We start from the raw sequence: 72,089 nt of genomic DNA, 5'->3' as shown, positions 1-72,089 counted from the left end.
GTTAATTTCGTTAGGTTGTAGTCGTTCAACCATTCGCAACCAGAGCTCACGCTGAGGTTGGCTTAGTTCTGTAGTTGATATTAGCCCTTTTAAACGTATGGACAGCAGTCCTCACGTCATCGGGAACACAAGGTTGACTTTTCATTAACGGGCTTTTGTAGTGGTGGAGAGAAGGGCGTGATTCATAGTTCAAAACCAATGTCTGTTCACTTGGGTGGGGCCACTGAGTGAGCAGAGTTTACTTCATGAAAACAATGCTCTCATTTAGACGCTAAAATTACATAAAAAAAATTCACAAATAGTTTCATATTTAAACATTGAAAATGCACAACAATTCCAATTCCAACTAGAATGTGTAGACTTTCCAAGATACAGTTTATGTCATCCTATCATCAGTAATAATGTCTCAGACGACAACTGATCTGACATCATATTCTTTAAGTACCAATGGATATTTTCAACTGGTTGGATTACCGAAATATGGTTCCGTTCCCCACCCTTTTGATGTTACCAGACTCTCTCTATGTTAACAAAGGGCTTTCCAAGAGTCAAATCTGTAGAGTAGAGAGAGGAAAGGGGGAAAGGTATTTATGGGGGTCATAAACCTCACCAACAGGGCAACATCATGACACTTATAAGAAATCCACTATGCCCTCCGCCGAACCATCAAACAGGCAAAGCATCAATACAGGCGTCATGTTGGTATAAAGAAATCGGGATACAAGCGCAGGAATGCGTAATAGGGTTTTTTATTTCACCCAAATTACAGCGCGCCGTGTGAAGGCATGGGGACGAAGACCAAACAAACACGTATGCAAAACATAGGGTTGAAACCCAAACAAAAGAGCAAGGAGTACCTCGAATATATAACACCAGCATACAAAGCGTACAAAAAAACTATGAATGTATGTACTTGTAAGTCGCTCTGGATAAGAGCGTCTGCTAAATGACTTAAATGTAATACAATGATTATCACACGAGACGAGACCCGTAATCATCTGCACAATATACGTGGCACGAAAGCCAAAACAACATAGCACAGGTATTCACACAAACCAACAACATTGGAACAATAATCGACAGGACGATGGTAATCAAAGGGCACACTCATACAATTACTAATCAAAGGGAATAGGGACCAGGTGTGTGTAATGACAGTTCCGTGACAACAGGACTAAGATTGAATCATACTACCCTGGCTCCTACGCTCGTCAGATGTGGCAGGGCTTACAAACTATTACAGACTACAAAAGGGAAGCACAGCCACGAGCTGCTCAGTGACAAGAAACCACCAGACGAGCTAAATTACTACTATGCTCGCCTCGAGGCAAGTAACAGTGAAACATGCATGAGAGCACCAGCAGTTCCAGACGACTATGTGATCACGCTCTCCGTAGCCGATGTGAGTAAGACCTTTAAACAGGTCAAGGGCCAGATGGCCAGGGCCAGATGGATTACCAGGACGTGTGTTCCGGGCATGTGTTGACCAATTGACAAGTCTTCACTGACATTTTCAACCTGTCCCTGACTAAGTCTGTAATACCAACATGTTTCGAGCAGACCACGATAGTCCCTGTGCCCAAGAACACTAAGGTAACCTGCCTAAATGACTACCAACCAGTAGCACTCACGTCTGTAGCCATGAAGTGCTTTGAAAGGCTGGTCATGGCTCACATCTACAACATTATCCCAGAAACCCTAGACCCACTCCAATTTGCATACCGCCCTAACAGATCCACAGATGATGCAATCTCTATTGCACTCCACACTGCCCTTTCCCACCTGGACAAAAGGAAGACCTATGTGAGAATGCAATTCATTGACTACAGCTCAGTGTTCAACACCATAGTGCCCTCAAATCTCACCACTGAGCTAAGGACCTTGGGACTAAACACCTCCCTCTGCAACTGGATCCTGGACTACCTGACGGGCCGCCCACAGGTGGTAAGGGTAGGGAACAACACATCTGCCACACTGATCCTCAACATGGGGGCCCCTCAGGGGTGCGTGCTGTCCCCTCCTGTACTCTGTGTTCACTCATGACTGCATGGCCAGGCACGACTCCAACACCATCATCAAGTTTGCCGATGACACAACAGTGGTAGGCCTGATCACCGACAACGATGAGACAGCCTATAGAGAGGAGGTGAGAGACCTGGTCGTGTGGTGCCAGGACAACAACTTCTCCCTCAACGTGATCAAGACAAAGGAGATGATTGTGGACTACAGGAAAAGGAGGACTGAGGACTGAGCACGCCCCCATTCTCATCGACCGGGCTGTAGTGGAACTGTCTTCAAGTTCCTTGGTGTCCACATCACCAACAAACTATCATGGTCCAAACGCACTAAGACAGTCGTGAAGAGGGCAAGACAAAGCCTGTTCCCCCTCAGGAGACTGAAAATATTTGGCATGGGTCCTCAGATCCTCAAAAGGTTCTATAGCTGCACCATCGAGAGCATCCTGACCTGTTACATCACTGCCTGGTATGGCAACTACCCAGTCTTTGACCGCAAGGCACTACAGAGGGTTGTACCTACAGCCCAGTACATCACTGGGGCCAAGCTTCCTGCCATTCAGGACCTCTATATCAGGCTGTGTCAATACTCCAGCCACCCTAGTCATAGACTGTTCTCTCTGCTACCGCACAGCAAGCGGTACCGGAGCGCCAAGTCTCGGTCCAATAGGCTTCTTAAAACTTGTTAGGGCTAGGGCCTAGTTTCCTGAATTTCCGCCTGACTGATCTGCCCAAAGTAAACTGCCTGTTACTCAGGCCCAGAAGCCAGGATATGCATATAATTCGTAGCATTGGATACAAAACACTCTGAAGTTTCTACAACTGTGAAAATAATGTCTGAGACTATAACATAATTGATATGGCAGGCAAAAATCCAAAGGAAATCCGACCACAATTTTTTTTTTTTCAGCTCCCAGGCTCTTATTATGGAAACCTTTTGCTTATATACAGTGGGGCAAAAAAGTATTTAGTCAGCCACCAATTGTGCAAGTTCTCCCACTTAAAAAGATGAGAGAGGCCTGTAATTTTCATCATAGGTACACTTCAACTATGACAGACAAAATCAGAAAAAAAATTCCAGAAAATCACATTGTACGATTTTTAATGAATTTATTTGCAAATTATGGTGGAAAATAAGTATTTGGTCAATAACAAAAGTTTATCTCAATACTTTGTTATATACCCTTTGTTGGCAATGACAGAGATCAAATGTTTTCTGTAAGTCTTCACAAGGTTTTCACACACTGTTGCTGGTATTTTGGCCCATTCCTCCATGCAGATCTCCTCTAGAGCAGTGATGTTTTGGGGCTGTTGCTGGGCAACACGGACTTTCAACTCCCTCCAAAGATTTTCTATGGGGTTGAGATCTGGAGACTGGCTAGGCCACTCCAGGACCTTGAAATGCTTCTTACGAAGCCACTCCTTCGTTGCCTGGGCGGTGTGTTTGGGATCATTGTCATGCTGAAAGACCCAGCCACGTTTCATCTTCAATGCCCTTGCTGATGGAAGGAGGTTTTCACTCAAAATCTCACGATACATGGCCCCATTCATTCTTTCCTTTACACGGATCAGTCGTCCTGGTCCCTTTGCAGAAAAACAGCCCCAAAGCATGATGTTTCCACCCCCATGCTTCACAGTAGGTATGGTGTTCTTTGGATGCAACTCAGCATTCTTTGTCCCCCAAACACGACGAGTTGAGTTTTTACCAAAAAGTTCTATTTTGGTTTCATCTGACCATATGACATTCTCCCAATCTTCTTCTGGATCATCCAAATGCTCTCTAGCAAACTTCAGACGGGCCTGGACATGTACTGGCTTAAGCAGGGGGACACGTCTGGCACTGCAGGATTTGAGTCCCTGGCGGCGTAGTGTGTTACTGATGGTAGGCTTTGTTACTTTGGTCCCAGCTCTCTGCAGGTCATTCACTAGGTCCCCCCGTGTGGTTCTGGGATTTTTGCTCACCGTTCTTGTGATCATTTTGACCCCACGGGGTGAGATCTTGCGTGGAGCCCCAGATCGAGGGAGATTATCAGTGGTCTTGTATGTCTTCCATTTCCTAATAATTGCTCCCACAGTTGATTTCTTCTAACCAAGCTGTTTACCTATTGCAGATTCAGTCTTCCCAGCCTGGTGCAGGTCTACAATTTTGTTTCTGGTGTCCTTTGACAGCTCTTTGGTCTTGGCCATAGTAGAGTTTGGAGTGTGACTGTTTGAGGTTGTGGACAGGTGTCTTTTATACTGATAACAAGTTCAAACAGGTGCCATTAATACAGGTAACGAGTGGAGGACAGAGCAGCCTCTTAAAGAAGAAGTTACAGGTCTGTGAGAGCCAGAAATCTTGCTTGTTTGTAGGTGACCAAATACTTATTTTCCACCATAATTTGTAATTAAATTCATTAAAAATCGTACAATGTGATTTTCTGGAATTTTTTTTCTGATTTTGTCTGTCATAATTGAAGTGTACCTATGATGAAAATTACAGGCCTCTCTCATCTTTTTAAGTGGGAGAACTTGCACAATTGGTGGCTGACTAAATACTTTTTTGCCCCACTGTATGTCTCCGTCACCCAAATTGCAATTCCCATGGCTTCCACTAGATGTAAACAGTCTTATTCAAGGTTTCAGGCTTCTTTTTTGAAAAACAAACAAGTATTTGGAGTTTTTGTAGTAGGACCACCTGAAGCAAATCAGTCTTTCGGCACGCGCTAACGAATTCTCCTTTCCTATTGAACATAGTACTTTCCGTGTGAAATATTATAGTTTATTTACATTTTAGACTATCTGAGGATTGAATAGACATGTCGTTTGACTTGTTTGGATGAAATTTACCGGTAGCTTTTGGAACACAACTGTGAAGAGTTTACGTAAATATTTGCATCGTAGCTCTTATTGCAGGACTTTGGCAGTGGGAAGTCACCTCCCCAGTCAGCCTAATGTGCATATTGACATTCATATTGCACTGTACAGCTCTACCTAAGGATTTGGGATCAATGAAATTGGGTATCAGTCTGCTCAGTACCCAATTGCTTTCCCCCCCCAAAGTCCTCAGAGTTATCAGACACCAAAACATCCACATTTTATTGTTTTTCCTCTGGAAGTGATCAAAAATTGTATTTGTCACATGCGCCAAGTACAACAGGTGTAGACCTAACAGTGAAATGTTTAATTACAAGCCCTAACCAACAATGATTTAAGAAGTTAAAGAAAATAAATGAAAATAAGTGTTGAGTGAAAAATAGATAAGTAGAAAATAAAAGCGAGGCTATATACAAGGGGTACCGGTACAGAGTCAATGTGCGGGGGCAACGGTTAGTTGAGGTAATTGAGGTAATATGTACGTAGAGTTAAGGTGACTTTGTTTAGATTATAAACAGAAAGTAGCAGCAGCGTAAAAGAGGGGTCTGGGTAGCCCTTTGATTAGCTGTTCAGGAGTCTTATTACTTGGGGGTAGACGCTGACTTCTTAGGGCTGGGTGTTCTGCTAGCGGGACACCTGCCGACAACATCTGGTGAAATTGCAGGCCGCGCAATTCAAATAAATATTTGTAATATTAAACATTCATGAACATACAAGTGTCTTATATCATTTAAAAGCTTAACTTCTTGTTAATCGAACCGCTTTGTCAGATTTCAAAAAGGCTATACGGCGAAAGCATACCATGCGATTATCTGAGGACAGTGCCCCATGTCAACATATTTTTCAACCAGCACAGGCTTCACAAAATCACAAATAGCGATTAAATAAATCACTTGCCTTTGAAGATCTTCCTCTGTTTGCAATCCCAAGGGTCCCATCTACGCAATCAATGATTGTTTTGTTCAATAAAGTCCTTCTTTATATCCAAAAAAGTCTGTTTAGTTGGCTCCATTGATTTCAGTAATACACTTATTCAACATGCATACAATCGATTCCAAAAAGTTACCGACAAAGTTCGTCCAAACAAGTAAAAACAATGTTTCTAATTAATCCTCAGGTACTCTAATATCGAAATAAACGATAAAATTTAAGACGGGGACTGGTATGTTCAATAGGGAAGGTTAATAACGAAGAGCGCGCACCTCACACCTCACTCCTCGCACAACAAGACTACATTTCTAATGAGGGACACCTTGGAAAAACTCCAACTACTTGTTCATTTTTCAAGAAACAAGCCTGATGTCACGCCCTGACCTTAGGGTTCCTTATTATTTTCTATGTTTGGTTAGGTCAGGGTGTGACTCGGGTGGGAAAGTCTATGTTTTCTATTCTTTGTTTTTGGCTGTGTGTGTTTCCCAATCAGAGGCATCTGTCTATCGTTGTCTCTGATTGGGGATCATACATAAATTGTCATTTTCCTTTTGGGTTTTGTGGGATCTTGTTTTCTGTTCAGTGTTTCTGCCTGACAGAACTGTGCGCTTTCGTTTTCACGTTTGTAATTTTGTTTGAGTGTTTTTTTAAATAAAAGAATCATGAACGCTTTCCACGCTGCGCTTTGGTCCACTCTTCCTACCACCAACGAGAGCCATAACACCTGAAACCCTTTCTAAAGACTGTTGACATCTAGTGGAAGCCATAGGAACTGCAATCTGGGTCCTAGTTATTTGTATATCCCAAAGGCTAGCATTGAAATGGCCTGTGACCTCAAAAGACATTTTTCCGGATGGATTTCCCTCGGGTTTTTGCCTGCCATATCAGTTCTGTTATACTCACAGGCATTATTTTAACAGTTCTAGAAACGTAAGTGTTTTCTATACAATGCTACCAATTATATGCATATCCTAGCTCCTGGGCCTAAATAACAGGCAGTTTACTTTGGGCACGTCAGTCATCCGAACTTCCAAACACTGCCCCCTAGCCATAAGAGGTTTTAATAAATAAAAGACACAATGAACACGAAACCCAAACAACGCACCGACATGAAAACAGAGTCAATAACACTTGAGGAACAAATTAAGGGGGTGACAGATATAAGGAAGATAATCAAGGAGGTGATGGAGTCCAGGTAAGTGTCATGAGGCGCTGGTGCGCATGACGATGGTGACTGCTGTGTGGGATAATCAGCAGCATGATGACCAAGAGGCCGGAGAGGGAGTATACGTGACACAGTTGAACAAATAATGCCTTATCACCAACGTGGAATTGTAAACACAACATGCAAATTCAGCACACACAAAATTCTATAATTAAGCAATAAGGCATGAGAGGGCGTGGTATATGGCCAATATACCAAATAAAATAAAATGTTATTTGTCACATACACATGGTTAGCAGATGTTAATGCTAGTGTAGCGAAATGCTTGTGCTTCTAGTTCTGACCATGCAGTAATATTTAACACGTAATCTAACACTTTTACAACAACTACCTTTTACACACAAGTGTAAAGGAATGAATAAGAATATGTACATAAAGATTAATGAATGAGCGATGGCCGAACGGCATAGGCAAGATGCAGTATATAGTATAGAGTACAGTATATACATATGAGATGAGTAATGTAGGGTATGTAAACATTATATAATATAAAGTGGCATTGTTTAAAGTGGCTAGTGATACATTTATTACATCCATTTTTAATTATTAAAGTGGCTAGTATGAGTCAGTATGTTGGCAGCAGCCACTCAAAGTTAGTGATGGCTGTTTAACAGTCTGATGGCCTTGAGATAGAAGCTGTTCTTCAGTCTCTCGGTCCCTGGTTTGATGCACCTGTACTGACCTCGCCTTCTGGATGATAGCGGGGTGAACAGGCAGTGGCTCGGGTGGTTGTTGTCCTTGATGATCTTTTTGGCCTTCCTGTGACATCGGGTGGTGTAGGTGTGATGGAGGGCAGGTAGTTTGCCACGGTGATGCGGTGTGCAGACCTCACTACCCTCTGGAGAGCCTTACGTTTGTGGGCGGAGCAGTGACCGTACCAGGCGGTGATACAGCTCGACAGGATGCTCTTCATTGTGCATCTGTAAAAGTTTGTGAGTGTTTTCAGTGACAAGCCAAATTTCTTCAGCCTCCTAAGGTTGAAGAGGCACTGCTGCGCCTTCTTCACCACGCTGTCTGTGTGGGTGGACCATTTCAGTTTGTCCGTGATGTGTACGCCGAGGAACTTAAAACTTTCCACCTTCTCCACTACTGTCCCGTCGATGTGGATAGGGGGGTGCTCCCTCTGCTGTTTCCTGAAGTCCACGATCATCTTCTTTGTTTTGACATTGAGTGCAAGGTTATTTTCCAGACACCACAATCCGAGGGCCCTCACCTCGTCCTTGTAGGCCGTCTCGTCGTTGTTGGTAATCAAGCCTACCACTGTAGTGTCATCTGCAAACTTGATGATTGAGTTGGAGGCGTGCATGGCTATGGAGTCATGGGTGAGCAGGGAGTAAGGAGAGGGCTGAGAATGCACCCTTGTGGGGCCCCAGTGTTGTGGATCAGCGGGGTGGAGATGTTGTTTCCTACCCTCACCACCTGAGGGCGGCCCGTCAGGAAGTCCAGGACCCAGTTGCACAGGGCGGGGTCGAGACCCAGGGTCTTGAGATTAATGACGAGTTTGGAGGGGACTATGGTGTTAAATGCTGAGCTGTAGTTGATGAACAGCATTCTTACATAGGTATGCCTCTTGTCCAGATGGGATAGGGCAGTGTGCAGTGTGATTGTGATTGTGATTGTGTCATCTGTGGACCTATTGGGGCGGTAAGCAAATTGGAGTGGGTCTAGGGTGTCAGGTAGGGTGGAGGTGATATGGTCCTTGACTAGTCTCTCAAAGCTCTTCATGATGACGGAAGTGAGTGCTACGGGGCGATAGTCATTTAGTTACTCAGTTACCTTAGCTTTCAGTAACGTCTTTCGTTGGTGGAAGGAGAGGAGGACCAAAATGCAGCGTGGTACGTATCCATAATATCATTTAATCGAGAATGAATACAAAATACAAAAGAACAAGAGAATAAATGAAAACCGAAACAGTCCTGTATGGTGCAAACACTAACACAGGAAACAATCACCCACAAAACACAATAGAAAACAGGCTACCTAAATATGGCTCCCAATCAGAGACAATGTCTGACACCTGCCTCTGATTGAGAACCATACTAGGCCAAACACATAGAAATATTGTAACGGCAGCCTTCCTCCTCTTCGTCTGAAGAGGAGCAGGGATCGGACCAAGACGCAGCGTAGTTCGTGTTCAACATGTTTAATAAAAAAACACTACACAAATACAAAATAACAAACGTGGCAAAACCGAAACAGTCCTATCTGGTGCAGAGAACACAAAGACAGAAGACAACCACCCACAAACCCCAACACAAAACAAGCTACCTAAATATGGTTCCCAATCAGAGACAATGACTAACACCTGCCTCTGATTGAGAACCATATCAGGCCATACATAGAAACGGACAAACTAGACACACAACATAGAATGCCCACCCAGCTCACGTCCTGACCAACACTAAAACAAAGAAAACACAAAAGAACTATGGTCAGAACGTGACAAATATAACATACAGAACAAAACATAGAAAAACAACATAGAATGCCCACCCCGACTCACGCCCTGACCAAACTAAAATAAAGACATAAAAAAGGAACTAAGGTCAGAACGTGACACTTTCTTGGGTACAGGAACAATGGTGGCCCTCTTGAAGCATGTTGGAACAGCAGATTGGGATAAGGATTGATTGAATCTGTCAAATCAAATCAAATGTATTTATATAGCCCTTCTTACATCAGCTGATATCTCAAAGTGCTGTACAGAAACCCAGCCTAAAACCCCAAACAGCAAGCAATGCAGGTGTAGAAGCACGGTGGCTAGGAAAAACTCCCTAGAATGGCCAAAACCTAGGAAGAAACATTTACATTTACATTTAAGTCATTTAGCAGACGCTCTTATCCAGAGCGACTTACAAATTGGTGCATTCACCTTATGACATCCAGTGGAACGGCCACTTTACAATAGTGCATCTAAATCTTTTAAGGGGGGGGGAGTGAGAAGGATTACTTTATCCTATCCTAGGTATTCCTTAAAGAGGTGGGGTTTCAGGTGTCTCCGGAAGGTGGTGATTGACTCCGCTGTCCTGGCGTCGTGAGGGAGTTTGTTCCACCATTGGGGGGCCAGAGCAGCGAACAGTTTTGACTGGGCTGAGCGGGAACTGTACTTCCTCAGTGGTAGGGAGGCGAGCAGGCCAGAGGTGGATGAACGCAGTGCCCTTGTTTGGGTGTAGGGCCTGATCAGAGCCTGGAGGTACTGAGGTGCCGTTCCCCTCACAGCTCCGTAGGCAAGCACCATGGTCTTGTAGCGGATGCGAGCTTCAACTGGAAGCCAGTGGAGAGAGCGGAGGAGCGGGGTGACGTGAGAGAACTTGGGAAGGTTGAACACCAGACGGGCTGCGGCGTTCTGGATGAGTTGTAGGGGTTTAATGGCACAGGCAGGGAGCCCAGCCAACAGCGAGTTGCAGTAATCCAGACGGGAGATGACAAGTGCCTGGATTAGGACCTGCGCCGCTTCCTGTGTGAGGCAGGGTCGTACTCTGCGGATGTTGTAGAGCATGAACCTACAGGAACGGGCCACCGCCTTGATGTTGGTTGAGAACGACAGGGTGTTGTCCAGGATCACGCCAAGGTTCTTAGCGCTCTGGGAGGAGGACACAATGGAGTTGTCAACCGTGATGGCGAGATCATGGAACGGGCAGTCCTTCCCCGGGAGGAAGAGCAGCTCCGTCTTGCCGAGGTTCAGCTTGAGGTGGTGATCCGTCATCCACACTGATATGTCTGCCAGACATGCAGAGATGCGATTCGCCACCTGGTCATCAGAAGGGGGAAAGGAGAAGATTAGTTGTGTGTCGTCTGCATAGCAATGATAGGAGAGACCATGTGAGGTTATGACAGAGCCAAGTGACTTGGTGTATAGCGAGAATAGGAGAGGGCCTAGAACAGAGCCCTGGGGGACACCAGTGGTGAGAGCACGTGGTGAGGAGACAGATTCTCGCCACGCCACCTGGTAGGAGCGACCTGTCAGGTAGGACGCAATCCAAGCGTGGGCCGCGCCGGAGATGCCCAACTCGGAGAGGGTGGAGAGGAGGATCTGATGGTTCACAGTATCGAAGGCAGCCGATAGGTCTAGAAGGATGAGAGCAGAGGAGAGAGAGTTAGCTTTAGCAGTGCGGAGCGCCTCCGTGATACAGAGAAGAGCAGTCTCAGTTGAATGACTAGTCTTGAAACCTGACTGATTTGGATCAAGAAGGTCATTCTGAGAGAGATAGCGGGAGAGCTGGCCAAGGACGGCACGTTCAAGAGTTTTGGAGAGAAAAGAAAGAAGGGATACTGGTCTGTAGTTGTTGACATCGGAGGGATCGAGTGTAGGTTTTTTCAGAAGGGGTGCAACTCTCGCTCTCTTGAAGACGGAAGGGACGTAGCCAGCGGTCAGGGATGAGTTGATGAGCGAGGTGAGGTAAGGGAGAAGGTCTCCGGAAATGGTCTGGAGAAGAGAGGAGGGGATAGGGTCAAGCGGGCAGGTTGTTGGGCGGCCGGCCGTCACAAGACGCGAGATTTCATCTGGAGAGAGAGGGGAGAAAGAGGTCAGAGCACAGGGTGGGGCAGTGTGAGCAGAACCAGCGGTGTCGTTTGACTTAGCAAACGAGGATCGGATGTCGTCGACCTTCTTTTCAAAATGGTTGACGAAGTCATCTGCAGAGAGGGAGGAGGGGGGGAGGGGGAGGAGGATTCAGGAGGGAGGAGAAGGTGGCAAAGAGCTTCCTGGGGTTAGAGGCAGATGCTTGGAATTTAGAGTGGTAGAAAGTGGCTTTAGCAGCAGAGACAGAAGAGGAAAATGTAGAGAGGAGGGAGTGAAAGGATGCCAGGTCCGCAGGGAGGCGAGTTTTCCTCCATTTCCGCTCGGCTGCCCGGAGCCCTGTTCTGTGAGCTCGCAATGAGTCGTCGAGCCACGGAGCGGGAGGGGAGGACCGAGCCGGCCTGGAGGATAGGGGACATAGAGAGTCAAAGGATGCAGAAAGGGAGGAGAGGAGGGTTGAGGAGGCAGAATCAGGAGATAGGTTGGAGAAGGTTTGAGCAGAGGGAAGAGATGATAGGATGGAAGAGGAGAGGGTAGCGGGGGAGAGAGAGCGAAGGTTGGGACGGCGCGATACCATCCGAGTAGGGGCAGTGTGGGAAGTGTTGGATGCTCTGGATAAGAGCGTCTGCTAAATGACTTAAATGTAATGTAAATATGAGAGCGAGAGGGAAAAGGATACAAGGTAGTGGTCGGAGACTTGGAGGGGAGTTGCAATGAGGTTAGTGGAAGAACAGCATCTAGTAAAGATGAGGTCGAGCGTATTGCCTGCCTTGTGAGTAGGGGGGGAAGGTGAGAGGGTGAGGTCAAAAGAGGAGAGGAGTGGAAAGAAGGAGGCAGAGAGGAATGAGTCAAAGGTAGACGTGGGGAGGTTAAAGTCGCCCAGAACTGTGAGAGGTGAGCCGTCCTCAGGAAAGGAGCTAATCAAGGCATCGAGCTCATTGATGAACTCTCCGAGGGAACCTGGAGGGCGATAAATGATAAGGATGTTAAGCTTGAAAGGGCTGGTAACTGTGACAGCATGGAATTCAAAGGAGGCGATAGACAGATGGGTAAGGGGAGAAAGAGAGAATGACCACTTGGGAGAGATGTGGGTGGGAATGGGGTAGGATGTGGGTAGGTTTCCCTCTCTAGGGAAACCTAGAGAGGAACCAGGCTAGGAGGGGTGGCCAGTCCTCTTCTGGCTGTGCCGGGTGGAGATTATAACAGAACATGGCCAAGATGTTCAAATGTTCATAAATGACCAGCATGGTCAAATAATAATAATCACAGTAGTTGTCGAGGGTGCAGCAAGTCAGCACCTCAGGAGTAAATGTCAGTTGGCTTTTCATAGCCGATCATTAAGAGTATCTCTACCGCTCCTGCTGTCTCTAGAGAGTTGAAAACAGCAGGTCTGGGACAGGTAGCACGTCCGGTGAACAGGTCAGGGTTCCATAGCCGCAGGCAGAACAGTTGAAACTGGAGCACCAGCACGGCCAGGTGGACTGGGGACAGCAAGGAGTCATCTTGCCAGGTAGTCCTGAGGCATGGTCCTAGGGCTCAGGTCCTCCGAGAGAGAGAAAGAAAGAGAGAAAGAGAGAATTAGAGAGAGCATACTTAAATTCACACAGGACACCGGATAAGACAGGAGAAGTACTCCAGATATAACAAACTGACCCTAGCCCCCGACACATAAACTATAGCAGCATAAATACTGGAGGCTGAGACAGAAGGGGTCAGGAGACACTGTGGCCCCACCCGATGATACCCCTGGACAGGTCCAAACAGGAAGGATATAACCCCACCCACTTTGCCAAAGCACAGCCCCCACACCACTAGAGGGATACCTTCAACCACCAACTTACCATCCTGAGACAAGGCCGAGTATAGCCCACAAAGATCTCCGCCACGGCACAACCCAGACAGGAAGATCACGTCAGTGACTCAACCCACTCAAGTGACGCACCCCTCCTAGGGACGGCATGAAAGAGCACCAGTAAGCCAGTGACTCAGCTCCTGTAATAGGGTTAGAGGCAGAGAATCCCAGTGGAGAGAGGGGAACCGGCCAGGCAGAGACAGCAAGGGCGGTTCGTTGCTCTAGAGCTTTTCCGTTCACCTTCCCACTCCTGGGCCAGACTACACTCAATCAAATGACCTACTGAAGAGATGAGTCTTAAGTAAAGACTTAAAGGTTGAGACCGAGTCTGCGTCTCTCACATGGGTAGGCAGACCATTCCATAAAGTAGGCAGACCATTCCAAAACCGAGTGGCTACTACTGGCTAACACCTCTGTCCCGAAGCAAGCACCAGTTAGCCTTGAGCTAGCCTCGAGCTAGGCCCATCTGCCGGCTAGCTGCAAGCGCGATATCAACCCAGAGCATATAGGACTGCTTTTTCTCTACCACATCACCGGATTCCTGACGCAAGCTCTGGACAATTACACCGTATCATCACAGCTAGCTAGCTGCAACCGAGTGGCTACTACTGGCTAACACCTCTGTCCCGAAGCAAGCACCAGTTAGCCTTGAGCTAGCCTCGAGCTAGGCCCATCTGCCGGCTAGCTGAAGAGCTAGTGCCACTGCCACTGCCACGAAGCTAGCACCAGTTAGCAAACACTATTCTACAATTCACAACCTCTCTTTCGCCATCGCCATCTGGCTTGGATTCTCTGTCGACACAACCACGTCTGAGCAGACCCCCTCCGTCTGAGCAGACCACCCCCCGGGCTACTAACTTTACACGCCGCGTGCTAGCTTAGTGGAGGCCTCCTCTGCTCCACCTACGGCTGCCCCCTGGACACTATGATCACTTGGCTACATAGCTGATGCATGCTTGACTGTCCATTAATTCACGGTACTCCATTCTGTTTATTTGTGTCTTATCTGTCGGCTCTGTGCTTTAACTCAGGATCTGTGTGTAGTTAATCCGACCCTCTCTGCCTAGTCATCGCCATTTTTTACCTGTTGTTGCTGTGTCAGACTAGCACCCTGTTATTGCTGCTGTTATCTTACCTGTTGTTTTAGCTAGCTCTCCCAATCAAGACCTGCAATCACTTTATGCCTTATTGTATGTCTCTCTCAAATATCAATATGCCTTGCATACTGTTGTTCAGGCTAGTTTTCATTGTCATTGTTTTGGTTTGCAATGGACCCTGTAGTTCCACTCTCCGTACCTCTGATACCCCCTTTGTCCCACCCCCCACACATGCGGTGACCTCACCCATTGAGACCAGCATGTCCAGAGATACAACCTCTCTTATCATCACCCAGTGCCTGGGCTTGCCTCCGCTGTACCCGCGCCCCTCCATACCCCTGTCTGCACATTATGCCCAGAATCTATTCTACCACGCCCATAAATCTGCTCCCTTTATTCTTTGTCCCCAACGCTCTAGGCGACCAGTTTTGATAGCCTTTAGCCGCACCCTCATCCTACTACTCCTCTGTTCCTCGGGTGATGTGGAGGTAAACCCAGGCCCTGCATGTCCCCAGTCACCCTCATTTGTTGACTTCTGCGATCGAAAAAGCCTTGGCCTCATGCATGTCAACATCAGAAGCCTCCTCCCTAAGTTTGCCTTACTCACCGCTTTAGCACACTCTGCCAATCCTGATGTCCTTGCCGTGTCCGAATCCTGGCTTAGGAAGGCCACCAAAAATTCTGAGATTTCCATACCCAACTATAACACTTTCCGTCAAGATAGAACTGCCAAAGGGGGAGGAGTTGCAATCTACTGCAGAGATAGCCTGCAAAGTTCTGTCATACTTTCCAGGTCTATGCCCAAACAGTTCGAACTTCTAATTTTAAAAATTAATCTCTCCAGAAATAAGTCTCTCACTGTTGCCGCCTGCTACCGACCCCCCTCAGCTCCCAGCTGTGCCCTGGACACCATCTGTGAATTGATCGCTCCCCATCTAGCTTCAGAGTTTGTTCTGTTAGGTGACCTAAACTGGGATATGCTTAACACCCCGGCAGTCCTACAATCCAAGCTTGATGCCCTCAATCTCACACAAATCATCAAGGAACCCACCAGGTACAACCCTAAATCCGTAAACATGGGCACCCTAATAGACATTATCCTGACCAACCTGCCCTCCAAATACACCTCTGCTGTCTTCAATCAAGATCTCAGCGATCACTGCCTCATTGCCTGTATCCGCCACGGGTCTGCGGTCAAACGACCACCCCTCATCACTGTCAAACGCTCCCTAAAACACTTCTGTGAGCAGGCCTTTCTAATCGACCTGGCCCGGGTACCCTGGAAGGATATTGACCTCATCCCGTCAGTTGAGGATGCCTGGTCATTCTTTAAATGTTACTTCCTCACCATATTAGACAAGCATGCTCCGTTCAAAAAATGCAGAACCAAGAACAGATATAGCCCTTGGTTCACTCCAGACCTGACTGCCCTCGACCAGCACAAAAACATCCTGTGGCGAACTGCAATAGCATCGAAGAGCCCCCGCGATATGCAACTGTTCAGGGAAGTCAGGAACCAATACACGCAGTCAGTCAGGAAAGCAAAGGCCAGCTTTTTCAAGCAGAAATTCGCATCCTGTAGCTCTAACTCCAAAAAGTTCTGGGATACTGTAAAGTCCATGGAGAACAAGAGCACCTCCTCCCAGCTGCCCACTGCACTGAGGCTAGGTAACACGGTCACCACCGATAAATCCGTGATAATCGAAGACTTCAACAAGCATTTCTCAATGGCTGGCAATGCCTTCTTCCTGGCGACTCCAACCTTGGCCAACAGCCCCGCCCCCCCCGCTGCTACTCGCCCAAGCCTCCCCAGCTTCTCCTTTACCCAAATCCAGATAGCAGATGTTCTGAAAGAGCTGGAAAACCTGGACCCATACAAATCAGCTGGGCTTGACAATCTGGACCCCCTATTTCTGAAACTGTCCGCCGCCATTGTCGCACCCCCTATTACCAGCCTGTTCAACCTCTCCTTCGTATCATCTGAGATCCCCAAGGATTGGAAAGCTGCCGCGGTCATCCCCCTCTTCAAAGGGGGAGACACCCTGGACCCAAACTGTTACAGACCTACAGTATATCCATCCTGCCCTGCCTATCTAAGGTCTTCGAAAGCCAAGTCAACAAACAGATCACTGACCATCTCGAATCCCACCGTACCTTCTCCGCTGTGCAATCCGGTTTCCGAGCCGGTCACGGATGCACCTCAGCCACGCTCAAGGTACTAAACGACATCATAACCGCCATCGATAAAAGACATTACTGTGCAGCCGTCTTCATCGACCTGGCCAAGGCTTTCGACTCTGTCAATCACCATATTCTTATCGGCAGACTCAGTAGCCTCGGTTTTTCTAATGACTGCCTTGCCTGGTTCACCAACTACTTTGCAGACAGAGTTCAGTGTGTCAAATCGGAGGGCATGTTGTCCGGTCCTCTGGCAGTCTCTATGGGGGTACCACAGGGTTCAATTCTCGGGCCGACTCTTTTCTCTGTATACATCAATGATGTTGCTCTTGCTGCGGGCGATTCCCTGATCCACCTCTACGCAGACGACACCATTCTATATACTTCCGGCCCTTCCTTGGACACTGTGCTATCTAACCTCCAAACGAGCTTCAATGCCATACAACACTCCTTCCGTGGCCTCCAACTGCTCTTAAACGCTAGTAAAACCAAATGCATGCTTTTCAACCGTTCGCTGCCTGCACCCGCACGCCCGACTAGCATCACCACCCTGGACGGTTCCGACCTAGAATATGTGGACATCTATAAGTACCTAGGTGTCTGGCTAGACTGCAAACTCTCCTTCCAGACTCATATCAAACATCTCCAATCCAAAATCAAATCAAGAATCGGCTTTCTATTCCGCAACAAAGCCTCCTTCACTCACGCCGCCAAACTTACCCTAGTAAAACTGACTATCCTGCCGATCCTCGACTTCGGCGATGTCATCTACAAAATAGCTTCCAACACTCTACTCAGCAAACTGGATGCAGTTTATCACAGTGCCATTCGTTTTGTTACTAAAGCACCTTATACGACCCACCACTGCGACCTGTATGCCCTAGTCGGCTGGCCCTCGCTACATGTTCGTCGTCAGACCCACTGGCTCCAGGTCATCTACAAGGCTATGCTAGGTAAAGTGCCGCCTTATCTCAGTTCACTGGTCACGATGGCTACACCCACCCGCAGCACGCGCTCCAGCAGGTGTATCTCACTGATCATCCCTAAAGCTAAAACCTCATTTGGACGCCTTTCCTTCCAGTTCTCTGCTGCCTGCGACTGGAACGAATTGCAAAAATCTCTGAAGTTGGAGACTTTTATCTCCCTCAACAACTTTAAAAATCTGCTATCCGAGCAGCTAACCGATCGCTGCAGCTGTACATAGTCCATCTGTAAACTACCCACCCAATTTACCTACCTCACCCCCCATACTGCTTTTATTTATTTACTTTTCTGCTCTTTTGCACACCAGTACCAATATCTCTTCTTGCACATGATCATCTGATGATTTATCACTCCAGTGTTAATCTGCTAAATTGTAATTATTCGATTTATTGCCTACCTCATGCCTTTTGCACACATTGTATATAGATTCTCTTTTTTTCTACCATGTTATTGACTTGTTTATTGTTTACTCCATGTGTAACTCTGTGCTGTCTGTTCACACTGCTATGCTTTATCTTGGCCAGGTCGCAGTTGCAAATGAGAACTTGTTCTCAACTAGCCTACCTGGTTAAATAAAGGTGAAATAAAAAATAAAATAAAAAAATAAAAACGGGGCTCTATAGGAGAAAGCTCTGCCTCCAGCTGTTTGCTTAGAAATTCTAGGGACAATTAGGAGGCCTGCGTCTTGTGACCGTAGCGTACGTGTAGGTATGTACGGCAGGACCAAATCGGAAAGATAGGTAGGAGCAAGCCCATGTAATGCTTTGTAGGTTAGCAGTAAAACCTTGAAATCAGCCCTTGCCTTAACAGGAAGCCAGTGTAGGGAGGCTAGCACTGGAGTAATATGATAAAAAATGTTGGTTCTAGTCAGGGTTCTAGCAGCCGTATTTAGCATTAACTGAAGTTTATTTTAGTACTTTATCCGGGTAGCCGGAAAGTAGAGCATTGCAGTAGTCTAACCTAGAAGTAACAAAAGCATGGATTAATTTTTCAGCATAATCTTTCTGCATATGTCCGTTAACATACCAGCCAGCTGTTGTGCGCATGCTCTGAGGACGCGGCCGGCAGCCATCTGGGCCGGCAGCCTTGCGAGGGTTAACACGTTTAAATGTTTTACTCACGTTGGCTGCGGTGAAGGAGAGCCTGCAGGTTTTGGTAGCGGACCGCGTCAGTAGCACTGTATTGTCCTCAAAGCGAGCAAAGAAGATGTTAAGTTTGTCTGGGAGCAAGACATCGGGGTCCGCGATGGGGCTGGTTTTCCTTTTGTAGTCCGTGATTGACTGTAGACCCTGCCACATACCTCTCGTGTCTGAGCTGTTGAATTGCACCGCTACTTTGTCTCTATACTGACGCTTAGCTTGTTTGATTGCCTTGCGGAGGGAATAGCTACACTGTTTGTATTCGGTTATGTTTCCGGTCACCTTGCCCTGATTAAAAGCAGTGGTTCGCTCTTTCAGGTTTGTGCGAATCCCGCCATCAATCCACGGTTTGTGGTTGGGGAAGGTTTTAATAGACGCTGTGGGTACAACATCACCGATGCACTTGGTAATAAACTCGCTCTCCGAATCAGCGTATTCATCGTTGTTATTGTCCGACGCTATGCGGAACATATCCCAGTCCACGTGATCGAAGCAATCTTGAAGCGTGGAATCGATTGGTTGAACAGACCTGAGCATGGGTGCTTCCTATTTTAGTTTCTATCTATAGGCTGGGAGCAACAAAATGGAGTCGTTGTCACGCCCTGACCTGAGTTGTCTCTGTTTTCTTTATATTTTGGTTAGGTCAGGGTGTGACTAGCGTGGGTACGTTAGTTTTGTATTGTCTAGGGTTTTTGTATGTCAAGGGTTGTTGTAGGTCTAGGTGATTTATATGTCTATGGTGGCCTGATATGGTTCCCAATCAGAGGCAGCTGTTTATCGTTGTCTCTGATTGGGGATCATATTTGGGTAGCCATTTCCCTTTTGTGTTCGTGGGTTCTTGTCTATGTGTAGTTGCCTGTCAGCATTTTTTTGTATAGCTTCACGGTTCGTTTCGTTATTTTGTTAAGTGTTCATTCTTGTAATAAAGAAGAATGTACGCATACCACGCTGCGCCTTGGTCTCCTCCTTTTGACGGCCGTGACAGTCATGGTCAGATTTGCCAAAAGGAAGGCGGGGAAGGGCTTTGTATGCGTTGCGGAAATTAGAATAACAATGATCCGGTGTTTTGCCAGCCCGGGTGGCGCATTCGATATGCTGATCATATTTAGGGAGCCTTGTTTTCAGATTAGCCTTGCTAAAATCCCCAGCTACAATAAATGCAGACTCAGGATATGTGGGTTCCAGTTTACATAGAATCAAATTAAGTTCTTTCAGGGCCGTCGATGTGTCTGCTTGGGGGGGATTTACACGACTGTGATTATGATCGAAGAGAATTCTCTTGATAGATAATGTGGTCGGCATTTGATTGTAAGGAATTCTAGGTCAGGTGAAAAAAAGGATTTGAGTTCCGGTATGTTGTTATGATCACACCACGTCTCGTTAAATATAAGGCATACACCCCCGCCCTTCTTCTTAGCAAAGAGATGTTTGTTTCTGTCGGTGCGATGCGTGAAGAAACCAGGTGGCTGTACCGACTCTGACGTATCCCGAGTTAGCCATGTTTCCGTGAAACAGAATGTTAAAATCTCTGATGTCTCTCTGGAAGGCAACCCTTGCTCGGATTTTGTCTACCTTGTTGTCAAGAGACTGGACATTGGCGAGTAGTATGCTCAGGAGCAGTGCGCGATGTACCTGTCTACAGAGCCTGACCAGAAGACCTTCCGTCTGCCCCTTCTGCGGCGCCGTTGTTTTGGGTCGCCGGCTGGGATCCGATCCATTGTCCTGGGTGGTGGTCCAAACAGAGGTTCCGCTTCGTGAAAGTCGTATTCCTGGTCTTAATGTTGGTAAGTTGACGTTGCTCTTATTTCCAATAGTTCCTCCCGACACTATGTAATAAAACCTAAGATTTCCTGGGGTAACAATGTAAGAGATAACACATAAAAAAACTAAATACTGCATAGTTTCCTAGGAACGCGAAGTGAGGCGGCCATCTCTGCCGGCTAAGGGCTGTTCTTAGGGACACGTCAAAACAAAATTATATTATAAACTGGCTGGTTCGAGCCCTGAATGCTGATTGTCTGACAGCCGTGGTATTTTGGCCATATAACACAAACCCCTGAGGTGCCTTATTGCTATTATAAACTGGTTACCAACATAATTAGAGTTGTAAAAATAAATGTTTTGTCATACCCGTGGTATACGGTCTGTAATAAACTGGATGGTTTGAGCCCTGAATGCTGATTTGCTGACAGTCGTTGTATTTCAGACAGTATACCACGGGTATGACAAAACACTTATTTTTACTGCTCTAATTCCATTCATAAACAGTTTATAATAGCAATAAGGCACCTTAGGGTTTGTGATGTATGGCCAATATACCACGGCTTAGGGCTGTGTCCAGGCACTCCGCGTTGCGTCATACCGAAGAACAGCCCTTAGCCGTGGTATATTGGTCATATACCACACCCCCTTGGACCTTATTGCTTAAATATACCACGGCTGTCAGCCAATCAGCATTCAGTGCTCGAACCACCCAGTTTATAATATAATTTTGCAGTGGTGGAAAAGGTAACCAACTATCAGAGTTGAGTAAAAGTAAAGATACCTTAATAAAAAATGACTAAAGTAAAGGTCACCCTGTAAAATTTTACTTGAGTAAAAGTTTAAAGTATTTGGTTTAAAATATACTTAAGTATCAAAAGTAAAAGTATAAATAATAAAACAATTCTTATATTAAGCAAACCAGATGGCACAATTTTCTAGTTTTTTATTTTATTTACGGAAAGTCACGGGCACACTCCAACATTCAGACATAATTTACAAACGAAGCATGTGTGTTTAGTGAGTCCGTAGTAGGGATGACCAGGGATGTTCGGTTGATAAGTGCGTGCATTTGACCATTTTCCTGTCCTGCTAAGCGTTCGAAGTGTAACGAGTACTTTTGGGTGTCAAGGAAAATGTATGGAGTAAAAAGTACAATATTTTCTTAAGGAATGTAGTGAAGAAGTAAAAGTTGTCAAAAATATAAATAGCAAAGTAGAGTACAGATACCCCAAAAAACGACTTAAGTTGTACTTTAAAGTATTTTTACTTAAGTACTTTTGTTATTTGACGTGTGTCTGTTTTGACACGCAAATACCCAAACAGCGTTCCATATCTAGCCACCTATTGCCACACTCAAGATGGCGTCTTTTTCATTCCACTTTCGACTGCGAGGCGCCTCGCAAGTGTCAAAGTTGTGTTGACAGTAGCTGCAGGAGCTGTCAGGGTGAGGTAGGTAACATCCCAGAACTGAATGGAGTAGTTATCTCGTTATAATTCTTGAAAACCAACCCACCACATTCATTATAACACTGTAAACAGTATAAACCTCCAACGAAGCCATGACAGAGGACCCGAGTGCTCAAACTTGGTCCATCAACAAGGACGATTATGTGCTCAACGAGGTGATTGGTGAGTATGCCGCTAGACACCTAGCTAGCATGCTAACGTCATAGCTAAGCTGGCTTTCTTGCAAGACAGCTAGCTAGCTCGCTAACTTATAGCTGGTCAGCTAAACCTACAGCTAACCAACCTTACTTTTGATAGTTAGCAAATATATTGAAGTAACTTTAGACATAGGCCAAACATCTGTTTCTCAGTTGTGCGTTTCTTGAATTACTAGCTAGCTAGGCAGCTAATTAGCGTAGCTAGCTTCCCGAAACTACTGGAGCTAGCGAACTAGGTAAATCAGGACAAGTGAAGTGCTAGCTAGGAGCAGGATGGATGTGGGTGGTTCCCTTCGCTGAAAGAAGGCATGATGGGGCTTAATGAGTCACTCATACCTTGTGTTAGTAAGGAGTTGGTAGCTCCTATATTAGTAAAATCTAATTTTATTGGTCACATACACACGGTTAGCAGATGTTAATGCGAGAGTAGCGAAATGCTTGTGCTTCTAGTTCGACCGTGCAGCAATATCTAACAAGTAGTCTAACAATTCCACTACTACTACCTTATACACACAAGTGTAAAGGAATGAATAAGAATATGTACATATAAATATATGGATGAGCGATGGCCGTGCGGCATAGGCAAGATGCAGTAGATGGTATAGAGCAGAGGTGGGACCAAGTCATTGTTTTACAAGTCTCAAGTCTTAGTACTCAAGTCTCAAGTCCTAAACTTTGAGTTTCGAGTCCTAAACAAGTCATAATGTGCTCTTCACCAAATGTAATACCATTTCATAGTTTTTAACGAGAGTAATAGTTAGTATATTACATTCACGCAAATCATGAATGCTTTAAAAAATATATATATATTTATTACTTTCCAAATAAATGTTATATTTCCTTGGAAATACATGGGTAGCCATGAGAAAGACCCCCCTCTTTCTCGGTGACAGCGGGAGAGGCGTGGTAGGCTGGATCGGGTCGTGTGGGGTGGTTTCTCTCCTGTAGATGAATTAAGTAGCAGAGTATCTGCTGGCCATCCAACATGGCAATTCACATAGAAATACATCACCTACAACAGCCTTTGCTGTGTAGAATAGAGAATCGAGTACAGATCTATATATATATATATGCTCCTCACTGCTTATATATATATAAGCAGTGAGGAGGGCACATAACAATACAGGCTCCAGACATCACAAGCCAGCAAAAAGAAACCCATGAAACAAACAAGTTACACACACTCATAAACACACAACCTCGTGTGATGGATAGCTGTCGGCTATATTAGCCACGACTTACTGTTCTTTGTGCAGCTTCAAATGTCGAACAAAGTTGGAAGTTGTTGCGCCTCCGTCTGTAATTTTCTTCCCGCATGTTTTGCAAGTTGCAATCCGTTTTTTGTTGATGCAACGTCGTCTTTATATCGGAAAATAATAATTTTGGGTATCCTCTTTCCAAGTGCTCCATCTGAATTCACCCGCCGACGTTCCTTTGCACTGCCACGTACAATTTGATTGGCTGCTGTCCGATTCAAACTGTAATCCGTTAAATGAAGAGTTGATGCGCTGCACACTTTTTAAATAACATCATTTTTATATATTTGGGCTTGGAGAGGGTATCATGTCAGGTCGAGTCATAAGGCTCAAGTCCAAGTCAAGTCACGAGTCATTGGTGTTAAAGTCGAGTTGCAAGTCATCATATTTGTGACTCGAGTCTGACTCGAGTCCAAGTCATGTGACTCGAGTCCACACCTCTGGTATAGAGTACAGTATATACATATTAGATGAGTAATGTAGGGTATGTAAACATTATATAAAGTGGCATTGTTTAAGTGACTAGTGATACATTTACTACATCCAATTTCTTATTATTAAAGTGGCTAGAGATTTGAGTCAGTATGTTGGCAGCAGCACTCAATGTCAGTGATGGCTGTTTAACAGTCTGATGGCCTTGAGATAGAAGCTGTTTGTTAGTCTCGGTCCCAGCTTTGATGCACCTGCATTGACCTCTCCTTCTGGATGATAGCGGGGTGAACAGGCAGTGGCTCGGGTGGTTGTTGTCCTTGATTATCTTTTTGACCTTCCTGTGACATTGGGTGGTGTAGGTGTCCTGGAGGGCAGGCCTCACTACCCTCTGGAGAGTCTTACGGTTGTGGGCGGAGCAGTTGCCGTACCAGGCGGGGATACAGCCCGACAGGATGCTCTCGATTGTGCATCTGTAAAAGTTTGAGTGTTTTCAGTGACAAGCCACATTTATTCAGCCTCCTGAGGTTGAAGAGGCGCTGTTGCGCCTTCTTCACCACGCTGTCTGTGTGGGTGGACTATTTCAGTCTGTCCATGACTTGTACGAAGAGGAACTTAAAATTTTCCACCTTCTCCACTACTGTCCCGTCGATGTGGATAGGGGGGTGCTCCCTCTGCTGTTTCCTAAAGTCCACGATCATCTCCTTTTGTTAATCAAGCCTACCACTCTAGTGTCGTCTGCAAACTTGATGATTGAGCATGGTCAGCTCGTGGCTGCTGGCAGACCTCTGACTCATTCCACTCTCATTCACCCCCACCTCACAGTAGAAGCATCAGACAAAGTTCTAAAGACTGTTGACATCTAGTGGAAGCCTTAGGAAGTGCAACATTACCAATATCCCACTGTATCTTCAATAGGAGCTGAGTTGAAAATCGACCAACCTCAGATTTCCCACTTCCTGGTAGGATTTTTTAATCAGATTTTTGCCTGCCATATGAGTTCTGTTATACACAGACATAATTCAAACAGTTTTAGAAACTTCAGTGTTTTCTATCCAAATCTACTAATAATATGCATATTCTAGCTTTTATGGTTTTGTAGCAGGCCATTTACTCTGGGCATGCTTTTTATCCGGACGTGAAAATACTGCCCCCTACCCCAAAGAAGTTAAGGTTGCTGTGACACATCCATAACTTGATCGGAAACCAGATTGCATACTGAGAGAATACTATAGACATCAAGAAAGTCAATCAGTTGATTTATTGACAAGATTTTCCAACACTTTTGATAAACAGGGCAAAATAGAAATAGGCCTATAACAGTTAGGATCAGCTTGATCTCCCCCTTTTAAATGGACAAACCTTTGCTGCCTTCCAAGCAATGGGAACCTTCCCAGAAAGGTGAGACAGGTTAGAAAGGTCAGAGATAGGCTTGGCGATGATGGGTGCAGCAACCTTAAAGAAGAAAGGGCCTAAACCATCTGACCCAGATGTTTTTTGGGGATCAAGTTTCAGGAGCTCCTTTAACACCTCTGACTTAGTGACTGCCTGCGGGGAGCAACTTTGTAGCGGGGCAGGGGGAAAAGAGGGAGAAGCCTCGGGGATAGTCGCATTGGAAGTTGTGTGAGATGAGGAAATGTTGGATGGGCAGAGCGGCATTTCTGAGTCAAATAGGAATCCTGACTTAATGAAGTGGTGAATAAAGAGCTCAGCCATGTGCTTCTTGTCAGTAACAGCCACGTCATCAACTTTAAGGGACATGGGCAGCTGTGAGGTGGAGGGTTTATTCTCCAGGTCTTGAACCGTTTCCCAGAACTTCTTGGGGTTAGACCCACAGAGAGAGAACTGCTCCTTAAAGTAACTCACTTTTGCCTTTTGGATAGCCTGAGTCCACTTATTTCTCATTTGCCTGAACAGAGCCAGTCAGCCTGAGTATGGGTGTGCTGAGCCTTTCGCCAAATGCAATTCTTGAGGTGGAGTAGCTCTGCAAGATCACGGTCGAACCAGGGGCTGAACCTGTTTTTAATTCTCATTTTCTTTGTGGGTGCGTGTTCATTAACAATACCACTGAAAATTTCAAAAAATAAGTTCCAAGCATCTTTGACAGAGGGGATCAAGCTGATTTTATACCAATTTACAGAGGCCAGGTCATGAAGGAATGCTTGCTCATTAAAGTTTTTTTAGCAAGCGTCTATGACAAATCAGGACAGGTCGTTCAACTGAGCAGCCATTACGAACACAGGCTGTAAAACAGTGATCACTAAGGTCATTACAGAAAACACCAGACTGGTACCTATCAGGATTATTTGTGAGGATAACATCAAGAAGAGTAGCCTTTTCTGGGTGTTTGGAGTCATACCTTGTGGGATTGGTAATAATCTGAGAGATTTATGGAGTCCCATTGCTTTAGGACTTGGTCAGGTGGTTTAAGCATGTCCCAGTTTAGGTCACCTAGCAGGACAAATTCAGACTTGGTGTAAGGGGCCAGGAGAGTGCTTAGGGCAGGTAGGGTACAGGCCGGTGCTGATGGAGGACGATAACACCCAGCAACAGTCAACAAAGAGCTATTTGAAAGTTTTTAATACTTAAAACCAGCAAATCAAATTGTTTGGGGACAGACTTGGTGGAGACAACCGAGCACTGAGGGTGATCATTGGTAAAGATTGCCACTCCCCCACCTTTGGAAAATCTGTCTTGCCGAAAAAGGTTATAACCAGAAAGGTTAACATCAGTATTCAAAACACTCTTCCTTAGCCACGTCTCAGTAATGACCAACACATCTGGATTGGAGCTCTGAACCCACACTTTCAAAAAACATACTTCTAGTGTTAACGTGCAGAAAACCTAGGCTTTTACGGGAGCAGAAATCAATGAAGCAGATATCAGAGCAAAAGTCAGAATTGGGGCTAGCAACAGTAGATGGGCCAGAGTGTACATGCACATTTCCAGATATCATCAACAGTAATACAATCAGGGCACGGCAGAGGACAGGGAGAGCTCTGCAGTGTTGATTTATGACATCTGAATGTGCATCAGATGGCAACAAGATCATATTGTACAGCAATTTCATCAGGTAACATGAATACAAAGCCAGCGAGAGGTGGCTAGAATGGGATGGGAGGCCAAAAGTCTGTGTAACCAATAGAGTCAGAGTCCCGAGCATGGGAACGAACAGTCTGTCCCACGGTTGGGTAAAGAAAGTTCGTAGTCAACAAAGCATGCAGGAGTTGTAGCCATAGTTTTTATTAGTTCTAGGCTTATTAGTAGTTGTACAACAGTTTTATGCTGTTAATGTATATACAGTACCAGTCAAAAGTTTGGACACACCTACTCATTCCAGTTTTTTTTTTTCATTTTGACTATTTTCCACATTATAGAATAATAGTGAAGACATCAAAACTCTGAAATAACACTTGTAGTAACCAAAGTGTTAAACAAATCTAAATATATTTATATTTTAGATTCTTCAAAGTAGCCAACCTTTGTCTTGATGACACCTTTGCACACTCTTGGCATTCTCTCAACCAGCTTCAGCTGGAATGCTTTTCCAACAGTGTTGAAGGAGTTCCCACACATGCTCAGCACTTGTTGGCTGCTTTTCCTTCACTCTCCGGCAGTCTTTCCTCTGGAAAATGTGTTGGGGGGGGGGGGGTCCGTAGTCCAGAAAACTCCCCCAGAAAACAAAATATGTTTAAGTACTGAAAAGCTTGGTTCTGGTGACTTTTTAAAAGTGGAAAAACTCAAATAAACCATCTAAAGTATAATTTCCACCCTCAGAAATGAACTCTATAATGTATTCATACAATTATTATAGTATAAAGGATGCAATAACAGAAATAATAATAATTGAAGGGAGAGGGACAAAGAGGATCCTCTTTCACGTTTTATATGTTCTTACTCGCTTCATTGCAGAGAAGTCCCTCTCATAATTAACGGAAGACACTGTTGTAGTCTGTTCGATTGCTGCCAGCTGGTTAAGGCAAGGGTAGAGCTGTCCCCACTCATCAAACTGCGAGGCCAGCTTTGTCATTGTTGTCAGCTGGTCCACCCCCGAAATACATGAAAAACCAAAAGATGTAAAACATTAAAGAAGAACCAACAGAGTACCTTGAATGCTCCAACTAGCACATGTTGCTTGGAAAGCGGGCCACTCTTGCAACACAGAAGAATTGGCTGGAGAGGAGGGTCAGGTTAAAGGTGTTTATCCTCTCACTAGAGAACGCCCAACACACTGAGGTCCCAATACACTGAAGGCCCCCCAGAATCTCCAGGTGTTGGAACCTCCTGTCTAGGCAGTCCTGGAGGCCAGCAATTTAAGGATCTATGACCTAATTACACAGAACAGAAAATAAGTTATTCATATCTTTTTGTATAACATTGGTTTCATAACAGCATTTGAAAACAGATGTTTTTACCTCCTCTCTGAACTGAGCCCAGAAATCAAATCAAACTTTATTTGTCACATGCGCCGAATAGACCTTACTGTGAAATGCTTACTTACGAGCTCTTAATTAGGACCTCACTCAATGAGCAGTATACGGCCATAAGCAAAAAGAAAAACTCTCATCGAGAGGCGGGGCTCCTAGTGGCTGGGGACTTTAATGCAGGGGAAACTTAAATCCGTTTTACCAGATTTCTACCAGCATGTTAAATGTGCAACCAGAGGGGAATAAACAGACATAGCATCAATACAGGACTAAGATTGAATCTTACTACACTGGCTCCGACGCTTGTCAGATGTGGCAGGGCCTGCAAACTATTACAAACTACAAAGGCAAGCATAGCCGCGAGCTGCCCAGTGACACATGCCTACCAGGTGAGCTAAATTGCTTCTATGCTCGCTTCAAGGCAAGTAACACTGAAACCTGCATGAGAGCATCAGGAGTCTTTGACAATTTTTGGGGCTTTCCTTTGACACCGCCTAGTATGTAGGTCCTGGATGGCAGGAAGCTTGTCCCCAGTGATGTACTGGGCCGTACGCTCTACCCTCTATAGCGCCTTATGGTCAGATGCGGAGCAGTTGCCATACCAGGCGGTGATGCAACCTGTCATGATGCTCTTGATGGTGCAGCTGTAGTACTTTTTGAGGATCTTTTTGAGGACAAATCTTTTCATGCTCCTGAGGGGGAAAAGGTGTTGTCGTGCTCTCTTCACAACTGTCTTGGTGTGTTTGGACCATGATAGTTAGTTGGTGGACACCAAGGAACTTAACTCTCAACCCGCTCCATTATACAGACCCGTCAATGTTAATGGGGGCCTGTAGTCCACTATCAGCTCCTTTGTCTTGCTCACATTGAGGGAGACGTTGTTGTCCTGGCACCACACTGCCAGGTCTCTGACCTCCTCCCTATAGGCTGTCTCATCGTTGTCGGTGATCAGGCCTACCGCTGTTGTGCCATCAGCAAACTTAATGATGGTGTTGGAGTTGTTTGGCCACACAGTCGTGGGTGAACAGGGAGTACAGGAGGGGACTAAGCATACAACCCTGAGGAGCCCCCGTGTTGAGGATCAGTGTAGCTGATGTGTTGTTGCCTAACCTTACCACCTGGGTGCGGCCCGTCAGGAAGTCCAATGATCTAGTTGCAGAGGGAGGTGTTTAGTCCCAGGGTCCTTAGCTTAGTGATGAGCTTTGTGGGCACTATGGTGTTGAACGTTGTAGTCTACGGTTAATATCGTCCAACTGATGAATCTGGGCCCCTATTTCAATAAAAGGGCGCTTTGACACACCCCTCTTAGCAGCCTGCCTATGTTGACGGTACAGGCGGCAGAACATTCCTAGACCGGATATAGAGTGTAGTTTAGTGGAATTACTGGTGGCTTGGGCAATACCTATTGCAGATAGCAAGCATTACAACACTTCACATAATGCTGTAGACTAGTACAGACTAAATTTGCACAAACATTTTTACCCCTAACCTAATTAAAGGATATTTGACTGACCATGTGGCGTATTATATAGCCACAGCTTCAGTCTGTACATTTTAAGCCACTTTGGGTCTCACCCGGATTGAAGGTGGTGCACACTTGGCCTTACTCCTCACTCCTCCTCCTCCTCCTCCTCCACCACTCTCCTTTTATCTACTTTCTTCTTCTCTCTGCTCTCCTCTCTCCTTTTCTCCTTCCATCTCCCCTCCTGGCTCTCTCCCCTCAGCTCCATTCTGTCCCTCATGCATTCCTACCTCACTCCTGGGATTCTGCCTCTTCTCTGGCCTCCACAATCACCCGACCTCAACCCAATTGAGATGGTTCGGGATGAGTTGGACCACATAGCAGTGTTTCCTCTGCGTAAAGTAAGCCATACACTTGTTATAAAACGATAGCTTAAGCTTTTAAAGAGTTAGCTAACTAAAGAAAGTTTTATTTAATTCCGGCTGATTTGACGATAGCTAGCTAAGGTGACGTTACCTGACACTCTTGACCCTGCTCCCCCTTTCTCTTTTGCTGCTGTGGCTGGAAATACTTCAATGAACTCATCTGTGGGAAAAAAAATCTAATCAAGGTCAGATAAATGTATCTATCTTGCTTGCACTTGATACAATTCCAAAGAAAGTAGCTAGCTAACTTGCTAGACTAGTAATGTTAACCATGTTTCTATCCTCAACATACTTGTGGATATTGGATAGCTTATTGCCGTTACAATTGTGGCAGCAATATTATAGATCTAAATTATGTTCGTTTTTATGTGATAGCTAGCTTGTGTAGTTAGCTAGTTGGCTAGCTAACGTTAGTCAAACATGCAAGCTAACGTACCTTTCTTGCAGTTTCTCACGAAGGTGCACTCTGAGGTGATTCAAGTGAATTGTGTTTCGCGCCGCAGAGTGTCTATCGAACACTGGTCACTCGCGCACTGTGTTTCTTGAGTTGCAGGCTACATCACAGAGCTAAAAAGCAAATGTGCTGTACGGAACTTTATTGAAGCTATGTTTGGTAGACATAGGATGTTTCTTTTCGTGTGGCGGCAATGATTCTGCCGTGGCGCAGCGCCACACTTACGCAGAGGAAACACTACTCTGCAGTCCAACTCATGCCGAACCATCTCAATTGGGTTGAGGTCGGGTGATTGTGGAGGCCAGGTCATCTAATGCAGTACTCCATCACTCTCCCTCTTGGTCAAATAGCCCTTACACAGCCTGGAGGTGTGTTGGGGTCATTGTCCTGTTGAAAAACAAATGATAGTCCCACTAAGAGCAAACCAGATGGGATGGCGTGTCGCTGCAGAATGCTGTGGTAGTCATGCTGGTTAAGTGTGCCTTGAATTATAAATAAATGACCGACAGTGTCACCAGCAAAGCACCCCCACATCTCCTCCTCCATGCTTTACGGTGGGAACCACACATGCGGCGATCATCCGTTCACCTACTCTGCGTCTCTCAAAGACATGGTGGTTGGAACCAAAAATCTCAAATTTGGACTCATCAGACCAAAGGACAGATTTCCACCAGTCTAATGTTCATTGCTCGTGTTTCTTGGCCCAAGCAAGTCTCTTCTTCTTATTGGTGTCCTTTAGTAGTGGTTTCTTTCCAACAATTCGACCTTCAAGGCCTGATTCACGCAGTTTCCTCTGAACAGTTGATGTTGAGATGGGTCTGTTACTTGAACTCTGTGAAGCTTTTATTTGGGCTGCAATTTCTGAGGCTGGTAACTCTAATGAACTTATCCTCTGCAGCAGGGGTAACTCTGGGTCTTCCTTTCCTGTGGCGGTCCGCATTAGAGCCAGTTTCATCATAGCACTTGATGGTTTTTGCGACTGCACTTGAAGAAACTTTCAAAGTTCTTGAAATTGTCCATATTGACGGACCTTCATGTCTTAAAGTAATGATGGACTGTCATTTCTCATTGCTAATTTGAGCAGTTCTTGACATAATATGGACTTAGCCCTATTTGGTGAAAAATAATCTTCTGTATATCACCCCTACCTTGTCACAACACAACTGATTAGCTCAAATGCATGAAGAAGGAAAGAAATGCCACAAATTAACTTTTAACAAGGCACACCTGTTAATTGAAATGCATTCCATACCTCATGAAGCTGGTTGAGAGAATGCCAAGAGGGTGCAAAGCTGTCATCAAGGAAAAGGGTGGCTACTTTGAAGAATCTCAAATATAAAATATATTTTGATTTGTTTAACACTTTTTTGCTTACAACATGATTCCATATGTGTTATTTCATAGCTTTGGTGTCTTCCCTATTATTCTACAATGTCAAATAGTAAAAATGAGGAGAAACCCTGGCTTGAGTAGGTGTGTCAACTGTTGACTAGTACTGTATATTTGTATTATTATTTAATTGTTATTATTATTAGATGGTTGCCTTTTGCTCTTATTACTAATTGTTTAGATTTTTGTATTTTATTTGGACACCTCGATTTTATCCTGCAAAATGTAAAATCATAAATATTTATTTGTAGTAAATACAGCGGTGTTATAGTGACTTGTTGAGTATTGAAACATTACTGTAGCTAGCTAGTTTTCCTGTAAATGTGCGACTTCCCCAACTGACTTCTTATTGGCTTTTGTTGTAGTTGTCGGGTCAGTTACTGTAATTTGAGCCATATCTATGACTAAAAAGAAAAGACTATTTTACAATTGGAGTGCTTTATATCTCTTCGTTGTCAAACACTGGAGTTAAATGATTAGCTACTGTAATTTAAACCCTCATGGTTTACCTATGTGTGTTACATTCTTCCCCCTCTGTCTTCCTCTTGGTTTTGTTGAAGTTGTCTGGTAACAAAACATTACGATTAGTTAAACCCTTATGTGTTCCCAACAGTGTGTGTGTTATGCTCAACCCCCTCCCCCTATTGGTGTGTCCCAAGTAATGGTGCCACTGGCTTCCCTCTGGAGGTGTGTTACATTCTAATTCTTCCTCCTACGTTTCCTCTTCAGGGAGTGGTGCCACGGCTGTGGTGCAGGCGGCCTACTGTGAGCCCAGGAAGGAGAGGGTGGCCATTAAACGCATCAACCTGGAGAAGTGTCAGACCAGTATGGACGAGCTCCTGGTAACACACACACAGACACAGATGCATACCACAGATACGCTCCCACACATGCATGCAAACACACAGACAGGTATGCACGCACTCACATGTTTAGAGCGCAATGTCTTTCAGGAGTTGACAGTATAGGAATCAATACTATCTAATAAATACTAGATAATAATTTGATAGCAAGCCCTCTTAAAGGGATAGTGTGATATTTTAGCAATGAAGCCCTTTATCTATTTACCCACAGTCACATGAATTGTCAAAATCTCACAATATGGCCTCTGGTATTGGCTAGCTGTAGAGGAGGGGCAGGAAAAGGTGAGAGTGCAACAGCAGACACACATACACACCACACACACAAAATCAGAGGGGAAGACGTTATGACTGCATTGCTGAGACCGATACAGTCCTCTCAGATTCTCTCTCTCGCTCTCTTTCTCTTCCTTTTTCTTGCAGAAAGAGATCCAGGCTATGTCCCAGTGCCACCACCCCAACATCGTGTCCTACTACACATCCTTCGTAGTGAAGGACGAGCTGTGGCTGGTGATGAGGCTACTCAGTGGTGGTAAGTACTACTGTTAGAACACATTTACAAATGGCTGCCCCTGCACTGGCCTCTCAAACTGTCTGGGATGACATGTAATTGAGATTGATATCAGGTTGTTGCCAGCTCGACTGTTAATATAGTGTTGATAATAGTAATGAAATTGTATTTGAAATGGAAGTTTGTTCTTGATCTACCAGACCCCATCTCCATCCCAGGTGCCTGCTTACCAGGTTCACTTGGCCACAGAGCAGCAGCTTTTCTCCAGCTGTGGCCTTGACTCTCAGCCCAATACTGTCCATCCTCCTGGCATGCAGAAACACTGCCAAGAGATAGAAGAGGGATAGGGCATCTCAGCCCAGACTCTCCCTGCTGCCTGTTATGGACACCTCCTTTTATCTTTGTATATTATGTGCTCTAACTTTGCTTGTAATGAAACGTGCACGTGTGTGATAGCTATTTCTGTCCACAAAATCTAAATAACAAGACTTTTGAAGTCAAGTACTATTGACCTATAAGGACTTGACCAAGAAATTCATGATTTTACTGTTCACCCTCCTATGACGCATGTTGAATCCTACAGCTAACTGATAGTAACCTCTCATTGCTTCCGTCTCTGTCTCTCTCAATATTTCTTTCTCAGGCTCAGTACTGGACATTATTAAACACATCATATCTCGTGGGGAGCATAAGTCTGGGGTGCTGGATGAATCGTCCATAGCCACCATCCTTAAAGAGGTCCTGGAAGGACTGGAGTACCTGCATAAGAATGGGCAGATTCACAGGTGCAGTCGCATGTTTTTTTTAAAAAGTTCTTTTTTTTTAACCTAAACTTGATTTTGAAACTGAAATATTTAGCATGGACATTAACCTGTGTTTTGTTCTCTGACCAAAGTCAAATTATAGGTGCATTTTGCAGAGTTGTGACATTCAAGAGCCAGTCAAAGAAATTGGCACACATCCTATTTAATTCTTAACTTCCTCCCTTCATGTAAACTCCCTCATTCATTCAGTCTTTCATTATTTTATTCATTCAACAGCTTCTCCCCAGGAACATACAGTGATTTGTCATCCAGCTGAAACACCACAGTGCCATACAGCTAAAACAGGCCCTAGACACACAGGATAATGACAACTTTTTAGTAGTATGCCCTGATCAGTATGTTTGGCTCAGATTGATGGAGTGCATTTATCAGGAGCAAATAAATATCGTTTTTTTCTGTTCACAGGGATCTGAAGGCTGGTAATATTCTTCTCGGGGACGATGGCTCAGTGCAAATCGCAGGTATGGTCATGTGTCCCAAAACCTCAACTCCCTTATGCTTATTTATGCTGGAAAAGTATTATGTTTTTTTCCCTTCTGTTTTTTACCAATACAAATTATACAAAACTTTCTAGCATTTACTCCTCTGGAACAAGTCTATTGGTTGGTTGCCTATCTCTCTGATCTTTCTATCTACCAACTCTCACCTCTCTCCTCCCTTCTGTCTATCCCAGACTTTGGTGTGAGTGCCTTCTTAGCAGCGGGAGGAGATATGACCAGAACTAAGGTCAGAAAGACATTTGTCGGAACGCCATGTTGGATGGCCCCAGAGGTCATGGAGCAGGTGGGTGGCAATCCTCTTTCTGTTTTTCTTTCTTTCTCTGTTGCTGTCTCTCTGTTGCTCTCTCTCTCTCTCTCTCTCCATCTCTTGCTTTCGCTATCACTCTCCTTATCTTCTATTTCTGTCTAACTTCTAGATGAAAACGAATTCACCTCCAAAGAGCGTAGTGGAGACATACACAATTTCCTCTTGCTTCAGATCTTTTGAGAAGTTACAAGCACTTTATCTGTCGTGATTGTTTGTCAGCTACCATTTTATCTGTCTAACTGTTAGTACAGATGCTCTTAGAAGATATTTGAAAAAATATCTTACAATTATTCTTCCTCTCTCCTCAGGTCAGAGGTTATGACTACAAAGCAGATATCTGGAGTTTCGGGATCACAGCCATCGAGCTGGCTACAGGCGCTGCCCCATATCATAAATATCCACCCATGAAGGTGATTTATACACATTTACTTGGAAAGATGTGGAAGCAGTGTCATCTTTATCCCCCTGAAAATCAGTTTCGGAGACTATCCTGGCTAAATTATATATGAATTAAATTGGCAACTGATGTTGTCTTACATCTTGTGTGTGTAATAACCTGGTCATGACCTGGTGTTGTGTGGGTAGTAACCGTGTGTGTGTGTGTGTGTGTGTGTGTGTAGGTGCTAATGTTGACCCTGCAGAATGACCCTCCCTGCTTGGAGACGGGGATCCAGGACAAGGAGATGGTGAAGAAGTACGGCAAGTCCTTCAGGAAGATGCTATCTCTGTGTCTACAGAAGGAGCCTGAGAAAAGGTGACTATCCCAAACTCTCATAATAGAATGTATGCCATTTAACAGATGCTTTTATCCGAAGTGGCTTACAGTACAGTAATTGCATACATCTTAGTATATGGCCCCAGTGGGAATTGAACCTACTACCCCGACGTTGCAGGGGCCACGGTCTAACCAACCGAGTCACATCGGACCACTGACTATGTAACTGACCTGAGATGGGGTATTTCTGGAGAGCTCCCCCCTTCAGGCTTTTGCTTCAACCCTAATCTAACAAATGTGATTCTAGTAATCAGATGTTTTACAACCAGGTTGGCTCCCTAATTCCACTGTGACACAATTTCTCCAAGTTAGCGTTGTCCTTTGTATGGCACACCAGAAAGCGGCTATTATTATTATTATTCACCTAGTCATCTTATTCTGCGTTACAACTTTTCTTCATCCCATTTTTTGTTGAGTGGATTCTCTTCCCTCATCTGATTTTCCTGCCGTGGTGCGTTTAAGGTTCTGCGGAGTAGTAAATAACTGTCTCACTCTGTCTTTCAGACCAACTGCTGCTGAGCTGCTGAAGCATAAATTCTTCACTAAAGCAAAGGTAAGACAGATACTGTAGATACACTGAGTGGACAAAACATTAGGAACGCCTTCCTAATATTGAGTTGCACCCCCTTTTTGCCATCAGAACAGCCTCAATTTGTTCACTCTACACTCTAAGGTGTCAAAAGCGTTCCACAGGGATGCGGACCCATGTTGACTCCAATGCTTCCCACAGTTGTGTCAAGTTGGCTGGATGTCCTTTGGGTGGCGGACCATTCTTGATACACACGGGAAACTGTTCAGAGTGAAAAACCCAGCAGCATTGCAGTTCTGGAATCACTCAAACCGGTGCGCTTGGCACTTTCTACCATACCCTGTTCAAAGGCACTTCAATATTTTGTCTTGCCCGTTCACCCTCTGAATGGCATATGTACACAATCCATGTCTCAATTGTCTCAAGGCTTAAAAATCCTTTAACATGTCCCCTCCCCTCTATTTACACTGATTGAAGTCAATTCAACAAGTGACGTCAATAAGGGATCATAGCTTTCACCTGGTCAGTCTGTCATGGAAAGAGCGCCTGTTCCTAATGTTTTGTACACTGTATGTGCATCCGTAATAAGTAGGACCTTTGACAAATATAATTATTTTTATTTAACTAGGCAAGTCAGTTAAGAACACGTTTTTATTTACAATGGCGGTCTACACCGGCCAAACCCGGATGACGCTGGGTCAGTTGTGCGCCGCCCTATGGGACTCCCAATAACAGTCGGTTGTGATTCAGCCTGGATTCGAACCAGGGTGTCTGTAGTGACGCCTCTAGCACTGAGATGCAGTGCCTTAGACTGCTGCGCCACTCGAGAGCCCAAGTGGCTGCTGTTGCAAAGAAAAATAGAACCATGTTGTCATGTGATTTAATCTTGTCTGTCTCTGTCATGCAGAATAATGAATACTTGGAAGAGAAGCTCCTGCAGAAAGGTCCATCGATAGGAGACAGATCCAAAAGGGTACGAGACAACACAATTATAACCCTTGGCAGTGGAATTCTACATGACACACAGTCATAGCTGTTCTACACAATGCAGTTCTATAAAAATGTTATTCAGCGATACAGCCTCCTGAAACGGCCCTAGTGCTTATTCCAGGGCGGTGTACGTAGTGGCATCAAACACAGGAATCTACATAGACACATCATGCTTTGACACAATGACTTCCTTCCTGCTATGTACAGCAGTAGTCTAGGCCTACAGTATGGCAGGTAAATGTTGCATTTTGTGTCTATGGTTTTACAATATTAAAAGTTTGTGTAGATGATTTCGAGGGACTGGTCCAAGGTATCTTTTTTTACTCAAACCACACAATGCCATGCTAAAGATAAAATAGTGTGTTTAGGTGCGCCGTGTGCCTGGCTCCAGTGGTCGTCTCCACAAGACAGAAGACGGGGAGTGGGAGTGGAGTGATGATGAACTGGATATGGAGAGTGAGGAGGGCAAGGCAGCCGTGGCAGCTCTAAGGGTGAGACTAACCTAGTTACCCTTAACCTAGCCATCAGACCTAGGTTAAAATACTATTAAATCTTTACAATACTTAGCTTTAGGGCTGGTTTCTCAGACACAGATTACGCCTTGTCCTGGACTAAAAAGCATTCTCAATGGAGATTTTCATCGGAAGTGCTTTTTTAGTCCAGGATTAGGTTCAATCTGTGTCCGGGAAACCGTCCCTTATGGTTCGCTCTAGTCTGCCTGGAGTGGTTTACACTCTTGCAACTATTCTATTGTTTTCATTGTACCAAGCAAGTTCAATCAAGCACAGATATTGATTATTTTAAATGATATCTGAACCCAGGTCTGCTAGCTGTAACCTTAAGTCCTGTAGTGGTTCAATGCCACCTAGGACTCCTCAATCAATCAATCAATCGATCAATCTGTTACTCTGTGGGGAGGGAAAACCTTCATTGCATGTTCTTCTGACGTCTGTTTAATCTTTGTGTCATATCCCATTCTAGTCTCCCAGAGTGAAAGATGGATCCATTGAGGTAAGCCCTGGTGTTGATATAAATCAGGACACCTAAAAACCTTTTATCTATTCATTGCAGGAACAATAGGATGCCGGTCGGCTTTAGTTTTGTATGAAAATGTATTAGAAGAATCATTGCCAAAGACCTGATCTAACTCTTTAATCTGCTCTCCCCCAAAAGAAGTGTATGGACATGCAGATAATGTGGTAACACTTCACTTAAGGCATACAGGTATATAATGCATTATGGTGCAGTCATAATGCATTGTAAGACTTGGCATAAGTATCTATAGCCACGTTCACACGGCTCTTAGCCCAGGGCTGACAGCCTCCTGACAGCCTCATGGCCTGAGAGAATACAGTGTAAAAAGGCTTTACATTTTAGTCATTTAGCAGGCACTCTTATCCAGAGTGACTTATAGTTAGTGCCTTCATCTTAAAGGGATACTTTGGGGTTTTGGCAATTTAAGCCCTGTATCTACTTCCCCATAGTTAGATGTACCAGTGGATACCAATTTTTATGCCTTTGCGTGCCTAGCGTTAACGCAGTGGCTTACTAGCGTTAGCGCAGTGACTGGAAGTCTATGGGTAACTGCTAGCATGCTAGTAGATACCATAGACTTCCAGTCATTGCGTTAACGCTAGTAAGCCACTGCGTTAACGCTAGGCACGCAAAGGCATAAAAATTGGTATCCACTGGTACATCTAACTATGGGGAAGTAGGGCTTGATTGCCAAAATCCCAAAGTATCCCTTTAAAGGTAGCTTTGGTAATATTACCACATAAGGTTGACAATCAAAACCACATCCACCTTAAAAGGTGGATTAATCTCTTTCTGATACAGCATGAGTTTATCTCTTTATCTCTGGTCCACCTCAGATCTTCCCTCCAGAGGATGGTTCTCCCAGTCTGCTCCGTCCAGGAGGGGCAGGGCACGACAAGCCAGCTGAGGCCACCCTTACCCAGGGAGACGCTGTAGCCCAGGACCCTGTCGCCACCAAAGTCCCCATCAGCCTGGTGTTGAGGTTGAGGTACGCATCCAGTGGTGGGTGACATTGTTTCCGTTAGGAAAATGTGCCACCAGGCATTATACCGGCAGCATTTGAATTTACCGGACATTTAAGAAATTTACCAGACCCCCGTATGCATTGGTTGCATAACCTGATTAGGGCGCCCACCCACGATTAGGGTGTCCACCCACCCAAAGCTGTGGATTATATTAAATCACATAGCCTACAGCTGGAAGGGCCCTCAATTTGGACCAAATAGATGATTGTTGAGTTGCGACTGTCAGTGAAAAGCAGAGAGACCCAGCCAAGCATATCGCAATATAAAAAAAATACACACAATCGTGGAAAAACAGTTTTGAAAACAAATGGCTATTGCTGTAAAGAGAAGACAATGAAAAGACTCCGATCTGTCTTTTAGTTATCAAAATTCTCAGCTTATTTGAGGGCAAAGTAGCCTGTCTTATTGGCACCAGCAGAGAACATCGGCCAAATCCTTGGTGAGTGTGCATATTCACTGTCTTTATCATTGGGTCAGGGCCACTTTTTTGTTTGTTTTTTGGACAATAATTTCCTCCTCCAGGTTAGATGAGTCGCCCCTTTTCATAGGCCTAATGGATCAGACAATGTCGTTTTTATTGTTTCTGTTTGTCAGTGTCAGCAGAGTAGGCTGTCGTATTAAAAAATATTCTGTTAATGTCTCCTGTCATATAAAGTGTAATAGAATTGCAATCATGAGTGTCAGTGGTCTAAGGCACTGCATCTCAGTGCAAAAGGCATCACTACAGTTCCTGGTTCGATTCCAGGCTGTATCACATCCGGCCGTGATTGGGAGTCCCATAGGGCGACGCACAATTGGCCCAGCGTCGTCCGGGTTTAGCCGGTGTAGGCTGTCATTGTAAATAAGAATTTGTTCTTAACTGACTTGCCTAGTTAAATAAAGTTAGAAATGTGTTTACAAAACGCAAACATTTTCCTGTGCAAAGGAAGCGTAACATTTCTTCTCCTATCTGATATAGCGTAGGCCTACTCTAAGCCACTACGTGCGCTGCGTTGACGTTTTTTAAAATTAGTTTTATTATCCTAAATTATGACCATCCAATCTAATCATCACATTAGGAATATTGGGCTATTTTACATAAATCTGCAAATGTGAGGATGCATGGAATGCTTTTTTATAAAGGTACATTTTTATGGTGGAAATTATCTTCCCCATACTTGAAACCCATGTGCCGCCTATGTTAGAATAACTACCGAAATGTACTTTTCCTCAGCCAACAAGACGAGTAACGAACAGCAAAATCACTAGCGTACTGTATGTTAATCTACTATCGCCCATAGTAGAAAACCTTACCTATTCTATTGGTCAGTTTGTTGTTATGTGCGAGAAAGAAGTAGCCTATTCCAAACAGATGATAGAGCCCAAATACATACAACTAGTAGGCCTAGGCTACATCCCCTAAACATAAAAAAGCAATGAGGCTCATGCAACAGATCAGAACGTTAAGCATAAAATGTTGATAATTTATTTTCTCACATAAGCACAGCAATGTGCACAGGGCGGTAGGCTACGTGCGAATGTTCGTTCCGTAATCCAATTAATGAGAACACCATTGTGAGCGGTTTCATGTGATGGAGATGGAAATATCCTTTAGAAATGTTGAAAGAAGGGAGATCTAAATATGCATCAACTAGCAGGGTTGCTAATATGACTAGGATTATCATCAACTAGCAGGGTTGCTAATATGACTAGGATTATCATCAACTAGCAGGGTTACTAATATGACTAGGATTATCATCAACTAGCAGGGTTGCTAATATGACGAGGATTATCATCAACTAGCAGGGTTACTAATATGACTAGGATTATCATCAACTAGCAGGGTTACTAATATGACTAGGATTATCATCAACTAGCAGGGTTACTAATATGACTAGGATTATCATCAACTAGCAGGGTTACTAATATGACTAGGATTATCATCTATTAGCAGGGTTAATAATATGACTAGGATTATCATCTATTAGCAGGGTTAATAATATGACTAGGATTATCATCAACTAGCAGGGTTACTAATATGACTAGGATTATCATCAACTAGCAGGGTTACTAATATGACTAGGATTATCATCTATTAGCAGGGTTAATAATATGACTAGGATTATCATCAACTAGCAGGGTTACTAATATGACTAGGATTATCATCAACTAGCAGGGTTACTAATATGACTAGGATTATCATCAACTAGCAGGGTTACTAATATGACTAGGATTATCATCAACTAGCAGGGTTACTAGTATGACTAGGATTATCATCAACTAGCAGGGTTACTAATATGACTAGGATTATCATCAACTAGCAGGGTTACTAATATGACTAGGATTATCATCAACTAGCAGGGTTACTAATATGACTAGGATTATCATCAACTAGCAGGGTTACTAATATGACTAGGATTATCATCAACTAGCAGGGTTACTAATATGACTAGGATTATCATCAACTAGCAGGGTTACTAATATGACTAGGATTATCATCAACTAGCAGGGTTACTAATATGACTAGGATTATCATCAACTAGCAGGGTTGCTAATATGACTAGGATTATCATCAACTAGCAGGGTTACTAATATGACTAGGATTATCATCAACTAGCAGGGTTACTAATATGACTAGGATTATCATCAACTAGCAGGGTTAATAATATGACTAGGATTATCATCAACTAGCAGGGTTACTAATATGACTAGGATTATCATCAACTAGCAGGGTTACTAATATGACTAGGATTATCATCAACTAGCAGGGTTACTAATATGACTAGGATTATCATCAACTAGCAGGGTTAATCATATGACTAGGATTATCATCAACTAGCATGGGTTGCTAATATGACTAGGATTATCATCAACTAGCATGGGTTGCTAATATGACTAGGATTATCATCAACTAGCATGGGTTGCTAATATGACTAGGATTATCATCAACTAGCAGGGTTGCTAATATGACTAGGATTATCATCAACTAGCAGGGTTACTAATATGACTAGGATTATCATCAACTAGCAGGGTTGCTAATATGACTAGGATTATCATCAACTAGCAGGGTTGCTAATATGACTAGGATTATCATCAACTAGCAGGGTTGCTAATATGACTAGGATTATCATCTATTAGCAGGGTTAGTAATATGACTAGGATTATCATCTATTAGCAGGGTTAATATTATGACTAGGATTATCATCTATTATCAGGGTTAATAATATGACTAGGATTATCATCAACTAGCATGGGTTACTAATATGACTAGGATTATCATCAACTAGCATGGGTTACTAATATGACTAGGATTATCATCAACTAGCATGGGTTACTAATATGACTAGGATTATCATCAACTAGCAGGGTTGCTAATATGACTAGGATTATCATCAACTAGCAGGGTTACTAATATGACTAGGATTATCATCAACTAGCAGGGTTGCTAATATGACGAGGATTATCATCAACTAGCAGGGTTGCTAATATTACGAGGATTATCATCAACTAGCAGGGTTACTAATATGACGAGGATTATCATCAACTAGCAGGGTTACTAATATGACTAGGATTATCATCAACTAGCAGGGTTGCTAATATGACTAGGATTATCATCAACTAGCAGGGTTGCTAATATGACGAGGATTATCATCAACTAGCAGGGTTACTAATATGACTAGGATTATCATCAACTAGCAGGGTTACTAATATGACTAGGATTATCATCAACTAGCAGGGTTACTAATATGACTAGGATTATCATCTATTAGCAGGGTTAATAATATGACTAGGATTATCATCTATTAGCAGGGTTAATAATATGACAAGGATTATCATCAACTAGCAGGGTTAATAATATGACTAGGATTATCATCAACTAGCAGGGTTACTAATATGACTAGGATTATCATCAACTAGCAGGGTTACTAATATGACTAGGATTATCATCAACTAGCAGGGTTGCTAATATGACTAGGATTATCATCAACAAGCAGGGTTGCTAATATGACTAGGATTATCTATCACTCACTCACTGTCTGTCTGTCAGATGCATGGGCCTTATAGCCTAAACCTATTCATTTTTTAAAATATACAATGGGGTCTAAAATTATTGACCAAGATAAGCTAAAAATAATGTATAAAACCTTTGAAAATGATATTTTATACTAATACAATTGCTCAGATTTTGTTTAACAAGTAATAAAACAACTGAAGATGGGGGTCAAATTTATTGACACTTTTGTTTTCGATACTGTTGAACTCTGTCCTTGTGAGGGTAACGACACTGCGCCTATTTCTAAAATGAGATTGGAAAACATATTGAACCCGTAGACCATTTTTCCAGATCCTCGATGTCCTTCGTCTCCCTGCATGGACTGCCCTCTTCAATTCAAACCACAGGTTTTCAATGGGGTTCAAGTCTGGAGACTGAGATGGCCATTGCAAAATGTTGATTTTGTGGTCACTTAATAATTTCTTTGTAGATTTTGATGTGTGCTTGGGGTTATTGTCTTGCTGGAAGAACCACTTGCAGCAAAGTTTCAGCCTCTTAACAGAGGCAACCAGGTTTTTAGCTAAAATGTCCTGATACTCTGTAAAGTTCATGATGCCGTTGGACCAGTGGAAGCGAAATAGCCCCAAAACATTCTCAATCATAGCTTTATGAGAAGATGAACAAATGAGGATGAGGCAAATTAAGCAATTATTATCCAGTTCTGAAGACAGCAGACTTTGCTTCTATCCAGCCCATGATTTATAACCTAACTCACTACGGCAAGACCGCCCATTCGTCATCAGTTGACTGTCACTTTGCTCCGTCGTGTGCGTGCCACACAGACACAAACCTGTTCCATGCCCAAGCTCCTCCACCAGAAAGGAATATTAGATAATATTTGCCTGAACTTAGTATCTGTCCAGGCTTTCAACATTACATTTTGTCATGTTTCGTCCAGTTGTAGCATCCGATTTCGCGCCATAGCCCAACTGTGTTTTTTAGCTGGGTTGTTTTATTTATATAACAAACAGTTGGCCAGTAGGGGTATATCACAATGTTTTATGAGTAGATAATCACAATGTTTTATGAGTAGGTAATCACAATTGGACAATGGTTGACACCGCCTAACCTGAATGTCCAGACCTCCTCCTAACCAGTTCTAACGCTCCTCTTCCCAGGAACTTGAAGAAAGAACTGAACGACATCCGATTTGAGTTCATGCCTGGTAGAGGTAAGTGTCTGTCTGTCTCTGTGTGTTAGCTATTTCCTGTTTTTCCCTCCTCACACTCACCAACTTATTGCTGCTCTGTTATGTTAAACTGGAGCCAACAGAGGGAGCTAACTGGCTGACTTTTGGCTGGTCTTGCACTCTTGTTTGCTTGTTAAAACATTCAGAAAGTATTCACACCCTTTGACTTTTTCCACATTTTGTTGCGTTACAAGTGGGATTAAAATGGATTTAAACCCGTAGAGGCGATTTCCACGGCCCTGCGGAAATCTAGTCCCTAATGAAATCCGACAGTTTAGGCTAGAGATGTTTTTTTGCATTGGATGCGTCTTAATCTACCGCAGGTATTCTCAGACTGGGGGGCGTACGCGCAATGCTGTCGGGGGTACGCCAAATAAAAACGTGTTTCACATTTGAAAACATTTGTTACATTTTTTAATTTGTTTTTCTTCACATTTTCAAACAGTACCTTTTTTATATTTTCCAACGGGGCTATACATTTGGGTGAGGTGTTTTTCTCGCCTGAGTAGCCTCGTTTCACTGCAGAAAATAAAATGAAACCATCTAGTGTTAAGAGAAATAGCAACACAATGTGAAATACAGGTAGCCTAGTCAAATAATTAACATCCAATCACATTAACCGTTTCTCTCTCACGGGAAACCTTCACTCTTGGGCAGACATTTAGAAACGTAACATGACAATTTAAAAAATTAACCATAGGAGTTTTTTGAGTGAGAATAAAGACGAATTTCGAGTAGTAAGACATGTATAAAAGCAACAGATACCATTAATAAGAAGGGGCAAGAAGCGTCTTATATGGTGAGCTACCGAGTGGCTAGGACAGGCAAGCCCCATACTATTGTGGAGGACTTCATTCTTCCTGCTGCTGCGGATATGGCTGGGACAATGCAGGGGGAAAAGGCCCCAAAAAATATACAGACAATGCCTTCATCAAACAACACTGTTTCACAACACATCAGTGACATGGCAGGAGATGTTTTGAAACAATTACTGCTTTGCATACAAGCCAGTGAATTATATGCGTTACAGCTGGATGAGTCCACAGCCGCGGCGGGCCTGGCACAGCTCCTGGTATATGTCCGTTACGTTTATGGGGGGTCAATTAAGGAATACATCCTCTTCTGCAAACCACTGGAAACCAGGACAACATGAGAGGATATTTTTAAAGTACTGGACAGCTTTGTGACATCAAATGGACTTTGGTGGTCAAGATGTGTTGGTATCTGTACTGATGGCGCAAAAGCCATGACAGGGAGACATAGTGGAGTGGTAATGCGCGTGCAAGCAGTTGCTCCCGACGCCACTTGGGTACACTGCAGCAGCCACCGAGAGGCTCTTGCTGCCAAGGGAATACCTGACAGCTTGAAAGACATTTTGGACAGTACAGTGAAAATGGTTCACTTTGTTAAAGCAAGGACCCTGAACTCTCGTGTATTTTCTGCATTATGCAATGATATGGGCAGCGACCATGTAACGCTTTTACAACATACAGAAGTGCGCTGGTTATCAAGGGGCAAAATATTGACACAGACGAGCTTAAAGTTTTCTTTACTGACCATAATTTTCACTTGTCTGAGTCCCTTGTCTTACAGGGACTCTCAGCAACTATATTCAATGTGCGGGGCAAAATTGAGGCTATGATTAAGAAGTTGGAGCTCTTTTCTGTCTGCATTAACAAGGACAACACACAGCTCTTTCCATCATTGTATGATTTTTTTTGTGTGCAAATGAACTCAAGCTTACAGGACAATGTTGAATGTGATATAGTGAAGCACCTGAGTGAGCTGGGTGCGCAATTACACAGGTACTTTCCCGAAACGGACGACACAAACAACTGGATTCATTATCCTTTTCATGCGTTGTCTCCAGTCCACTTACCAATATCTGAACAAGAGAGTCTCATCGAAATTGCAACAAGCGGATCTTTGAAAATGGATTGGGCTGCGCTCAGAGTATCCTGCCTTGGCAAATCGCTCTGTTAAGACACTGATGCCCTTTGCAACCACATACTAGAGCTGGGCGATATGGCCAAAATCTCATATCCCGATTTATAAGTCATTTCATATAACGATGCATATCACGATATAGCACATTTTCTGTAAATTCTTTGAATAAATAGTTCATATACAATGACCACACTTTTGGCCTCATGGTGAAAACCCAGAGCGGTTTCCTTCATCTCTGGCAACGGAGTTAGGAAGGATGCCTGTATGTTTGTAGTGACTGGGTGTATTAACACACCACCCAAAGTGTTATTAACTGCACCATGCTCAAAGGGATATTCAATGTCTGCTTATTTTTTCAGCCATCTACCAATAGGTGCCCTTTGCGAGGCATTAGAAAACCTCCCTGGTCTTTGTGGTTGAATCTGTGTTTGAAATTCACTGCTCAACTGAGGGACCTTACAATTATCTGTATGTGTGAGGTACAGAAATGAGGTAGTCATTTAAACATCATCTTAAACACTATTATTGCAACTTATTATGTGACTTGTGCAGCACTCCTGTTGGGGCAAAATGGTTTTGTTACAATCTAATGCTATGTAAGAGTTGAATCGTACTAAATGTACTGCAGTTGAAGTCGGAAGTTTATGTACACTTAGGTTGGAGTCATTAACTCGTTTTTCAACCACTCCACAAATTTCTTGTTAACAAACTGTAGTTTTTGCAAGTTGGTTAGGACATCTACTTTGTGCATGACACAAGTAATTTTTCCAACAATTGTTTACAGACAGATTTTTTCACTTATAATTCACTGTATCACAATTCCAGTGGGTCAGAAGTTTACATGCACGAAGTTGACTGTGCCTTTTAAACAGCTTGGAAAATTCCAGAAAATTATGTCATGGCTTTAGAAGCTTCTGATTGACATCATTTGAGTCAATTGGAGGTGTACCTGTGGATGTATTTCAAGGCCTACCTTCAAACTCAGTGCCTCTTTGCTTGACATCATGGGAGAATCAAAGGAAATCAACCAAGAACTCAGAAAATAATTGTAGACCTCCAAGTCTGGTTCATCCTTGGGAGCAATTTCCAAATGCCTGAAGGTACCACGTTCATCTGTGCAAACAGTAGTGCCCAAGTATAAACACCATGGGAGTATGCAGCTGTCATACCGCTCAGGAAGGAGACGCGTTCTTTCTGTCTCGAGATGAACGTACTTTGGTACGGGAAGTGCAAATCAATCCCAGAACAGCAAAGGACCTTGTGAAGATGCTGGAGGAAACAGGTACAAAAGTATCTATATGCACAGTAAAACGACTCCTATATCGACATAACCTGAAAGGCTGCTCAGCAAGGAAGAAGCCACTGCTCCAAAACTGCCATATAAAAGCCAGACTACGGTTTGCAACTGCACATAGGGACAAAGATTGTAATCTTTGGAGAAATGTCCTCTGGTCTGATGAAACAAAAATAGAACTGTTTGGCCATAATAACCATCGTTATGTTTGGAGGAAAAAGGGGGATGTTTGCAAGCCGAAGAATACCATCCCATGGGGGTGGCAGCTTCATGTTGTGGGGGTGCTTTTCTGCAGGAGGGACTGGTGCACTTCACAAAATAGATGGCATCATGAGAAAGGAAAATTATGTGGATATATTGAAGCAACATCTCAAGACATCAGTCAGGAAGTTAAATCTTGGTCGCAAATGGGTCTTCCAAATAGACAATGAGCCCAAGCATACTTCCAAAGTTGTGGCAGAATGGCTTACGGACAACAAAGTCAAGGTATTGGAGTGGCCATCACAAAGCCCTGACTTCAATCCTATAGAAAATTTGTGGGCAGAACTGAAAAAGCGTGTGCGAGCAAGGAGGCCTACAAACCTGACTCAGTAACACCAGCTCTGTCAGGAGGAATGGACCAATATTCACCCAACTTATTGTCGGAAGCTTGTGGAAGGCTACCCAAAACATTTGACCCAAGTCAAACAATTTCAAGGCAATGCTACCAAGTACTAATTGAGTGTATGTAAACTTCTGACCCACTGGGAATGTGATGAAAGAAATAAAAGCCGAAATAAGTCATTCTCTCTGCTATTATTCTGACATTTCACATTCTTAAAATAAAGTGGTGATCCTAACTGACCTACGACAGGGAATTCTTCCGCGGATTAAATGTCAGGAATTGTCAAACTGAGTTTTTAAATGTATTTGGCTAAGGTGTATGTAAACCTCCGACTTCAACTGTACATCACTGGTAATTTTTCACAGCTGTCCAGTACCTTCACACACCGCAACAAAGGAGTGATTTGTTACTGGCTCCTCATCTTTAGGGCACCGAAGGCCCAGCCAGGCTGAATTCCTGTTCAGGATCTAAAGATCTTATCACTCCCCTGTCTTAGACACATAGGCTGTGAGAACTGGTTAGAACCAGTTATTTTTTGTATAATGCTTTAAGGGATTGCAGCCAAGTACCCCTTATCGCATATGTAGGGGTAAGCAGTTCTTTGTGTAGGTGAAGTACAGTACCAGTCAAAGGTTTGGACACCTACTCATTCCAGGGTTTTTCTTTATTTTGACTATTTTCTACAATGTAGAATAATAGTGAATCAAATAAAATGTTATTGGTCACATACACATCGTTAGCAGATGTTAATGCGAGTGTAGCGAAATGCTTGTACTTCTAATTCCGAAGACATCAAAACTATGATATAACACATGTATTTCCCACTGTAAAGCATGGAGAAGGTGGTGTGATGATGCTTTGCTGGTGACATTTTCAGTCATTTATTTAGAATTCAAGGCACACCTTAACCAGCATGGCTACTACAGCATTCTGCAGCGATATGCCATCCCATGTGGTTTGTTATTAGTGGGACTATCATTTGTTTTTCAACAGGACAATGACCCAACACACCTCCAGGCTGTGTAAGGGCTATTTTACCAAGAAGCAGAGTGATGGAGTGCTGCATCAGATGACCTGGCATCCACGATCACACGACCTCAACCCAATTGAGATGGTTTGGGATGAGTTGGACTGCAGAGTGAAGGAAAAGCAGCCAACAAGTGCTCAGCATATGTGGGAACTCCTTCAAGACTGTTGGAAAAGCATTCCAAGTGAAGCCGGTTGAGAGAATGCCAGATTGTGCAAAGCTGTCATCAAGGCAAAGGGTGGCTACTTTGAAGAATCTAAAATATATTTGTTTAACACTTTTTTGGGGCTACTACATGATTCCATATGTGTTATATCATAGTTATGTCTTCACTATTATTCTACAATGTAGAAAATCGTACAAATAAAGAAAAACCTTTGAGTAGGTGTGTCAACTTTTGACTGGTACTTTATATAAATGACTGCGATTCTGTAGATTTTTTTTGTTCTTCTGCGTGAACTTCCCTGCAATTGTTTTAATAAACTCTTATAAACTGGATAATGAGCTCTGCCTTGGAACAAGTTTTCCTCAACAATCCTGCACTTATTTAGGCTTGCCATAACAAAAAGGTTGACTACTTATTGACTTTACCCATACATTTTTTATAATTTGTAGACATTTCTAAAAACATAATTCCACTTTGACATTATGGGGTATTGTGTGTAGATCAGTGAAACAAAATATGAATTTAATATATTTTTTAATTCAGGATGTAACCTTACAAAATGTGGAAAAAGTCAAGACGTGTGAATACTTTCTGAAGGCACTGTATCTAAACAAAAGTGGACCATCGAATTCACCCAAAAGTCTGATTGTTGCATAAAACCAGTGAATCCAGATTAGCAAAAAAGTGTGATGGGATTCGCACTCAGAAATATGTTGCATAAAGCTAACTTTTACTTTTACTGCTTCAGAACAGATGTTTCAACTTAAGTCTTCATGTAGGTTAAAATCTTTTCCTATCAGAAACTGCATTTATAAGGATCAGCAGGTGTTTCTAATCAGGGTTGCCAGTCATCTGCATATCAGGGATGTGGCTTTTCTGGTCGACCTGTTAGTGGGTTACAATCACATATATGGACCCATCACACTTTTTTTCTTCTCACATAACTAACCACTCCTGCTCTGTTTATCTCTCCCCCCATCTATCTCCATATCTCTCGGTTTTGTTCTCACTCACTCACCTACCTTCCCTCAGATTCCTCAGATGGAGTGTCTCAGGAGTTGGTATCTGCAGGTCTAGTCGATGGGAAAGATGTAGTGGTTGGTGAGTATGAAAGCAGAGCTTAGAGAGATCCACTGTAGGATAACATGTCCCTGACTATGGTAACTTGACCAAAGCTACTAGAGGTCAGTGAAGTCACATGTCAGGCTGAAATGACTGAGACAACACATTTTGGTTCTGTGGAAATATAATATTTTCTAGTGTGACATTTAGAAAATTGAGTATGCTTTAAATGCCAGGATGTGATACTCATTTTGGCTTTTCATCTAGTAGATTAAGCTGCACACTATTGAGGAAGAGAATCGTATTTTCAGACCCATGTGTGTTTGACAACAGCTGATAATCAAAGAAGGGACAGGCTGTAGAAAAATGAACAAATGGCTGGAAACAACGCATTAGATGACACATTCTCAGTATGGGTGAGCCTAGTGTCGTGTCTTTGGCATCATTAAAGTGAAGACTTATTTTATCAAATCAATTCTCTGTAATTATTATTACGTGATTAGACTAATCATGTAAATGTAATTAACCAGGAAGTCGGGGCACCAAGGAAAATCTTCAGATTACAAAGTTATAATTTTCCTAATATAACTTTTCAGATATTTTAATATCTGACCAATTAGTCTTCTAATTAATGAGTCATTCTTTACCTCACGTTAGTCTCATTCCAAACATCGTAAGTTATCTGCACAAACCCAGCCTTCACTATGAATCATCCATACATAAATTGTCTTAATCATTTATTTACTAACTAACTAAATAATCACAGAAATGCATAAACAAACAACAATATATATGGTTACAAGGAAATGATAAGAGAAGTGGGTGTGGACTGAGAAGGCCGGGAAAGACAAGAGTCACTACACAGTGGATAATTCTAATAATTGAAATGCTAATCCTTTGCACATGAACGCTCACTCATTCGGGAATAATTGCAATCAATATATATATTTACGCTCAGTGTGTCATCGTGATCTCTTTTGGAATCGTCCTTTTCTGTTGGAAAGTTCATCCGAGATTCTCTCTGTGTCCCTGGAGTCTTTGGTTAGAATGGATACTTTAGAGTAACATTCAGAAATGTTCTTATAGAATAGGTGTTTCGGCGGTTGTCGGTCTTCGCATTCCAGGTCGACATAAATTCTAGCTGCAGACTAGTATTAGTATCGAAGATTTGTTCTTATTCTGTCGGTATCGATAGTCTCAGAGTTGAACCATTTCCACTAGTGTAGCCAATGTTCTACGTGGTTTGGTTAAGAATTCAACAACCGAGGAATGCATGGTCTCTACTCAAACCTTAGCCCTCTCGGTAATCGAGGTACGCTTGGTCTGAAGTGGGCTTCTCCAGGTAGGGTTTATATTCGGAACAGCAGAAAAGGGCTGTCCCATGACGCCAGATCAATGTCTGTGCTCATGGGGGGGACCAATGACCTAGTTACATTTTAAAGGGAATTGGAATCTCTTTCATTAAACAGTTTAAAATCACATTACATAATTTCACAAATAGTTGAATCTTTACTCATTCATTTTATACAATAATTAGATGCAAATCTCATAACGGAGACTCTTGTATAAACAGAGTTATGGTAATGTGGCTGTATTGTCTCTCATGAGGTCACAAACTTTAGACAAAATGGACAGGTCGTAGCTGGATTCTCCACCGACCATTTACACATTCTCCAAAACATGGATATTGTTCAGTTCTCAAGTTCTGTGAGGTAGAAGAGGTTCCTTTGTTCTACTGTGAACCCTCTCTATACTGCATGAGGGAGAGAGTCTCCTCCAGGAATTTACGACCTGAGATAACAGAGCCTGGGTGTAGGGGGAAGAGAGAGGTGGTGCGAGAGAGAGAGTTGGTGCTTGCTATATCTAAAGAGGGCCATGTCATGACACTAGTATGTTGTTATTTGTTGCTTAGTGCATACGTTTTACTAAACAGTACGTTCTAAATAGTATGTAGAACGATTAGTACACAGTATTTAGTTTTAGTAAGTAGTAAGTAAGCAAGACAAATTTCAGACACGGTCATTTACTTCAGAGATGGCAAAAATTATGCTGTTTTTAGAGAGGTTCAGATTCCTTATTCCACATCTGTATTCCTTCCAGTTGCTGCCAACCTGCAGAAGATTGTTGATGATCCTTTCAACAATAAAAATGTAACTTTCAAACTGGTAAGTTCAATATTTTTTGTTTCAATCAAAGCTTTCATTTTTGTCCTGTTGAAACCGCATGCCCTGCTCAACATCCTACAAAGAGAGATGCACTGAACATTTATTTTTCTTTCTTTCTCAGGCATCTGGCATAGACGAGTCGGAGATCCCTGACGATGTCAAACTGATGGGTTTCGCTCAGCTCAGCATCACTTAACTCAATATTCCGTCAACAAAGGAGAGAACAAACAGTATTGCACAGCAGCATAGTTCTAAATTCCAAGACACCACTACTGCCAAAGAAGAGAGCCACAGTGCATTTGTCAACCTGTAGGGTTATTTTCTTGACTGAAACCTGCAGTGTTAGTTAAAATGGGCTCTGAGAATGGGACCAGTGTAACAAAAAGACAACAGTTAGGACAGGAACAGTAAATCACACTTGAAAGAGTTTACAGCAGTGTATCTGGGAGGGAGGACGGTGGGCGTCGCAATCCACATAATCATCATCGACTTAAAAATAAACAAAACATATTCTGATATAACTCTCTTGAGTTTTGGAAGTGATAACTTACAGTGCCTTCAAAGTATTCAGACCCCTTGACCTTTTTCCACATTTTGTTATGTTACAGCCTTATTATAAAATTGATTAAATAACAAAAAATCCTCAGAAATCTACACACAATACCTCATAATGACAATGTGAAAACAGGGTTTTAGACATTTTTGCACGTTTATTAAAAATAAAAAACAGAAATACCTCAGACAGGATTGTGTCGAGGCACAGATCTAGGGAAGGGTAACAAAAAATGTCTGCAGCATTGAAGGTCCCCAAGAACACAGTGGCCTCCATCATTCTTAAATGAGAAGTGTGGAACCACCAAGACTCTTTCTAGAGCTGGCCTAGCGGGAGCAATCAAGGGAGAAGGGCCTTGGTCAGGGAGGGGACCCAGAACCCGATAGTCACTCTGACAGAGCTCTAGAGTTCCTCTGTGGAGATGGGAGAACCTTCCAGAAGGACAATCATCTCTGCAGCATTCCACCAATCAGGCCTTTATGGTAGAGTGGCCAGATGGAAGCCACTCCTCAATAAAAGGCACATGACAGCCCGCATGAAGTTTGCCAAAAGGCACCCAAAGACTCTCAGGCCATGAGAAACAAGTTTAATGAAACCAAGATTGAACTCTTTGGCCTGAATGCCAAGCGTCATTTCTGGAGGAAACCTGGCACCATCCCTACAGTGGAACATGGAGGTAGCAGCATCATGCTGTGGAGATGTTTTTCAGCAGCAGGGACTGGGAGACTAGTCAGGGTTGAGGAAAAGATGAACGTAGCAAAGTACAGGGAGATCCTTGATGAAAACCTGCTCCAGAGTGCTTCGGACCTCAGACTGACGCGAAGGTTCACCTTCCAACAGGACAACCACCCTAAGCACACCGCTGTAGTAGCTGAGATCCGGAGCACTCTGGAGCAGGTTTTCATCAAGGATCTCTCTGTACTTTGCTCCGAGTGGCTTCGAGATAAGTCTCATTGTCGTTGAATGACCCAGCCAGAGCCCGGACTTGAACCCGCTCGAACATCTCTGGAGAGACCTGAAAATAGCTGTGCAGCGACTCTCCCCATCCAACCTGACAGGGCTTGAGAGGATCTGCAGAGAAGAATGGGAGAAACTCCCCAAATACAGGTGTGCCAAGCTTGTAGCGTCATACCCAAGAAGACTCGGCTGTAATCGCTGCCAAAGATGCTTTAACAAAGTACTGAGTAAAGGGTCTGAATACTTATGTAAATGTGATGTTTACGTGTTTAAAAAAAATGTATTTCTATAACTTAGTAACATTTTCTAAAATCCTGTTTTTGCTTTGTCATTTCTGGGGTACTGTGTGCAGATTGATGAGGAACCAAAGCAATTTTAATAAATGTTTGAATAAGGCTGTAACCTAACAAAATGTGGAAAAAGTCAAGGTGTCCGAATAGTTTCCGAAGGCACTAAATGCCTGTTTAACAACTGCCACTGAACCGACGCACAACTGAGTGTTGTGTGTAATAGCCACCACCATTAGGCATCCTTGTACTGTTATCGGAATTATATATAAGCTGCCTCCCCAATGGCCACCTTAGTCCCTATATTGCGCACTCCTTTTGAGCAGGGCCCTGTTCAAAAGTAGTGCACTATGTAGGGGAGGGGTGCCATTTCGGATGCCGACTTAGTATATTACGAAGTGTAAAGGAGTTATTTAGTGAGGATCTATTACAGTATGGATTTGTAGAAGAGTGAGTGAATGGCTGATGAAAAGTGACTTCCCTTGATAACCTTATTGATATTGAACTATAGGGGCCTCCAGTCATGAATTAGAAATAGCTGGCATCGTAGTGTATATCATTACATACGCTGACATAAGCTTTCTTAGGTGTCATATGCTTTCCTTGGTCTATCTGTTGAAATAAGCTGTTATAAGCTCTCATAGGTGTTTTAAAAGTTGCCATTAACTGTCCTAAGTTCTCTTCCCTGTTATAACTGCTCATTGGTGTATCATTACGTTGATATAAGCTGTTGTGTTAGTGGTTCAAGTTACCCCAGACAGACCGATATCATTGCTCTAACAAGGAAGGGGTCTGTTGAGAAGGGAGCAATATTACAGGACATAATGAAATGTTTGGATAGATATGTATTGTGTGGAACAGATAGGATTGCATGTCGTATAGATTTGGGAATCGGGTCTGCTCTATTCATTACGTTTCAGTCTGAAAACCATTCTGAACGATTATCCAGAGTTAATACTCAAAGACAGTAAAACAATAACTTCCTAAGATCTTGATTATGGTCTTGGGACTATGCAATTTTGTCTCTGTGATGTTCATGACCAGCGGTTCACTAGTTATTGGACCTCTGTACTCCCGCTAGCTACCTAGCTAGCTGTCATCGTGATGGCTGTTTCTCCTTCCTAGATGGACAAATTAATTTGTATCGTAGCCTTGTGCTCCAATCCATCCACACTCACCTCAAAGTCACTCCTACTTTACGTTCTATGTTTGTTTGTTTTTGTTGGTTGGTATGTGTGTTTCTGTAGAGTTCCAGGGGCTGTGTGTGTGGGTTAGCTAGTTCAGGTACTGTTGTAAATCGGTCTATTTAGCAGATATTGTATTTCCAAAAAGGTACGGTTACATTATAATGGCAAGCTGGTGATGCCACAACACGCGCAGCCTTTCACACGCTCCCAAAGGTATGTATGTGATTAGGAAGCAAAGCAAAGTAATCAACTGTTTCTGGAGTACATTTCTAATGGGGAAAGAATGCTCTTTAGTTGTACAAATTATTGTGGCAGATAAACAACTGGTATACTTGATCAGTAGCTCATCCAGTATCTCTACAGGTTTAAATAATTGCTTGTTTTGTAGATTTTTCCACTAATTCCGAGTTTTGTTGCTAATCGTGCCACGTGATTTGCTGAATTGGTACCTTATTGATATTAACGTACATACATTTACATTTACATTTAAGTCATTTTAGCAGACGCTCTTATCCAGAGCGACTTACACATTGGAAAGTTCATACATATTCATCCTGGTCCCCCCGTGGGAATTGAACCCACAACCCTGGCGTTGCAAGCGCCATGCTCTACCAACTGAGCCACACGGGACCATATTTGAGTTAGTTCAGAAAGGCTCGTCTTCTAGTTCACATTCTATGCTTTGTTGTCATGGAGATAGTAATACGCAAATTGTGTTTTTGTTTCTTCCCATTGAGACTTTTTTTTAATCACTGAAACCTGTCGAATTTTGAGTTTCCTGTAGAAATACAAACTGGGATGATGTTCCTCAAGAAATGTAAAAGTAGGCCGAGCTAACTAACAACAACATGACACAGAACTGACACAATTCCCGCTGGTGTGATATGTTGCTTTCAGACTGAGCAATATGTTGAAGAATGTTAGCCCGTGTGTCAGTCTGTTTGTGCCAACTCCCTGTTACTCATTGTCTTGCCAAACAATACAATTGCCATTGGCAAGAGCATAAACATATCTTGGACACCCAGGCTAGAAGAATGTGTGAGCTGATAGCATAATGTCCTGGGTTTTAATCTATTTTCCCTCTATTGTAAAGCCAATGTTGTCAGGTAGATATCGGTCACAAGGCGAACTCTTTGAATGATTAGTATTTATTATGACACTTACTTGGATCTGATTGAACTTTTATGAGTTTATTTTTATTTGTTGAAAGTTTTTTTTATGTTTGTTGGAACGCATATATATTTTCGACATTATGTGTATCATCATAAACTGTGCAAGTGATCAAAATTGAATAATGCTATTTGTGAAACCGTAGCATTAAATGACAACTTGATGTCAGGAATTAAAAGCACTTTGCAGAATCAATGTTGTAAATGGTGGTTAAAATTGCCATCACACAAAAACATGAAAATAAATAATTCTGGTCAACTATTTCTAAAATAGGTGAAAAGGTAAATAAATTCACATGGTTTGAACCAAGTCCCAAGAGTTTGTTTTCCTTATATACAGTGCCTTCTGAAAGTATTCACACCCCTAGACTTTTTCAACATTTGGTTGTTAGAAAGTGGGATTAAAATGATATTTTTCTTTCAAATACCTTGTGGAAGAAAAATTATATATTTTTTTATGAAAAATAAAACATCTTGATTAGATAAGTATTCAACTGCCTGAGTCGATGCGTGTTAGAATCACCGTTGGCAATGATCACAGCTGTAAGTCTTTCTGGGTAAGTCTCTAAGAGCTTTGCACACCTGGCTTGTACAATATTTGCCCATTATTCTTTTAAAGTCTTCAAGCTTTGTCAAGATGTTTTCTTGATCAATGCTAGACAGCCATTTTCAACTATTGCCATAGATTTAAAACCCGATTTTAAATCTGTAACTAGGCCACTCAGGAACATCCAATGTATATTTGACCCTGTTTTGTGTAACGGTCCTACAAAAGATGCAGGTGCTGATGAGAGGTAATGGGCGACACTATTATAGACTATTAGGCCAGACAAAATGTATTCACTGTTTTAACGGATCCCCCCCAACCCCCCAGAAAGGGAGGCGAGCGAGCAAAAAAAAACAAGTGGGTAAGGAATAACAGTACTTTACCACATTGTTCTAGGCACTTGTGCAGGCTCTAGGCCTACTGTGAGCTTCAATAGGTATATTATTCCATGCGAAAACCTACACAATTTTTCTTAAAAAGAATGCAGATGTTACAATGTTATAACCATGAGAAATGAAAAACAATTTAGTATAACTTGTGACAGTTTCTTTATTCCTGGTAAAAAAGAAGTGTAATCCAATCTCGTAATTGTATGTGACGTATAGGGTAATAGAGTAATTTAACATGATTTTCTAATAAAAAAATTATTGACAAATAATTGTAATCAAATTAAAATGTTGATGTATAATGAGTTCATTACCAGAATGCATCTCGATACCTTAGAGGCGTTAACAAAATATTCATACAAATATGATTAGGCTTCTCATAAATCCAGCCATAGCCCATCATCAAAATAAAACATGTAGTTTATAACATGCACATTTAGAAACATCAATAAATATAGAGCAAGCTTGACTAAATTCGAGCCCAGTAATTTTGCTCACCCCATCCTCCTTCGATTGTCTTGTCTGGCTGCCACGAAAAGCCCCCACCTAGGAGACAGTCGATCACATCATTGTGAACCTGCTAATCTGCACGAAGTGTGTGCGTGCCACTGGCGATGTACTTTGCTGGACATGCTAGCTGTTCTCGGCGGCGCATCTTTCACTTCAAACGCATTCCGTCTTGGTGTTATCGGTTGGCCTACTACTACCTGGTAGTACCGGTAACATGTTATGAATCGCAAATCACCATACAGCTGACATACTTCGATTTGGTTGTCCAAAATACTATCAGTTTGCACTGCGTATTTGCTGATGAATGCCCTGATCTCTGGCCAGTCAATTGGTTCAATTACATTGTTGTTTCGTCTATTAATCGCTTCTAATAGATATGAAATTAATGCATTAACCATGAATTTAACCGACTGTTTGTTTATAATGAGGGACGCCCTACGTTTAACCTGGACACGTAAATAGTAGGAATGTGCGCTGTATTCAGCCAATACCGCATGAGAGAGAAATGAAACATCTGCACGTCGCCTGCAGTTGAGAGCGTGTGTGTTTCACTGTCCAATCTGAGCTCGAACACGATCTGAGTGTGTGATCTAGGGCTGTTTGATCTTTGCGCATCAATTTGGCAAAGCCTCAAGCGGGAGCGGACAGTGGATTATAAACAAAACGCTGCATAAATTGCCCAACAAAATAACACATCTGATTTTTTTATTATTGGTGTGGAGAAAAGTAACGCGGGGCATCCGTTAAACCGAAATTCAACTTTGTCCCGCCTTATAGAGACTTAGCCTAAATAATTGAGAATAGGCAGTGCTTGCCACTCGGTGTGCTCTTGTCTTGGAGAGCTTGTTTCCTCTGCAGGTCTTGACGAGGAAATATTGTCAGCAGACCACTTGGCGTTTCTACATCGGCTGGTTACCTGCATTTGAAGGCGGTGTTTCGAAACAGGCGCAAAACTCCAGGGAGGAGAAACATGACCGCTGCTCCGAGCCCATGAAGAGACGGGAGGGAGGCTACAGGACACAAAGCACTCCGCCTCTGCTGATGAGACATGGTCATTTCTGAACCTACTTACTAGTACACAGGGGTGGAAAAAAGTAACCAATTGTCATACTTGAGTAAAAGTAAAGATACCTTCATAGAAAGTTACTCAAGTAAAAGTGAAAGTCACCCAGTAAAATACTGCTTGAGTAAAAGTATGTGGTTTTAAATATACTTAAGTATATTTTAGCAATTACATTTACTTAAGTATCAGAAGTTGGAGTAAAAGTATAAATCATTTCAAATTCCTTATATTAAGCAAAGCAGAAGGCACCATTTTCTTGTTTTAAAAATGTACGGATAGCCAGGGGCACACTCCAACACTCACACCAGTGGAGGCTCCTCAGAGGAAGGGGAGGACCATACTCCTCTGCAAAATTTCATTAAAACAACTAATTGTGAAACATTAAAAAAGTTATAATTTTTAGATAAAACTATATTAAATATATTCATATGTCACCAAATAATTGATTACATTGTTTTTTAAATGCATTGAAGGTCAATAGTAACTTCAACAGCACTGTCTGGGGTAGCTTCATGGTGTAGCCGGAGGACAGCTAGCCTCCATCCTCCTCTGGCTACATTGACTTCAATACAAAAAACCTAGGAGGTTCGTAGGCCTCACCCCCTTCCATAGACATAAATGGTAATTATGACCACTTCCAAAGGACGTCCTCCAACCAATCAAAGCTTTTATGAACTAACATGTTGTCCATCCAATCATAGAATTAGGATCAGAAAACAAACCTATTGGGATTGTGCCACAGAGCATTATGGAGTTTCTATGTGTTGAGGAGCTTGGTGACATTGTTGGATAGAGGTTAAGAGTGAAAAGTGATAGTTGAGCATTTTTGGGATATTATTCAATTTAGTTTAGTTTTTCAAATTACAGGAGACTGAGGAGGTATATTATAAATTGTTTTCTGTTTTTTTTTAAACTTTATTTTTGTGTCTATTTAGTGCAATTTATTTACATTTGTCTTGCTAACTTCAGTAGCTATCTAACTACTGTACCAGCGCGAGTGTGCAGTTTTCTGCGCAAGAATGGTAGAATGGCCAACGCTGCCGAAATTGTTGTTGACTTTTTGTTGAAGAACCCCTTTCGTTCTCTGGGGTACACGGAACAGGTGTGAATTAAAACCGAGGGTCGACCTCTGCCTGAGATCAGTTTCATGACGAAGGATGATAAGGTGAGGGCGTTCAATTCCACCTGGTATCAAATGTATAGCTGGTTTTATCAAGCCGCCTGTATTGCTGGCCTTGTCTGCATTTTTGGGCATACAATCATTTGCTTTTACAGGACACGACGAGATGGAAAGTTGCGCCGACAAGGGCAACTACAAGGAGCTTGCAGAGGTAATTGCACGTTACGATGCTTTACTTGCTGAACATATCAAAGTTTCGACTGTCTTTTCTGAGATGTCGAAAAAAATTCCGAATGATTTGATAGCGTCCGTCGCATCATCCGGTATTTATTTTACGAAGATGATAACACGTAATCACTCCGGACAGACACAAGCAAAAACTCATGACATAAATGTTGTAGCAGCCTAGGCTACACCTAAATATTAGAGATCTGACATGCTGTATGGGATGAAAACGAGATAAATTTTCAGTCTGATCAACTGTAAACTCCTAATAAGAGCAGCTGCATACAGCCTATGTGCCCTGTCCATCAGGTCAGGGTAAACTAATTGGTAATGTTATGTATTTATAGTCCATTTGTGTGTCAGGAGAAAATGTGAATGTGATCAAATTTGGTTTATATTCAATATTGGGCTGGGTAGGCTGCCTATAAGTTTTTAATCCATAATGATTCCCTGGAATTAATGAATCAACATAATAGTGATGACCAATGTGAGTAAATGTTTTGTAAGGCCTACAGTTGCATAGGCCTGCATGGTGCAAACACGCATAAAGCAAGCTCAGCCCTGTGAGTTGTAAACTTTCTCCTGACGTGAACTGAAGCCACGTCTCATGTGCCCGTTCATCCACTGGCACATTGAATGTTTCCCCTCCAAGCACTGTGAGTACCCCTATACATTTTCTCTCATTCCTGTATGTAGAGTCAATCACATACACAATCACATTATTACACATCAATGATTTTACTCCTTGCTTGGACTAACTCATTCTTAGCTCTTTTGTATTTTTTGTCTTCCCAGTCTAATCCTGTCCTGCACTGGTCAAGCCTCTGAACACCTCAACTCATTCCTCATACCCTCATTCAATCACTGTTGTGATCCCTTTCCCACACGGAGTAAGTAGCCCTCTCATTCCTATTCCCCATAATATGGTACTATAAATGTCTTTATTAAATGCTTTAAATTTAAAGAATTAGTCTTTGACGATTTTTGAAACACACTTTGTCGTCTCTGTGCGTTACGCTCCTATACCGTGGATCTCCCATCCTTCTCAATGTTTCAAATCACCAGCCTCCACTGACTCACACATGATTTACAAAAGAAGCATTTGTGTTTAGAGAGTCTGCCAGACCATAGGCAGGAGGGATGTGTTCTCTTGATAAGTGCGTGAATTTCACAATTTTCCTGTCCTGCTAAGCATTCAAAATGTAACGAGTACTTTGGGTTGTCAGGGAAAATGCATTCAGTAAAAAGTACAATATTTTCTTTAGGAATGTAGTGAAGTAAAAGTTCTCAAAAATATAAATAGTAAGGTAAAGTACAGATACCCCAAAAAATTACTTAAGTTGTACTTTAAAGTCTTTCTACTTAAGTACTTTACACCATTGCTAATACAGGGTAAGTTATCAGTCATCCTGTTTACTTTTATACACAACTTTTCACTGTCCCTTCAGCCTCCGCATTGCCTGCCAGTCTACTGTCGAGGATGTCGACCTACGGACGTGCGAACAGGCTGCCTCTCCAACACCCAGACACAGACCTTCACCTTGAATCTCAGAATGCCACACCTACCCGTGACAGCAGCCTTCCAGACAATGCTCTCTAGCCCTGCTAAAAGTAACGATCGTCCAATTTGGCCTACCTCAAACCTTGGCGTGAGTGAGCGTATAGTGGGACAGATGCACAGTGTCAATAGATAGGAACAGTATGGGAGAGTTGAGCATAGTTCAGTGTGTATGTGTGGCGCTCTTTCATCGAGTTGTACAAGCAAGCAGAGCAGAAACTGGATACTCTTTAGTTGACTGATGTAGCTGGCAAGGTAATTGCTGTTTTAATTTAACAGAAAGAAACTAAACTAGTGTTTATTCACAGTGCTGAGCTAGTACTGTAACTGGCATGTAACGTTAGCTAATGTTTTATCCCCTCTCGACTGAGATTAATGAAGATTAGTGATTAGTGATGCTAGTCAGGCGGGTGCGGGCAGCGATCGGTTGAAGAGCATGCATTTAGTTTTACTAGCATTTGAGAGCAGTTGGAGGCCATGGAAGGAGTGTTGTATGGCGTTGAAGCTCGTTTGGAGGTTTGTTAGCACAGTGTCCAAAGAAGGTACAGATGTATACAGAATGGTGTCATCTGCGTAGAGGTGGATCAGAAAATCACCAGCAGCAAGAGCGACATCATTGATATGTACAGAGAAAAGAGTCGGCCCGAGAATTGAACCCTGTAGCACCTCCATAGAGACTGCCAGAGATCCGGACAACATGCCCTCCGATTTGACACACTGAACTCTATCAGAGAAGCATTTGGTGAACCAGATGAGGCAGTCATTTGAGAAACCACGGCTGTTGAGTCTTCTGATAAGAATACGGTGATTGACAGAGTTGAAAGCCTTGGCCAGGTCGATGAATACGGCTGCACAGTACTGTTTTTTATCGATGGCGGTTATGATATCATTTAGGACCTTGATTGTTGCTGAGGTGCACCCATGACCAGCTCGGAAACCAAATTGCATAGCAGAGAAGGTACGGTGGGATTCGAAATAGTCGGTGATCTGTTTGTTAACTTGGCTTTCGAAGACTTTAGAAAGGCAGGGTAGGATAGATATGGGTCTGTAACAGTTTGGGTCTAGAGTGTCTCCCCCTTTGAAGAGGGATGTTTAGGGATCTCAGACGATACAAAAGAGAGGTTGAACAGCCTAGTAATAGGAGTTGCAACAATTGCGGCGGATCATCTTACAAAGAGAGGGTCCAGATTGTCTAGCCCAGCTGACCTGTAGGGGTCCAGATTTTGCAGCTCTTTCAGAACATCAGCTATCTGGATTTGGGTGAAGGAGAAGCGCGGAGGGTGGGGTTGGGCAAGTTGCTGCGGGGGGTGCAGAGCTGTTGACCGGGGTAGGGGTAGCCAGGTGGAAAGCATGGCCAGCCGTAGAAAAATGCTTATTGAAATTCTCAATTGTCGTCGATTTATCAGTGGTGACAGTGTTTCCTAGCCATCAATCTCAATTCAAAGTCGAGTCCCGAGTCTTGAGGCTCCAAGTCAAGTGTCAAATGATTTTATTTTCTATCAAGTCGAGTCTCAAGTTATCACATTTGTGACTCCAGTTAGACTCGAGTCCAAGTCATGTGACTCCAGTTAGACTCGAGTCCAAGTCATGTGACTCCAGTTAGACTCGAGTCCAAGTCATGTGACCCGAGTCCAATACTCTGTTAAAGTGCACTGCAGAAATCAACCTGGTTGCAATCATTTGAATAGTTTGTCTAATTTCAGTTTCTGTAATAAAAAAAGCTAGTATAGTGTAGATTATCATTGTACCATCTAAACCAGTAGATATGTTCTATAGTGCATATAGAACATATCTACCGCTTCATAACTTTTTTTTCAATGAGAACAAGAGATCAATAACTCACATTTATATGTGAATTTGGTCGGGTCATCCAAAAGGTTACATATTGCAGCTTTAAATAAATAAATATAACATTAATATTTGTCCTTTCATTTTAGACAACAAAAAAACAATAGTATATACAGTATCATGGCGCCGGAGAAAATGGCTGTCATTTTACGTGCTCCGAACCAACTGTGTTTTATTGTTAGTTTTTTGCGTTGTCCCGGGAACAGGCCCAAATCTGCCTAATGAGAATTCGTAGGCGATCGAATAAACCCCCACTACCTTCCGTTCTACTAGCTAAAATGCAATCATTAGAAAATAAAATTGACGACCTACTAGGAAGATTAAACTACCATCGGACTTAATAAGTACCATGCATATTGTCCACAGACATCTGTATCATACACTGTTGATTCAGTTTATTTCCCCCTAAAAGTATAAGCTCTCAAAACCCACAATGTGAATGAATTGCCAGTAGCTGTTAGTATCAACAAGTTGAATCCAACTACGGAGCGACTGAGGAGTGTACATTACCAGGTTTCATTCAATGCTGCTCTGAACTCTCACAAACCTCTTTTAGGATTTACATCAGCTAAAATAACACACATATACAATATGATTTACGCAGAGACCAAAGCGATTGTATATGCAGAACATCGGAAATCATGGAAACAATTAGTAGGAAATACAGGGGTATCCTTTCCATCTCGGTTTGGGATACATCCTAAATGCCACCCTATTCCCTACATAGTGCACTACTTTTCACCAGAGCCAGGCATGTAGGGCAGGGCTCTCCAACCTTGTTCCTGGAGAGGTATCGTCCTGTAGGTTTTTGCTCCATCCCTAATTTACCGCACCTGATTTTAATAGTTACCTGGTTCATAAGCTGAATCAAGTTAGTTTACAACTAGGTAGCTCCCCAAGAACAGGGTTGGAGAGCCCTGAGGTAACTGTAACAACGCTCATTACATGGTCATTACATTTTTACGTCTAAATGGCCATTTAGAGCTAGGTGACTGTAAAAATGAATGTGTAATGCATTTATCTTCATTCTGTATTATATAGCAGGACAACAGTGCTCCTGGTTCCGTATCTGGTGCAACATCACAAGTGTCAGTGAATAACAGAGTAATAACACAGACATCAGCAAATGCTCTCACGGAGAGCTCTTACAGGTATTTCACAACAAATACTGTGTGTTTTAATATGAAAAATGTTTTATTTCTCTTTCATTTCGATTACTTAACTTTTTCGTTATCATGGCAACAATCGTCACTACAATATATTTCATTTCATCAGTCGAAACATTTAAAGGGACAGACAGGGTGTCATCCAGAAGACGTTAGTTGTTAAATAGACAGACAGATTACTGCTGCTGAGGTAGCTTCCCTCTCCCCCTGCCTCCATAGAAGCCCTTGGTACCGTAGGGTCCTTGGGGCAGACGCACCACCCTCAGGGGCAGAGTCTGTCTCCGCAGCTTGCCCGGGGTCTCCGGGTGGAGTAGGGCCGCGCTAGCAGCCACCTTCTGGCGCTGCACCCAGGGGCAAGACACCTTCTCCTGTGCATGGTCCCCAGAGCACCTGCTCCTTCCCACACCTCCAGACCTTGAGTCCCGGAGCTTAGACAGGACCAGGGGGACGCGGGACGCATGGCTGTCCGAGGAGGAGGGCCTATCACTTTGTGATGTTTGGCAATGACCCTCCAGGCCCAGGGGGCTGTCCAGTGACTTATGGCGCTGGATCCTTCTGCATGAAAGCCTGGCTGGGGCTGAACCCAGGGTTGGGACTGTGGCCTTGGCAGGGTCAGACTCTAAGCTCTTCAGTAGTTCCGGATCCTTCATAGAGTTGTTTATGAAACATCTAGACAGGACTGGATCCTTCAGGGAGCTGTTGGTGAAACATCTAGATTTCACCTTGGGATTTTTCTGGGACACCTTAGTCACCTCTGGGCCTCCATCTGGCTTGGGGTCCTCCTCACCCTCCTTCTCCGCCGGCCGGTTGGTGGGGTGGGACGAGCCAGGGGTGCCCAGGCTGGCGACACAAACCACGGCCCCCTCTGCTCCTCCTCTCTGCAGGGCTCGGTAGGCCAACCTGGCCCCCTCCAGGGTCTCAAACTCCACCACAGCACACGTCCTGATGACAAGGAAAGCAACAGTTGAGATATTTTGCCATATTTTCCCAGTTTTGCAATGCATTTCTTTGTAATTATGTATATAGGACAGCGCCCATGTCTGTCAGTCCTGTAAAATTACACCAACAGGTATCTAAAGTAAGAAGCAATGTCAGGACTTCATAGAGGCTGCCCTAATTGAGGACAATATTGATGATCAATAGTCAACAAACGCTGCCTTTGGTTTTACCTGCGGCCCAGCTCGGCATGCCTCCTGGCATGACGTCTCAGCTCCACAGGAAGCTCTTTCCCAGGACGGAGGATACGCAGCGAGGCCACGGCAGCATGGGCACTGAACAGCTTCAGAGCTTTCTCTAGCGCTATCTGCTGGTCCAAGCTGCTGAGGGTAGTGATGTCACTTCCGGTGTTTTCCCCAAGCAGGTTCCAGGCTAGTAGCAGCTTGCTGTTGGGGGCACTCAACAGCCAATCAGGCAGAGGCTCTCTGCGCCTCACTTTGGTCCCTTCCCTGTTGACCTCCAGCGAATCAGAGCACAGCGCCGCGGCCAGGGTGGTACGCCAGTCTCTCGTCAGCTCCTTCATCTGAGACACACAGGTATTTTACCAGGCAGGTCAATCAAGTACAAATTATTATTTACAATGATGAAATAGCAAGATGCAACGTTTTGGAACATTCAGATATAAATATGACATGTAGAACAAACATGCCTAACTGACATGTAGAATAAAGAATCACATCATCCTCCACGTCTACATGTCAGTGAGGCATGTTTGTTCTTTTCATGGCATTTCTATATGCAGTGTTCAACATTTGGCTACTAAACATGGCCCAGGTTTGGGTTGTGTTTTCAAACCTTACCAATATCCACATAGCCTGGTCACAGATCTGTTTTGTACGGTCTTGTCAACTCCTTTGGTCATTGTAGTTGGCAAGACAGCACAATATTTTTCAGACCAGGCTTACATAATATTCACCATCATAGTAAATTGGCTGTAAGGAATTCTTGAATTCGAAGTTTGAGAGTCATTGGAGTGAATGAACAGAGCGGCACGTCTTGCTCTTCATTGTAGTCAGAGGGCTGATATAAATACTATGCATGCCAGTCTCTCTTGGCTAAGAGTTGAGGAGAGACTGACTGCATCACTTCTTCTTTTTATAAGGAGCATTAATGTGTTGAAAATTGTTTGCATAGTCAACTTACGCAGAGCTCTGACACACACACACACTTACCCCACCAGACATGCCACCAGAGGTCTTTTCACAGTCCCCAACTCCAGAGCAAATTCAACAAAGCGTACAGTATTATATATAGCCATTATTGCGTGGAACTCCATTCCATTGCATATTGCTCAAAAAAACTGAAAACCTGGTTTCAAAAGACGGATAAAGCAAACCTCATGGCACAACGCCCCTCCCATATTTAACCTAGATGGTTTGTGTGTATGTTTTGATATGTAGGCTATGTGTGCCTTTAAAAAAAATGATGTATGTAGTTCTGTCCTTGAGCTGTTCTTGTCTATTAATGTTCTGTGTTATGTCATGTTTCATGTTTGGAAACAGGAAGAGTAGCTGCTGCTTTTGCAACAGCTAAAGGGGATCCTAATAAAATAGCAAATGAGGGAACCAACTTGATCTCATAAAGCTGGCATTACCTTTTTGAAGGAGGTGAGCAGCTTGAGGCTGACGTATCCCATCCTGTTCCTCTGGACGTGTTTGAGCAGGAAGCCATCCTCTGCCAGGTGTTCATTGGACAGGTAGCACTCCAACTGGGACACGATCTGCCTGCTCAGGTCACATGACCCTGATGTCACGCTGGAGGACTCCGCCGATTGGCTAGCAAGTTTAGTGGAGAGCCTATGGGACAATCAGCTTCTCTTAGCATCTCAACATACAATACAAATCCAAACTACATTATTTCTATATACATTGACATTCTGATTCTCTACAGACCTATGCAATATCAATCGACAAGGTACAATGTTTTCTATGTGAGTTGATCGTCTAAAGTCTTACCCATCCTGGCAACTCAGTGTGTCGCTTTTAGAGAGGGCAGTTGGAGACATGGGTATGTCTGGGTAGCGTCCTGGGGTGAAAGGGCTTTGCCTTGGGTTCTCCGAAACACAGGCTGCTGAGGACATGCTGCTTGCGAGGGAGAGCAGCAAGCCAGGTCAAGGGCAGGGGAGGTTCTTCTGAATGTGAAGCCACAGAACATCTTAACAGGATTTAATACCTTCTGGTCCATTGTGACACATTTGAGTTCTGTGATTCCGTACTTCCAATCATCGGCAATCTAGAGCTTAGAGTAATGGGGGATTCTACAGCTGGTAATGCAACAATGCCACATTCTATGGCCATCTCACATCTCCTTCTTTTCCAGTGGTGTAAAGTACTTAGGTAAAAAATACTTTTAAGTACTACTTAAGTTGTTTTTTGGGGTATCTGTACTTTACTTTACAATTTATATTTTTTACTCCCCTACATTCCTAAAGAAAATAATCTACTTTTTACTCCTTACATTTTCCCTGACACCAAAAGTACTCATTACATTTTGAATGCTTAGCAGGACAGTAAAATGGTCTAATTCACGCACTTATCAAGAGAACATCCCTGGCCATTCCTACTGCGTCTATTCTGGCAGACTCACTAAACATAAATGTTTCGCAGTAAATTGTGTCTGAGTGTTGAACTGTGCCCCTTGCTATACGTAAATTTAAAAAACAAGAAAATTGCTGTCTGGTTTGCTTAATATAAAACATTTTAAATGATTTAAACTTGAACTTTTGATGCATAAGTACATTTAAGACCAAATACTTTTAGACTTTTACTGAAGTAGTATTTTACTGGGTGACTTTTACTTGAGTCATTTTCTTTTAAGATATCTTTACTTTTACTCCAGTATGAAAATTGGGTACTTTTTCCACCACTATTCTTTTCCCCCTTTGTTCATGTGATTCATGTAATGGCACATTTACAGAGATATTGAGCATTGACCCCATAGACATAAGAATGAATAGAACAGGTGTCCCCATTCAAGTAAATAATGGCATAACGGGTGGACTGGCGGCCAATGCGAGTGTACCCATAAGCGCAAAGCAGGAAGTAAAAGCAGGAAGTGTACCCATCAATCTGTGTTGTGATTTGTTGAATCAACTCAAATGACATTACGGAAAAAAAATACATTCCATTGCATGAGCCACATTAGTTAGCATCATTTGAATGAACGTTCTACATTACCATGGTAATTATTACATCACAGGAAGCCTTTGTGAGTGTCAAATTACCAGGGTTAGAGCTTCCACGCCCATTCAATTAATTCTTATTTCTATGATTGACAGTGTCAAATAAATATAATAAAGTAAAGTATACTTGTGGTAAGAAAATCCATAGCTATGAAGGCACTTTCCTGTGAAATGTGAGTACAATTTGTCACAGGAACAACAGGGCAATAGATACAGTGCTTTCAGAAAGTTTTCACAGCCCTGTACTTTCACCACATTTTGTTGTGTAACAGCCTGAATTTAAAATGCATACAATTTTGTTTTGATGTCACTGGCCTACGCACAATACAACATAATGTCAAAGTGAAAGTATATTTTTTAGAAATGTTTAGAAATGTATTAAAAATGAAAAGCTGCAATGTCTTGAAATGTCCGTAACCCCTTCGTAACCCCTTTGCAAGTCTAAATAAGTTCAGGAGTAAAAGCATCTTTTCACTTTGTCATTACGGGTTATTTTATTTTAACGTTATTTAACTAGGCAAGTCAGTTAAGAACAAATTCTTATTTTCAATGACGGCCTAGGAACAGTGGGTTAACTGCCTTGTTCAGGGGCAGAACGACAGATTTGTACCTTGTCAGCTCGGGGATTCAATCTTGCAAACTCCGGTTACTAGTCCAACGCTCTAACCACTAGGCTACGCTGCCGTTATTGTGTGTAGATGGGTGACAATACAGTATCAGTCAAAAGTTTGGACACACCTACTCATTCCAGGGTTTTTCTTTATTTTTTACTATTTTCTACATTGTAGAATAATAGTGAAGACATTTAAAAACATGAAATAACACATATGGAATCATGTAGTAACCAAAAAAGTGTGCACATAAATCAAAATGTACTTCATATTTGAGATTCTACAAAGTAGCCACCCTTTGCCTTGATGACAGCTTTGCACACGCTTGGCATTCTCTCAACCAGCTTCTTGAGGTAGTCACCTGAAATGCATTTAAATTAACAGGTGTGCCTTGTTAATTTGTGGAATTTCTTTCCTTCATAATGTGTTTTAGCCAATCAGTTGTGTTGTGACAAGGTAGGGGTGGTATACAGAAGATAGCCCTATTTGGTAAAAGACCAAGTCCCTAATATGGCAAGAACAGCTCAACTAAGCAAAGAAAAACGACAGGAAAGGAAGACCCAGAGATACCTATGCTGCAGAGGACAAGTTCATTAGAGTTACCAGCCTCAGAAATTGCAGCCCAAATAAAAGCTTCAGAAATCAGAAATCTGTCCTTTGGTCTGATGAGTCCAAATGTTAGATTTTTGGTTCCAACCGCCGTGTCTTTGTGAGACGCAAAGTAGGTGAACGGATGATCACTGCATGTGTGGTTCCCACCATGAAGCATGGAGGAGGTGGTGTGATGGTGCTTTGCTAGTGACACTGTCTTTCTTATTTAGAATTCAAGACACACTTAACCAGCATGGCTACCACAGAATTCTGTAGCAATATGCCATCCCATCTGGTTTGCACTTAGTGGGACTATCATTTGTTTTTCAACAGGACAATGACCCAAGAACACCTCAAGGCTGTGTAAGGGCTATTTGACCAAGAAGGAGAGTGATGGAGTACTGCATTAGATGACCTGGCCTCCACAATCACCCGACCTCAACCCAATTGAGATGGTTTGGGATGAGTTGGACTGCAGAGTGAAGGAAAAGCAGCCAACAAGTGCTCAGCATATGTGGGAACTACTTCAAGACTGTTTCAAAAGCATTCCAGGTGAAGCTGGTTGAGAGAATGCTAAGAATCTGTAAAGCTGTCATCAAGGGTGGCTACTTTGAAAAATATAAAACATAAATATATTTTGATTACTTTGCTTATTACATGATTCCATATGTGTTATTTCATAGTTTCGATGTCATTACTATTATTCTACAATGTAGAAAACAGAAAAAATAAAGAAAAACCCCTCCTGTCTCAGCCTCCAGTATTTATACTGCAGAAGTTTATGTGTCGGGGGGCTAGGGTCAGTCTGTTATATCTGGAGTATTTCTCCTGTCTTATCCGGTGTCCTGTGTGAATTTAAGTATGTTCTCTATAATTCTCTCTTTCTTTCTTTCTCTCTCTCGGAGGACCTGAGCCCTAGGACCATGCCTAAGGACTACCTGGCATGATGACTCCTTGTTGTCCTCAGTCCACCTGGCCGTGCTGCTGCTCCAGTTTCAACTGTTCTGCCTGCGGCTATGGAACCCTGACCTGTTCACTGTGATTACTATTATTTGATCATGCTGGTCATTTATGAACATTTGAACATCTTTGCCATGATCTGTTATAATCTCCACCCGGCACAGCCAGAAGAGGACTGGCCACCCCTCATAGCCTGGTTCCTCTCTAGGTTTCTTCCTAGGTTTTGGCCTTTCTAGGGAGTTTTTCCTTGCCACCTGCATTGCTTG

At 43.0% G+C, this 72,089-nt stretch overlaps 2 protein-coding genes and 1 non-coding gene across 4 annotated transcripts; 1 reads left to right on the top strand and 2 right to left on the bottom strand.

Moving 5' to 3' along the window:
* The first annotated feature begins 21,975 nt into the window (after window positions 1-21,975).
* Window positions 21,976-53,429, top strand: LOC139559497 (serine/threonine-protein kinase OSR1-like). Of its 2 annotated transcripts, XM_071375545.1 has the most exons (17): window positions 21,976-22,188; window positions 32,795-32,907; window positions 33,349-33,457; window positions 34,080-34,221; window positions 34,666-34,721; window positions 34,934-35,043; window positions 35,376-35,477; window positions 35,688-35,821; window positions 36,347-36,395; window positions 37,279-37,344; window positions 37,730-37,852; window positions 38,343-38,372; window positions 39,233-39,384; window positions 44,573-44,625; window positions 50,714-50,782; window positions 52,844-52,908; window positions 53,030-53,429. In XM_071375545.1, the coding sequence occupies exons 1-17, from the start codon at window positions 22,119-22,121 to the stop codon at window positions 53,102-53,104; spliced, it is 1,518 nt and encodes a 505-aa protein (XP_071231646.1). In that variant the 5' UTR covers window positions 21,976-22,118; the 3' UTR covers window positions 53,105-53,429. The 2 variants fall into 2 exon arrangements, with proteins under 2 accessions (XP_071231646.1, XP_071231647.1); XM_071375546.1 differs by lacking the exons at window positions 52,844-52,908; window positions 53,030-53,429 and having other exon boundaries at window positions 39,233-39,398.
* Window positions 53,430-56,447: 3,018 nt separating this feature from the next.
* trnaa-ugc (transfer RNA alanine (anticodon UGC)) lies at window positions 56,448-56,524 on the bottom strand. Its single transcript has one exon. It is a non-coding gene; the product is annotated as a tRNA-Ala (tRNA).
* An 8,969-nt stretch (window positions 56,525-65,493) lies between these two features.
* Window positions 65,494-68,560, bottom strand: LOC139560038 (la-related protein 6-like). Its single transcript, XM_071376530.1, has 4 exons — window positions 68,436-68,560; window positions 68,075-68,276; window positions 66,654-67,003; window positions 65,494-66,426 (listed from the first exon to the last, which is right to left on the bottom strand). The coding sequence occupies exons 1-4, from the start codon at window positions 68,558-68,560 to the stop codon at window positions 65,661-65,663; spliced, it is 1,443 nt and encodes a 480-aa protein (XP_071232631.1). The 3' UTR covers window positions 65,494-65,660.
* Window positions 68,561-72,089: the final 3,529 nt, after the last annotated feature.

This window comes from Salvelinus alpinus, chromosome 30, assembly GCF_045679555.1.
Source record: "Salvelinus alpinus chromosome 30, SLU_Salpinus.1, whole genome shotgun sequence".
Lineage (NCBI taxonomy): Eukaryota > Metazoa > Chordata > Actinopteri > Salmoniformes > Salmonidae > Salvelinus > Salvelinus alpinus.
The sequence above is the reverse complement of the archived record's forward strand: the minus strand, read 5'-3'. Positions and strand labels throughout refer to the sequence as shown.

Bases quoted from the DNA above. Each gene is read 5' to 3' on its own strand.
- LOC139559497 (XM_071375545.1), top strand. From the start codon at position 22,119: ATGACAGAGGACCCGAGTGCTCAAACTTGGTCCATCAACAAGGACGAT. The intron at 33,458-34,079 runs GTAAGTACTACT...TTTCTTTCTCAG, and splicing joins GATGAGGCTACTCAGTGGTG to GCTCAGTACTGGACATTATT. The intron at 34,722-34,933 runs GTATGGTCATGT...TGTCTATCCCAG, and splicing joins TGGCTCAGTGCAAATCGCAG to ACTTTGGTGTGAGTGCCTTC.
- LOC139560038 (XM_071376530.1), bottom strand. From the start codon at position 68,560: ATGTCCTCAGCAGCCTGTGTTTCGGAGAACCCAAGGCAAAGCCCTTTC. The intron at 68,277-68,435 runs GTAAGACTTTAG...ATTGTCCCATAG, and splicing joins ACACTGAGTTGCCAGGATGG to GCTCTCCACTAAACTTGCTA. The intron at 67,004-68,074 runs GTAATGCCAGCT...TGTGTGTCTCAG, and splicing joins TGCTCACCTCCTTCAAAAAG to ATGAAGGAGCTGACGAGAGA.